Source organism: Rhipicephalus microplus, chromosome 5 (genome assembly GCF_043290135.1).
Source record: "Rhipicephalus microplus isolate Deutch F79 chromosome 5, USDA_Rmic, whole genome shotgun sequence".
In the NCBI taxonomy this organism is placed as follows: Eukaryota; Metazoa; Arthropoda; class Arachnida; order Ixodida; family Ixodidae; genus Rhipicephalus; species Rhipicephalus microplus.
In genome coordinates, this window is record NC_134704.1 from 79,352,665 (window position 1) to 79,424,753 (window position 72,089).

The 72,089-nt window shown below is 47.0% G+C and overlaps 1 protein-coding gene across 1 annotated transcript; it reads left to right on the plus strand.

Moving 5' to 3' along the window:
* The first annotated feature begins 2,799 nt into the window (after positions 1–2,799).
* Positions 2,800–35,828, plus strand: LOC119187281 (uncharacterized). The gene is made up of 4 exons (XM_037435462.2): positions 2,800–3,059; positions 22,831–22,874; positions 33,590–34,612; positions 35,597–35,828. Exons 1-4 carry the CDS (start codon positions 3,017–3,019, stop codon positions 35,729–35,731), a joined length of 1,245 nt encoding a protein of 414 aa, XP_037291359.2. The 5' UTR covers positions 2,800–3,016; the 3' UTR covers positions 35,732–35,828.
* Positions 35,829–72,089: the final 36,261 nt, after the last annotated feature.

Sequence of the window (72,089 nt, forward strand, 5' to 3'; positions counted from 1 at the left end):
TTTCTCTGTTGGACAAATGAATGACAGGCATACCGCAGTACGGGGGGGTAGAGCATGTATTTATTCTTAGGCTGTAACTGACTGCAGTACTCCTTATTGTTAACCACTTTTTCTAAACACGCGTTCCTCTTAGAGGAGCGTATCAGTGCGATTCTAATTTTGGGCAGTTCGGAAGCGTCCATATGGCGTAATTTTTGTCGACACAGCCTAATGAAATCTGGGGCCCACGGGACGGCTTCTTGCTCTTCCATAGTAAGATACCAAGTACTCTAAATCATTGAACACTTTTCCGGAACACACACACACACACACACACACACACACACACACACACACACATATATATATATATATATATATATATATATATATATATATATATATATATATATATATATATATATATATATATATATATATATATATATATATATATATATATATATATATATATATATATATATACGCGTTATTCGAAGGTCGTAGGTTCGATTCCTGCTCACAGCTGGTAACTTTTTCATCCACTTTTCTTTCTTCTTTCTTCTTATTTACATTTTATTGGTTCTAATAACTTCCCCTGTACATTTCTTGGCATTACTGTCTGTTAGATCTCATATATATATATATATATATATATATATATATATATATATATATATATATATATATATATATATATATATATATATATATATATATATATATATATATATATATATATATATATATATATATATATATATATATATATATATATATATATACGTAGCGTGAGCTACGAGAGGACGGAAGGACGTACAAAGAGATGATAGACCGGGCGGACTAGCCACTGATCTCACGCGAGTCAAGCACCAGTTCACTAGTGACATGTCACTCCAGGAGCTTCCAGGCCTTCTCCGGCGCGCCACAACTGTTCGCCGTGTTACGTCATTACTACTCAAGGCATGCGCAGTACGGTTCTTGATAATCCACGTGAAACTGCTCAACCTCGGTCATTGTAGCTTACGCCACAAATAAAAGAGAAAAAAAATCACAACTGAAGTGCTATAGTGTTCATATATAAGTTCTGAAGATCTTCTTTCGCATAATCCTAACTTCACAAGTTGCTAAAAAACGGTATTGGTCTCTTCATCGTTTTATTCACTTTGGTGCAGCATGCTAAATGTAAAATAGATGCTTCGGTAAAACAGCACTTACTTCGCAACGACACAAAGAAAGTAGCTGGAAAATGGCGCCTGTCTTTGTCGTTTTCCACTTTGTCCCCGTCTTGCGTGCTAGATGCTGAAAAAGAATAAGAACGTGCCCAAAGTTACATTATTAGTAGAAAAAGCAAAACAAATAAAGCAAATGCTGACATCTGCTTGTGATTTCGCCTGGTTAAAACCTCTCGCATTTATATTCTACGTTAACGCTTCGTATTCGGCACTACTTCAGGGGCAGACATCTAATGCGTTCGCGCTCCACGCCCCCCACCGTTTTCCTCCTCGCCACCGCCGTTGCCATGGTGATCATTGCGGAATCATTCCGTTCCTGCGAGCGCAATCGAAAGTACAAAACCAACGCACAAGAGCGCATCCAAAGACAACGAGAAAGAAAGAAAGAGACACACACGCATCAAGCCGGTCTGTCATCGATATAGGCGAGGCCCTCAGTGCGCGCATCGTCCTCCCCCCCCCCTTTTTTTTCTTGCTATCCGTTCAATTATTTCGCGTAGAACGCGCCTGTGTCGCCGTAACCATCACGTATATCCACAAAAGTGCACCACGAGCGTAATCATCGGGACAGCATGTAGGTCTGATGGTCCGCGCAGCCGATTCGAGACGGTCCTCATCCAATATCGCGTAGCAGAGACCTATACATACGATACGTATTCGTTTTGGGAGCAAAAGGACCAGAAGAGTAACTGGGTACGAAAGAGGGACCAAGAAAAGAGAACCTTTTGTCGTCGTCTCGTAACCGAGAAGCTTCGGTCATTCCGCACAACGTCGATTACGCCCCCTTCTCCCCCTCTTGCCTTCAATTCAGCGGATGATGCTCTCCGAAACGCACGTCAAGCCGCAAATTTTCTGCACGCTATTACATACGCACGCACGCGCCTCGTCCCGCACGCGCTGCATACACAACGTGAGCGATTGTGCGTAGCGTTTTTCTTTCGTATATTCTTATTTTGACACGCTGTGTGTTCCACCAGGGGCACGACGGAGAAGCAGGAGAAGAAGCGTGCCGCCGTCGACGACAAACGGGGAGCGCGTCCTCTTCTTGTCGCGCTTCGCTATGATCCTGCATCCTCTCCTCTTACTCCTTTTCCCCTTTGTTGCTGGTGTGTACGGTGGCGTCGCCTTCTCCTCCGGGGTGTTCACTGGCAGACACGAAACACAGTACGGACGCGAATGACGCTGCGCACGCACGCACAAACAACGCGCACACGCGGCTTCACCGAAAGAGCGCCCAGCGCGAAAATTTGCCGAAACGCTTCCGCGAGGTGCCCGAGCGCGCGGCAGCTCTCGGTCCGAGCGAAAACCGTCAAGGCGCACGACAACGTCCAAAATTGCAGCGAAGAGGGGAAGAAGACGAAGAGTCCATTGGCCTCCCCTCACCCTGGAGAAAGCGGGTTGACCCAGACTTGCTGCCGCGGCGGAGCGAGGGATGCCATCGAGTGTATATACACACAGCGTACACAAGTACACCTCCCCTCGAAAATAAGAGAACCACCGTAGACGGGGAGGAGGACACGGTCCTCTTAAAAGGGCCACCGGGACCCTCGGACCGTCGAGAAACCGTTAGACGTCCGCCGCGACCAGAGTGCCAGACTCGGACCCTCGACCTTTGCTCTTGCGAGCGTCCGCGACGCACGGGCCGACGACCGAGTCCACGAGGAAGAAGAGCCGCCCGGCGCAAGTGGGTTAGTGGGGCGCACCGGCCCGCCGACGACGACGCCAACGAACGGCGTCGGCAGACGCGCTGTGCACTGTCGTCCGGCAAGCAGCACCGGTGCTCGGCTCCAGTAGCGACCACCATGCGGAACGCCGTCGCCACGTTCGCGCTACTCCTCGTCCTCGGTGAGTGTCCGGGATGCAACGTCGACGGTTTGTAGAGAGCCGCGGGGCCTATCGCCGACGTTATCCAGGCTCGGTGCCTTGTACACAAATGAATTCGTCTTCCGTGCGCGTTTGCGTTTGTTCGCCTGCGTTGTGGGACGCACTATATGCACGCCCTCATGGATATCTCGTAATTTTCAGTTTCCCTTTTCGTATGTGGCTGCAACGCATGCGAAGACATCGTACGATGGACCGACGAAAACGAGCTGCGACTTCCAGTTTGAAATTTAACTATGAAGACCCCGGATATACGACAAAGACAGTATATATAATAAGATTCCCTTCCAAAACATAAAGTCAGCGAGAGCAAGCACCGAACAACCGACAACCCTCGTCTTAGTCAATCTGTTTGAAGTGTTCACATGCGTTGCAGCCGCATTTGGCAAATCAAATGCCAGTTAGCCCGTGCCCAAATTTTGCGTCAGTACATTTCAGGTCACCGCCTTGTCCTCCGTGTGTTAGATTTTAGAGTGCTATGGCACCAAGCGCGGTTGATTGAGACCGTCCTTTTGTCTTCAACCGGGAAGTTAGAAAGGCGATATTGCTGACAGCACATTGACGAGACATTGAGAGAAAGAAACAAGACCTGACAGCCTAGCAGCCATGGATATAGTGACCACGAGTACCCGAGTTTCAGTCCCGGACACGGTGGTCTCATTTTGACGCCGGTACAACACAAAAATCATTCCTGTGTTTCAATTTAGGCGCAGCTGGAATAGCATCAGGTTGTTAAAATAAACTAGGGAAGACGATAGTTATAGCGCGAGAACAAAACGACGACACAGAAACAAGAAGGACACGAAGGACGATAGTTATAGCGCGAGATCAAAACGACGACACAGAGACAAGAAGGACACGAAGAACACGAAGTTTTGTTCTCGCGCTATAACTAATGTCATGCCATACCAACTAGCCCAAGCTGCCACACTTCTAAACTAGTGAACCCCCGCTGCGACTAGTATCGCAATCATATCTTAATTTTGGAAGAAAAAGGCACGTAATAACTTATTATCATCTTCTTACTTTCCGATTCCACGCTTCATGCATTGGACATGACGTGGAAGCGCTAAAAAGAACTGGGACGTTGGAACAACACGGAACAAGGCGCTACTAGCAGTTGAAAGTCGTATTTACATTGCTAGTAGCGCCTTGTTCTGTGTTCTTCAAAAGAACCCCTTCTTTTTCACGTCACGATCATATACCAACGCGCCCAGGTGGCAGTCATTTCAAATGTGCTAGACGCCGAGTATAGTGTAGGACAGAGTGAAGATGTGAGTTGGAAGAAGACCGTCCTTTCGTCTTCGAGCGTGAGCTTGTAACGACGATCTTTAGATCAGTCGCTGTGAGGCGTTCCTGGCTGTCGCTGACGGAGCAAGCCTTTCAAGTCAAGCCATACCGAGGCGTTTCCTAACGGCTTCTTCGCGAAGACGTTTCCTTTTGTCTTATTCGCATTGTAGTTTGCCAGTGGCCCCTACGTGGAGCAGGGTCGCGAGCTTTAGTGGTTCTCGGGAGGCTTTTGATGCGCGAGGCAAGGACGGGCGAGATAGCATCGACAAAAGAAACCGGCACGCTTCAAGGGCGGGGTCGAGCTGTCAGCGCCATTTTTCGGAGCGTGCGGCGCAGCGACCTTTCTTTGGTCTTTTTTTTTTTATCACAACAAACGTACGAGTCTGCATTTGTCAGCAGTTCACGCTGCCGGAATATCTGCCGTGGTGGATCAGTGGCAACGCTGCTCGGCTGCTCTTCCGAAGGTCGCCGGTTCGATACCGGCCGCGACGGTTGCATTTTGGCGGAGACGAAATGGTAGAGGCCCGCTGTGGTGTCGATGCGCATTATTACACCAGATGGTCGGAGTTTCTGGAGCCCTTCACAATTGCGTCCCTCACAATCGCATCATGCCGCACGCCGGCATATGAATGTTTTCCCGCTATATTTACAACACAAGCAGGGGAAAGAGGGAAAGAGGTTAAGGTGAACCAAGTCGCTGATTGACACACGCGCTTAATAATTTTATAATAATGCAATCTTTTGTCACCAGCAAACTAAAAGAAATGAAAAAAAAAGAAGTTACCTTCAGTCGTCGCAGGCAGCGCATCAAAGTGCGAAAACTATACGCAACAGCGTCACAGTGTTCTGTCAAGATTATCCGCGAGACACGAGTAACCGAGTTCATTCTAGAGCTTCCGCGAGCACCAGCGATAATTCTGGCAGGTTTCTGCACATATGTATAAAATATGAAGCATCCTGCCTCCTGCCTATCAGATTACCGATGACCAATGACCACCACGCTCGCAGTTGTCATTTAACAGTGGGTGTTGCTTGCACCTTGAGCTTTCCTTTTAGTGGGCATTGTGCGCCCAACAGGGAGTTTCATTTAGAATCAGTTGCATTTCATCATTCACCGTCACTACTGCGTGATTACATTGATGTCACGGAGTCTGTCGGTGCAGTGGGCCGGCCGTAAATTTGTATATATATATATATATATATATATATATATATATATATATATATATATATATATATATATATATATGTATATATATATATATATATATATATATATATATATATATATATATATATATATATATATATATATGCAATGCGGCCAGCCAATGCGAGTAACCGTTATATATGACTCTTCTTTTGTGTGCGTGCGCGTGTGCTGATGTAGAACACGAAAAGTTATGTTAACAACAGATCTGCAATATCCATAGTTTACACATCCACTATTCTTTTGCTTGATAATGTTCACATGTACTTGGCCTGAAGCTCCAAGATGTTTCGCGAACGTAAGCTGAGATCAAATGGGCTTTCCGTCTTGAAAACGCCAAGTACACGCCCATTGCCGCGAAGAGGACACATAGAAGTAAGACACAACTGGAATCGTCGGAACAACGCAGCATCTGTAGCTCTGTCAAGCACTCACTCGTCGTAATCCAAAGCATGCATTCATATCTGATAAACCGATTGCCGCATGTGCTGCGTTAATGTCAGAAACTTCCCTTATACTGTGGTTATCGCAGCGAGAGATACACGCTGATTAGAGCACTGATAGAGAGCTGTCTCCGTATTTATAGTGTTATCGCACGATAACGGTACGTATTTTAGTCTCGAAGGTCACGCAAGTGTAACGAATAGCTGTGTAGGCTAAAAGGTTTAGGGTTACGTTTATCCCTCATATTTTGCGCACGAGGGATATCCGTGGTTATTGCAGCGAGAGATACAGACTGGTTAGAGTTACAACCATGCGCACTGATAAGGTTATCGCATGGATAACGGCGCGCATTTTAGTCTCGAAGGTCACGCTAGTGTTGCGAAAGCACTGTATAGGTGTGAATGCTTAGGGCTGTGTTTGCACTCGAGGATGATCTTGCACACGAGGAAGATACGAACTCGCGTGACGGTCGAGACGCTTACGGTTAAACTCTAATACCTGCCTCCCTAATCTGTGTCTGACCTAGTTCTCTGTCGCTGTGCTAAGAGGAAACGCCTGGGATCTTAAGCGGAGGCACCGCCGAACGAAACCATCGCACCTTCGTGCACGTGTGCCTGTGTTAACAAGATTAGAGAGCTAGCCTGTACTTAATCTCGTGGGCAGCAGAGGGTTCAGCCAGAGCAGGTACCCTCGGGTCTGTTTTGTATCTCTTGTTCATTCCTTTTCGCTCCCACTCGTATACAGCTAATATATATTTCAGCGTGCCTCGCATTGCCTTTTGGAAGGCGCACAGAAGCGTGGATTCGGGTTTACGTGTTGACCGCAAGCATTTATCACATTTTCTCCCACTTTTTACTGTGGCTATAAGTATTCGAATAACGAACTAACAACAGTTCTCATTGGGAAAAAAAAACGAGATATAGGAGTTTAAAGCATACTAACTATAAAAAGTGCATGGCTCATGTGGGTCCTGTATGTTACCTTGGTTTTTCGTACGAGCTTCGCACGTCGATCAATCCTACACAATGTGCTCGCGTGACCTTCTACAGCTAGCTATAATTAGCAATTAACATACTTATTTAAACCTTGGTGTTACTATGCCGAACGGTCCGATATACATATTGATCCTGGGAGCCTCTGTGATTCTCTGGTCGGCGCCAGTTTACCGATGTCCGTTTGGAACTGTGGTCCTCCGCGGACTTCAAGGTTCAGAGCAATTTCTAATAATAGAAAACTAAAGCCGCATCAACAAACTTTTTTCCTCTTTTTTGTGAATTAATGTATATATAAAACTCTGCATGACAGCCTGAACGATTCACACAAAATTTTGTGAGCAATTTCCTACCTTAACCTCTTCGACCACATTGCAGGGTAATAAACTCGAGGTGCGTCTGGATAACCTCCCTGCCTTTCCTTGCATCTCTTTCTCTACCCGGGCATTGTAGCAAACTCGTAGAAGTGAAGTTCACGTCTATGTGTGAAGCAGCGAACAGAGACAGGGCCACCGCTGCTTATTCATTGATAAACTCCCGCCTCCGCAAATGAAATCTCACCTGCGCGCACACCTGCGCTTAACGACGAACAAAACCTACAGACTTCAATGCGGCATGAAATGTTAACACCTGCTACACCGATGAACGCTACGCTTCCATAACGCTATTCGCTTAACGCACGCAAAGCCCGTAGACGACCTCGCACATTAGGGCTTCTCGAAGGATTACGGCAACTGCGTCGTCCCGACCGTTCAGCCTTACGCGCGGCTTAAGTTTCCTCCGGGACGTGCTCCTCGCCGCCAGCGTCGCACGACATCGCCTAGACCTACGCGGAGGAGTTCGTTGGCCCGTGAATGGGACGGCGGGTGGGAGGACCTTGCCGCAGGCCGCCAGCTGAGATCCGCCTCGACTAACCACAACGACTGCACAGCGGCTGAAACAGAGAAGATGCGTGACTTGCTTGGCGTGCATTTCACACTCGGGAGAGCACCGCCACTTCGGTCTAGAGGGCGCGGCGCACGCGTGTATGGATATAAAAAAAAAAAGGAGGGCTCCCTACAAAGCGGCGCGCCGCAAAGGCGGCAACGCCTGAGAGCCGCTATAGCAGCGACGTCACTACCGTTAGGAGCGCCACCACTGCGCGGTTCGACGCGCTCAGGCGCGCACGGGCGTTCTGCAGCGTCGCAGACGACGGCGCTTAAGCCCGCGGTCGCCCTCAATGGCCTGCGCCGGCACGTGTGGCACAGCCGTAATGAACGGCATCAGAGGGCATACAATGAAATGCGGAACAAAGGGACAGCCGCATGCGGCGTATTTGCGACGTATCGCGTGCGTCTGCCAGCGCACGCGCGCGTATTCGTTCCGCGCCGCGCAATACGACGTGGTTGCGATGAACCGAGATTTGTACCGTTTCGCGCAGTGTTTGTTTCCCCACGTATAGCTACGCGGAGAACGCGTATAAAGGTATTCCATCGCACCGACATGGCATCTCAAAAATTGTGGTGGTGCGACGTTACTGAAAAATGGGCAGACGTCGTAAAAACGCCAAATGTGGCTGCATGTAAGATGCTCAGAGATTGAAACGTGACGAGGTAGGGGGCTAAGCGATGCTCGTACTTTTTGTTTGCACCGTCTTCAGCTCTGGTCACATCGAAGTAGTTTCGACTAGAACGATTACACCAGAGCCGTCATTACCCTTAGCGAGGAGATTCGTAGCGACGCGACGGGTTCACCTCGAGCAATCGCTCAAATCAATCGTAAAACTAAAAGTTTTGATGTCGCGTTTCAATCCGTGAGCGCTGTAGATTTTTCTGAAAAACAGATGCTGCGCAAGGCCCCAAATGTAATACTGGAAACCTGTTTCTGGAACTTCATAGAAGCAAGAAAAATAGTACGTAATGCTGCGTAACGCAGTTTCTGCATGTACACGTATAAAACAAAAGACAATGATTACAAATACGTTGGATTCTCAGACGAAGATGGACTTGGTGGAATAGTTACGCTGAAATAAAGAGTCAGAGAATAGACGCAATACACGGATGGTTTTCCGCGACACTATCAGGTACCTTTCAAAGGCGTCGCCGAACGGGCTCATCTCCTAACCTAATCTCGCCAAACCGGACTGCATGGCTGCGTGTCGTTGCCATTTCACGCCATACAAAACGCGGCCACGAGATCACGCGTGCTTCTAAGCCGCGGCAGACTATCTGGTCTGGTTGGGAATATCTGTGACAGCGGATGTGCGCGCGTGGCCGTCCTTGCGTAGTTAGTGGCACCAGTAATGCGAACGCCCGCACTGAATGCGGGTGTCAGGCCGCAGGAAACTGCGTACGTGCAATTACTGATGTTTTATTACTTTTTACTATATACAACCAGGTCTCGCGCTCATTGTATATAGAACCAGAAGAAAGCAGTGCTTCGTATAGTCTGACAGATAACTCCTCCCGGCATTACGAGATTGTTCACGCCGGTTATCGGCAAACGTGACTAACGTCGCTAACGCGTTGAGCGACATACATATGCAGTGGCGTTCGATGAAGACCACTATCCGGGGCCCATCTCGAACTTAGCCATGCAGCATAGCACTGCCATAGCATGTTCCGTTTGAGTTGTCATACAGCTTTACCCACTACTGTAAATTGTTCGCCCCAGTGTGGCAGTCATGCATCCACGCTATGCAAGACGTTTTGTTTATAACACGGACTCGACTGATAACGAGTGCCGGCGACAAGATAACGAGAGTTGATAACAAGCTGGGTTTGTCCGCAAATCATCCATCGCACGCATTAGATTTGAATTATATCGAGGGAACCACTGGTTTAAATGCTCCCCATGTCACGATGTATGCATGTACACATGTACTGCCGTTGCTGAGCTACAAGACCACCCACGACTTTCAATGTCCCGTTATTTCCTCAACTAACCGCCGCTATATCTCTTGAGAATGATCCAAAATCAGAAAGCACAACCTAGTTTGTCAGAATTAGCGCACAGTGAAGACACGCGCAATCTTTGTGCATGCAAGTGAGGCCTCGTGGTCCCGTGTCGCGAGGGGTCGCAAGCGCGAATTCACATGCAGATGAAGACCACGCATATTGAATTTTGCGTACAAGCTGAACGGAACACTCTGCACGGCTTCGTCTGACACTGTAGTGCGGTGAACACGTATACTAACCCACACGACCATATTGCTGAATACATTAGCATTATTGACACGAAGCGTTCGCTGGAACGCTTTTGTTACCGATCGTCAGAATGGGCCGATTTTCAGAAAGCTGTTAGATTGTAAGCGTACCTTGTCATTTGCGTATCACTCTCGGTCATGAATTTGTCCAGCTTCAGTAGCAACATGTTAAACAAGTGATCACAGCATCGTCACGATTCACAGGGCACTCATCAAATAGGGAACGCTATCCTACTATATATCCATTTTACTTTCAGTTTTGACAGCTTGATTTAAACTGACGTAACTTTGACGCATTGTTGAACGCTCCATCATACTGAAGTAGAAGATGGATGTTACGAAGATGGAAGCTTCTTACTCTTGAAGCGTTGTAGTGCTTTCCAAGATGCATCGTCGTTTTCATTTCACCAAGCCGCGTTTCTGTGTTATAGTGGGCTGCAGCTGCGTTGGGGGGAAGGGGAGGGGGTGATCCTTAAATAAGGCAAATTAAAAAGTGAACTCCGCAATGTCTGCAGCGCAGTGCGACACCTCAGCAGTGGGAAGGGATGAGGAAGAGATAGAGAAGTAAATATTGAGAGAGATGTAAAGACTGGGAGAAGGTTAGAGGACGGGGCCCCTATCGGCGAGCGGTCGTCGAAGAGAGGACATCGTGCACGGGACAACCATCAGCCACGATATCCACCGAGCGTCTCCTGCGCCTGCGTTGTTCATGCTATAAAGTTTACTAATATACACTAGAGAGAATTCTGGTGCTAGTGTCTACGGGAGCTGCAACGCACGGTGCTTCAGCGAGCATGGGAATGATGGGTAGTGCACACATTTGTCTAATTTTGGTACTTCTGGCCTGCTTCTGGCTTCGTGTGTGTTCGTGTGGCTTAAAGCTGTTTTTTGAAGAAAAAAAAATTAGCGAATGTTGAGCAATCGTGCTTCACAACCTTATTCATTTAGGCTTACTATTTCGAATCGGGTCACAAAGTTCAAAAGGCTTGGTTCCTTTTTTCAAGACAAAACCGTAACCAGCAATAAACGAAGCCGCAAGTACGATTCGCCGCCCGCAAGTACGAAGACTAGGCAAATGTGCGTACTACCCATCATTTCCATGGTCGCTGAACGATCGCAGCGCCAGAGTCTCCTCTAGTTAATTTTAGGAAACTTTATGGTTCACGCCAAGCGTTTTCGAGTGCGTGTGTATCTTAATGCGCCGGCAGTGACGTATACGCTTTGAATTCGTCTTGACTTGGCCCCCGTGTAGCGGCTTCGCGTTTGGCTCTCGCAGTCCCACCCTCCGCAAGCTGGTGCGAAGGACCGTTTTTCGGGACGCGCGTCGCTGGCAACGATTATCGTGATTAGCGGTTTCTAAAGAGCGAGTCGCCTCCGTTCAGTCGGAGACATCACGCTGCAAGTACCACGTAAATAAAACTCTGAACCCTTTACAGAAGTTCCTTACAGGCAATAGAAACGGCAACAATAATCTGTGGTTCTTTAGCGTGCACCTAAATTGCATTGAAGGGGTGTTCTAGATATTTTGCTCCCAAGCTCTTCAAGTTAGCATTGCAACACGTCCCTAGCCACGACGGATCGGAACAACAAGTATGCCGTAGACACGTACGATGTGCGTCGATGAACTCTTTATCAGAGCAGCACAATCTGCAAGGAAAGTGTTCTTCCTTGACAGGACTTACGAAAAAAAAAGTTTATTCTTTCTTTCTTTCTTTCTTTCTTTCTTTCTTTCTTTCTTTCTTTCTTTCTTTCTTTCTTTCTTTTTGTTCTGCGAAGAGCTGATTCCAATATCACATTGAAAAAACTGCAGGTGCATATACATTTTTGTTTTTTGCGCCGAGTTTCAGGGCTAGACGGGCACAGATTCTATTTTATTTTTTTCACTGTCATTACGGCAAAACACTAAATAAGATGTTTGCCACAAGCATGCCAACTCTTTAGCAATACTCAAGGAAAATAAAGTTGTTTCTTCCTCAAGGAAAAATAAAATGTGTCGGGAGACGAACACATTTTTTTTTGGACGTAACAATCGTTCTTGCACTTTTTTTCAACCTTTGAATAGTCAAACCTAATTTAAAAGGAGCAACCGCCTTACGAGTAGCTTTGCCAATGTTATAGGTGTTCCCCATGTTTCGTTGCTAGCGCATAAATATTTTGCAGAAAATTGTGGTTTTGTCTGTAACGACGAGGTATGCCAAGGAAGCTAAGAGCGAAACAAGGCCCGTTTTCCGCTGTTCATTGCAAAACGTTCTACTCTTCGCTTGGTGGTTGCGGCCTCGCGAAATGTGAGGCCCACGGTACGGCTTTCTTGCTCTCCCATGGACGAGTACCAAGTACTCTAAATCGTTAACAACTTCTTTTAAACACATCATTTTCCTCAGATGGGCTCAATCGTATACTTTTACTTACTGGGACGGCTCTATGCCTCCCGTGGAAGAGTATTATGTACTCTAAATCGTTAAACACTTTCGCTAAACCATATAGAAAAAAAAAAGGGTTTTTCTTTCTTTCTTTATGGATAAACATCCATTTGCGGGAAGCTTCTTGTTCCACCATAGTAGAGTACATTGCACTTTAAATCGTCGAGCAGTCGTTCTAGATATACAATAAGAGAGTTAAGAAATTTTTCTTTGTCAAATATTTTCTTAAACACGCGATAAATGCAAGCTCCGCCTACGGAGCTCCGGTGTGCTACAGAACGGATTAGACACCACTCTAAATCATCTGTTTCGTTTGTAACCTCCCAGTAATACAGTACATAGGGGGGGGGGGGGAGGGGTTAGAAAAAGGGGGTAACGATTTAGAGTACAGGGTACTCTATTATGGGAGAGTACTCTAGATTGTCAACCGTATTTTCTGAAGGCGCAGTGTCCTTATTGCTAGGTTCACTAACTAGTGACACATAACAGTCGCACGAGGCTCTTCCGTAAGTGGGTATATTTCTTACGATTTGAACCGTGACATTTTAGGCCTAAATTAATGCTTGTACTTCAGTCTGAGCGTATTCGGTTAAAGCCATATTGTTGTAATTTCGAACGCCAAGACTTGGCTATAAATCGGATCCAACATTTCTTTCAGTAGTCAGATTTGTAGCGGTTATACCGACCACTTGCATCCATTGCACTAAAAGTTATGACGTCGCATTTCAATGGGGGAACCCTTTATCAACCACAATTAATCGGTCGTCTTTGCCCCGCCGCGGTGGTCCAGTGGCTAAGGTACTCGGCTGCTGGACCGCAGGCTGCAGGATTGAATCCCGGCTGCGGCTGCTGCATTTTCGATGGAGGCTAAAATGCTGTAGGCCCGTGTGCTCAGATTCGGGTGCACGTTAAAGAAACCCAGTTGGTCCAAATTTCCGGAGCCCTCCACCACGGCGTCTCTCATAATCATAGGGTGGTTTTGGGACGTTAAACCCGACATATAAATTGAATCGGTCATCTTTTGTTCTAACGCAAATCTTGTCTCGGTCTGCTCTAAAGCACGGCATACATCTCTCCCATAAGGAAGTATGTGCTATTTCGAATCGTACTACTCTGAAACAGTTATTATAATCCTTGCTTATACTTGTGCATTTGGTTCAACAGTCAACTTTCACAGTAATCAACGATTATGGGGATTCTTTTTTTTTTGCAGAACCTAATGTTGAAGAATCGATTAGAAGGGGCATCGGCCATCTTAATTGCACTCAAATATTATTTTCTACTCTCGTGGCTCACAGCAGCCGTGGCTGAGTAACGGTTGATAGCATGATGACGTGGTACTTGCACCCCAGCACCCACTCTTGAGTCAACGACAGTTTTTCCCATTAGGCCTAAATGTTGCACTTTCGTCTCCCTATTATCGAGTTTGGCCGAAGTGCCATCCTCTTAATAAAACATTTGCTGACTCGTTCCTCAGGGGAGCTTTCCGTCTTCGCGTCAGGGATTGCGTGCGAAGCAACGCGACGCGAAAATGCAGCACTATATCGACCGCCAGAGGGGGGCATTACAGCATATTGCCAAGACTACAGTTTGAGGCGCCGGTTTGCATCTGTCTACTGTTGCTTGTTTAAGCATTAAATTCGAGTAATGTGATGTTTTGTGAGTAGACGACCAGGAGGCACGAAATTACAGAGAAGGGACAACGATATAATAATAAGAAAAAAAAAACTAAAAGGACAAAGTGAACAAAAAGTTCAGGCTAAGAAAAAAACCGAGAGATAAGAAAGATGCAGTAAATAAACGTGTGCATAAACCTTCAGAATGTCATGCCTCTGCACTCTACTTGAAGAGTGTTCTTCGCAACTGCTAAACATGTAACGGCAGCTGATGTTAACAGCTCGCAACAACAGACTTGACCATAGTGTTTGCCTATAAATTCGTTTGATGTACATTGCAATAATTTTTTTCGACAGAAAACACTGACATCAACATCAGGGTATGTGTAGAGTGTTGTCTGTCCCTGTTGTCTGAGTCAGGGTTTTCCATACTGTAAGTATCTTGCTGTATTTCACTCAGTCGGAAATCTCTGTGAGAGAAAAAAGAAGCATGCATCACCGTATAAAATCGAAGGAACTCGAATACACGTTAAGAAGAATCACCGATGCATCGTCTGCAGGAAGCTTCCACGAATGCCTAAAAGCTTTTCTCTGTTTGTAGGGACACTGCGTTCTTGATTAGTGCACGCCTGATTAATGATGATGATTTATTGAAAGTATATATGCGTGGGCCTGAGGGGTTCAGACGCTCTGGGTTTTTCTTTCTCAGTAACGTGCTTCTTCCATTAACGGACGAATAAGAGGAAATGAGTCGTCTCTTCACGTGATACGTGTTTCACATTGGTTTGTCGTTATATCCAAATGCCTTCACAGACATTACTATAGAAACTAGATCAAGAAACACGTTACAAAACATGGTTTCTTTCAGGACCCCTCTCGAAGCCGCTGCCATCTTTGTGCATTCAAGAGACGATAACATTTCTAAACATTTTTTTTATTTTTACATTTGTAGCTCCTAAACATTCTTTATAACTTCTATAAAATGCTCACGTTTTTAAATCCTTATAAGTGATCTACACTGATCTAAACGTTATAATCTAAAATGATCCCTTTCCCCGAATATCGACACCGTGTTACACAAGCTAAAAGAGAGTTAAATAAATTTTCTTCAAAACAGAAATAAGTTATCAATACTAATATATAGAGTGTAAAAAGAGTAGGTAGAATATGGGTTAGGCATATTCACTAGTTTTCGGAAAGTGTGTCGTTTCATTGTGCTATACGATGTATCCAGTTTTGTTCTTGTATTTTTAAATATTTCTTTCTTTTTTTTTGTAAGACTTGCGTATCTGTACTATGTTATGTGTATTATGTGTTGCTCGTTTTTTATTATTCTTTTGGTGTCGCGTATGTGGTAAATGACATGTTAAAGTTTTGTTGCTTGTTATATCTGAAAAAAAAAGTGTCTGTGATGAACTACAGGTGCAGAGGCCTTTTTCGGGCGTATAAAACGCAATTTGCTTCAGTATGCTTTTTCCCTTGTGCCCCCACAGCAGGCGGGAGCTTCTGGGGGCAGCCTTCTCAGCACTAAAAAAAAAATGGTGCCAAAAGTGTATCTGGAGTGGCCATGCTCTCTTAAGGCGTGTTTACACTAGAGAGACACAACACCGATTTCGGTCTGCCGAATCTCTTTGGGAGTGTCTTTTTTCTTGTAGACGTCATATTTAGAATACAACGACAAAAACAGTCCATCGATGGTCTCTGGAAGACTTCGTCCGTGTCTTGTCGTGCTCACAGCCGTTCATTGGCCAATTCCGAAGTCACACTGGAGGCACATGCAGCGACACCAACGCAGCACACCTGCCCCTCATTTTCAGCCATGCTCCCTGCTCTGCCATTGTCCCTCTGCGGCTACGCGGCGCAGCCCCCGCCCTGATCCATGGCATCGAGGGACAGGGCTGGGAATACACAAAAGGGAAGTGAAGAAAATACTTCCATGGGGTGCGCAAGATTCCTATTCAGACACCATGGATGCCTCGGAGGGGGCATGGTTATCCCTTCCAAGATTACCCCCTTCGTGGTCGTTGGAAGCAAAGACTTGGGCACATTTTCGCTCAGCCGCAGATCTCCCGATGACACGCCGACGTCAGGTCTGCCGATGCGTTTTGCTGGTGTTGTCGGTCTGTCATTATACTACCCAACGACCACATGCTGTCTTTTGAGGTGTCGTCGTCGTTGTCGGCCTAGAGTGGCCATGGGGTCTGGCGACTCGCCGACCGTTGGTCTGCGTCTGCCTCGTGTCTTCGTAGAGGTCTCGTCAGTGTCGTGTCGCTCTAGAATAAACGCGTCTTTACACCAGTGTTTTGCAGAGTTACGTGGCATCATATGCTAGCCTTACTTCGTAAAACATTCAAATATGTTGCTATCGCATTCATTGCTTTGACATTTTGGCGAAACTGTGACTTTTTTCTTTGCATTTCAAGAAATGAAATAAAATTGCTACTACCACTACTGAAAAAGAGAGCAACGCCGAGCCCAAAGGTGCCACCAATCTTGACTATCTCAGTAAAAGTAAAATTCGACTGTGCTCTAGGTGACGATGTTTCGTCGTGTTTAACGCAACCACTGCGCTTAAGTTGAATTTAAATTGATGCACGGTTTGATGACACCGGGTATTGGCTTCAGAGACGACTGAACTAAACCGAAACGGCACACTCCTCATGGGAGAACCTGTTATCTAACGCGAACAGCGGCCGCTAGACCAAACATAGAAACGCAAAGAGTGTAAAAGAAATCTACTGCATCTCAAAAAAATTATGGTGGCACAAAACATTCCGTAGTCGGTTCCTGTGTTCGAGTCATTTATTATAACTGTAGACCCGCTTAGCGCTTGATAAAAGTGTATCTCCGTGTATGTGAACGAAGATTCTATTAATACATTTTGCTCTTACCAATACGTCTCTTGACGAGAAAAATAGAGGCTTAGCGTCGCCTGGTGGTTCGTTGTCTGAGCTTTTCACAGTGACTGGTTATTTCAATTTCCGTATGTAACTTGTGGTAAAATGGTCATGCTATTCTGCTTAACACACCATCTCTCATTGCCACTTATGAATTCCAAGTCTTTATATATATATATATATATTTTGTATTGTCTTGGTTCAATGAAACATTTGTTTCAAAGTTGTACGTCTACGTGTCTGTAACAAGCGCAGCGCCATCGATATCTTAACCGCTTTCCCCCCTATTTTATTGACAACCGTCACTTTAAACTTTTTACCCCGACCACTGGCCCGCTAATATCAGCGTTGAATTACAGCGGTGGACATTCCCTGTACAATGCTGGACGGGCTGCCTTCTTGGCTTTCTAAGCTGCTCCGAGTTACCAACATGCGCCGCAAAATCATGCCTCACCTCATAGCTAATACAGGCTCGGTCATGTTTTTGTGTTCGTGCCTGTGTACAAGGTGATAAAAACGTGCATTCTATAAGGTAGGCGGTTGCATGCAGTCTTAAAGGAGAAAGTACCTCTTGTTTAAACGTTGGTTCCAGCGACAGCCCGTGTTCCAAGGATTTCTCGTGGCTTCTAGCTTCCATCTTCCATTGGACTCGTACCTCACGTGAGTTAAAAAGACGCAACATGTCTCTTCCTTTCTTTTGTCTCAGTGGACGTTTCGCAAAAGTACTATAAACAGTCGATAGTTCGCGCCCACCTTTTCACAAAGGGACTTCTTGACGTCATTTCGTACTCTTGTACCACCATGCTGGAAGATGCTGACTCACGTATTCTAGAACGTAGTACATAGTACCTTCACTCAACGTTTCACCGTTGCTTGGGAATGTTCATGGCAACCCCGTCTCCAGGCAGAGCAAGCCACTGCACATCAGCGGTAATCTGCAGCGATTCTTGAGAAGCACTGCGTCATTTTCAGTCGAGCAGCGGCGCAGTGTTCAACTCTGTCAAGTGAAGGACGAAATTCGAGTCAAGGAATGTTTGTGATTGATTGATTGATTGATTGATTGATTGATTGATATGTGGGGTTTAACGTCCCAAAACCACCATATGATTATGGGAGACGCCGTAGTGGAGGGCTCCGGAAATTTCGACCACCTGGGGTTCTTTAACGTGCACCCAAATCTGAGCACACGGGCCTACATTTCCGCCTCCATCGGAAATGCAGCCGCCGCTCACGGGATTCGATCCCGCGACCTGCGGGTCAGCGAGGAATGTTTCTGAGTACGGGAGTGACTTCAGTAGGTGTTTTTGCGCGCAAGGCTTCCCAACCAACAGCCAAGGTTTTATCAAGTCCACAGAGCAGGACGCCGTCCCGGATTCTGCAGGATACCTTACCGTACAACGAAGAAGGAAAGTGAACCAAAATGGCCACGTCAGCGGCGAGGACGACGCTTTCACTTTGGCCGCTGGGTGGGGGAGAGGAATTCGGCGGCGCATCGCCGCTTGATTGCGGCACTTTTCTCGCAACCGCTCGGCCAGCGCGCGCTGGCCTGTCGACCGGCTAGCCGACCGACCGACCGGGCCCGCTGAAGATGCGCGCCGCCCTGGAGTGCTCCTTCTCCTCCGCGAGCGTGCATGCGGTGCTGGGTGCGCTGAGCGAAAAATAAGGTCGCTGGCCCCGTTCTCAATGGCGCGGGACGAGCTGCTCTGCTACGCGCCCGAGAAGAGACGGCCGGCCCGACGCTGTACTTTTCCTGACCTGTCTGAGCGCCACGCTATGCAGGAACGCGCGCCTCCTCCTGCAGCGCGCCCGTTTTACTAGTTTACGACGAATGATCCGTATCGGAGGAGGAAAATAAAATAACAATAATAGACTACAGCAGCGGCCGCCGAGAGCGGGGAGAAACGAACGGCCGCCCGAAACAAAAAATAAAGAAGTGAGCGAGGCATTTAAAATCGACTATTGTAGCGTGTATAAGGATGGCCAGCCGTTCTTTTGAGGATGGCGCCGCCGGTTCTAAAGCTGTCAAAAAAAAGTAAAAGAAACAAAGCGTACACGTCGGACGATGGCATTTTTTTCGAACAGTGTCGAGAGTGTTGCGTTGTTTTGTCTCTATTTTTATACGAAAGTGCGCTTCTTATCAGTCGATGAAGTCGAACGGGTGGGGAGATCGAAGAGGGGATATCGCTTTGAAAATCGTTATTTGGGTTGTTGTCGCGGCCGGCTCTGTGTGCGTTCGGTGCGAATGGGCGCACCACGCCCTGACGTGTACAAAGATGTCTAGGCTCGCTTCTTAGTTTACAAATAAATGCCACTATCGAGTACAATCTACGAATACTTGTTTTCCTTTTAGAGAGGTGCTCCTCATTAGTATTCGAGTCTGGAAACCATTAGCATTTCTTCGTCGCCTGCACATGCACGCTTGATGTGTGGAGGTATAACGCGCACTTGTCCTAATGAAACATTAATGTGATGAATTTCGCCACACACTTTAATTCCTATGGGCGTTCGACTTCAAACGGGTTCTTCTCTCTAAACGTTGCCTACCTTGGACTACATCATTGGAATGAACAATTGAGTGTACGCGAGGACGAAAACTTTCTCACGATTTTTATCTTGCATGCCTAATTGAAAGGGTACATAATGCCATGCACTGTTGCCATTAATAATTATGCGAATTGTAGTTGTAGGCTCTCAGCGGTCACGTGGCAAGTTTCTGACAAACAATACCCGCGTTTCTCACTGATCAATTCATATTGTACATGTCGTAATTAAGTACTCGAAGCTTAGCGCAGTGAGATTTGGTGTACACATATATCGATTTATTGGATTGTCTGTTGCTCCGGCTGTTGTACAGGGGCTGCCTCCGGATAGACTATAGGAATTTCTCATTGCTTTCAGTTTCAAAACAACAAAAATAAGGAAGAATGACCTGATTAAACTTCAATTCACCGAGAACGACGGATAAGCGGCGATGCAGAGCTTCTACTATTTCACTGTGTGTTCTGTTTATTTCGCAACTGTACAAATGAGTAACCGTTGCCTGCGTGAAATAAAAGACGGAAATATATCGGCCAAAACCAATGGTTTTGATAACTAAGTACGTTGCAGAAAAAGTACGGGAGGCGCGGTCCGTTGCTCACTAATAACACGTCATGGCTAGTTAAAAAATTCCGGCAAATCTCACGCATTAAGGAAATCGATTTTATGCGAAGTAATTAGCGCGCAGCTGCGTAAGCCGAATTTTGAAGCAAGTCTTACGAGGTGGATGAAGCACTTTGTGTAATTTGAGTAGTAAGCTAATCATGGGCAGGCTTACTTCACAGGCGTCCAAATGGTGCTTCATTAGGGAGTTTTCGAATAGTGTACGCAAATTAAGCTTGCGCGGGTTGCGTTAGCGTTCGTCACTCTGTGGGAGCTCGCAAAAGTTGAGCGTACGACGGATGCGCAACGCAAACGCAAAGCTTTGCGTATGCCATTTTAAAACTGCCTATTCTCTGACGTAAACATACTAAGTTTACAGAAGATACGTCACTTTTATCGCAACAAAGCGTACGCAGCGTTTGTTGGCGTATTCTTGCAAGGACGAACTACGCTAGACCTTAGCTCGTCTAATCATAATCCGTACACCCCTAACCTTGTGGGCTACACGGGAATTTCCCACTACAATAAAATGTACGTCTTTCTTTTGTTCAATCCACGCAGAGTTGTCATAAGCAAATCGCCATACCAGAATTTCCACTTTGTATCGTGCTTATCATACATATTTGCTACCCCTTCATTGGCTCATGTTGTACACATGTCCCTCAATATATTTCTCCACCAGTGCGTTCACGGCCTTTCTACTGCGTACATCACTCGGAATCTATGTACAGCGTTGGTCAAAAGTTCATAAACCACGCTTTCATAGAAATACGTGGGATAGTGGCCTAGGAACTTCCCACGTCCCCTGTACGTATTTGTTCGAGTTTCCTTCGTCCGAGCCATGTCTTCTTGTCTCTTGTATCTTTGATAGCATGTGCTGTCAGCCTAAATAGAGACACGAGAAAGCCGGATAGAGTGGCCAGAACACTTCTTCGCGTGTCCGTGTTATCCAGTTGTTCGCGTTGAACGAATGAAAATCGCCAAATAAAAGTGACGACTGCCCACAGAGACCGAACAAGAAGCAGAGCATTTCGCAGCAAGGCGAGTAGAAGCATCAATCACAAAAGGCATCGCACTATAGACTTACAGATGCAACTCCTTCTCAGGCAGGCTTCGAAATTGTGGATAAGGCATGCATTGTGCACCGAAAGCCAAAACGCCATTATATCCGCTACCATTATTTGGTCCGGTCTTTCTTTTCTGACACACCTTTATCTATCTTTTTTTTCTGGCCGAGTGCTCGCGTGACTTGGTTGTGGGCGTGATTTATATATACGGACGCGAAGCCCGCAGTGCACGGTATTGGAATATTGACGTGATTGATTCTGTGGCGCGGACGGGTGGCAACGTGTCCGTCGATCCGATATCGGCAGTGATGTAGCACCCGTTATAATCAATCAAGTGCGAGGATTTGCTCGTGTTTACTTCGCCCTGTTCACGTCTTATTTCACACTGATACTACTTGGTTGCCACAGCTGTTGTGCTATGATATAGTGTCGCCAGAATGAAATTTCCGGCGTACAAACCAGGCATGCAGGTATGCAATCGTTAGGCCAGCATTCGAATCATACGGTATGTAGGTCATGGATTTAATTTCACAACTTGAACCTTGTACAGCTTGGAACGGCTCTTCGGTTACTCATTCTGATCATTTTCAGGAGGATATTGTGATATTGTGCTTTTGTATTATTGCTCAAATTGTGGAGAACGATATTGCCATCTTTTGATGAATGAATTAATGATCGCTTAAAAATTAAAGGAAAACAATAATAATAGTTTACAAAGATAGCTTGCGCTCGTTGGCTATTCATTTTTAATACAGAAAAAGCCCGAAGGACAAAGGCAAGAGAGGGTACAAACGCAGCCTTGTGTTTGTAGCCTCTCAATCGTCTTTGTATCTCATGCTTTTTCGAAATAAGCTATTGATAGTATACTAAGCGCGAACACTAGGTGATAAGAATTTGAACTCTTCACATGTCTTATCAAAACGAGACAGAAATAATAATCTCCACGAGAACGTGCAATTTTGAACATACAATGATTGGGCGAATACGGGTCACGCCATTCATCCTGATTATAACTAAATCAGCTAGCACTCGAAAATATATATATACTTTTTTTAATCTCTGTAAGAACCGACAAAGCGTACGATATATTTGCGTTATTCTAAGGATTTAGATTCGGTCTACACCGGCGGCGAGGTCTTTTCTGTACACGTGAATTCATTTTCCTTTTGTCTCATAATTACTAAATTTCATTCAAACACGGCCAATCAAGACACGTGTGCATTCCTTTCCTTCATTATGTGTGGTTGTTTTCAACAGAAAACGGGCACCACGATTGAGGTTCATTCTTCGTTCTGTAGGAAAGGAGTAGTTCGAGGCCGCACCCTCGTTTCCGTGTCCTCAGGTACACAATAATAGACAAGTCAGACGCGAAAACTCGGGCTCGCAATTAAAAACGTTGTTTAGTTAACGAGGGAAAAAATGCGTATAGCTGTGGCCTCATTACAATGAAGGGGAACTGCTGTGCTCGTTTCAGGTGCCACCGCCTGGGCGGAGGATGAGAAGGACAAGGAAGGACTGGTGAGTGGGCTTACACATTTCTTATAACGCAACCAATGCTGGATCAGCGAGTTGCTATTTATAGACGCGAGAACACTACTGTCAGTGCAGGTTGCTATACCTTCTAATCCAGACAGTATAGGTGTATACCGGTAGCGTTCTCGTTTGCGTATATAAATATAACTCGTGCAACCTGAGCATGTTTGTGCTGGTTAATTGTTTGCTTTCGCTTCTTAACATTGTTGTTTTGCTTAGTTACGAGAAAGCGCGAGAAATGGGCACGAAAAAGCGGCGATCGCGTAGGCATAAGCGTCTTCCGCGTAGTTCCTGCAGCAGTAGGAAATATTGACTTGTTATAAATGCAGAGCGGATATATTTTAAACGAGAGCTGAATGCGATGCACTTAGTCTGAACCTCGTTCTACCGAAGTTGCACATGACACAAAGAAATAGCTTCATTGTCCCCGGCATTCGTTATAATCAAGTATTTTTTACACTGCATTGTGGTGCAGAGATAATTTGTTTTATTTGTTTCGTTGCAGCTGATGATTCATTGTATTCGTACTCTCTATATATACTATAGATAGAGTGTGGGTTGCAAATAATGAAAAGTGCTAATAAATAATAATAGCATTCGAAGGAATTTTTAATAGCATAGCGGGCGAAGTACCAAATCACTCGACGACGGTTGTCGTCCTGTCATCAACATCATCATGAATTTATGTGCATGCAAACGTGGCATTGTTGCCGAGCACCGCTTGGTCCTTGTTGGCGGCATACTTTCTTTTTTGTCCACTATACGTTTTTCTCATCTGCATCATTATTATTACAATACACAGTACAATCGACGTTTCTTGTTCTTTCCTCGGTTCATTACACGTGGGTGTCATTAAGGTTGCATCAAACAAAGAAGCGAGCTCTTCAAATTCCATTCTTCCGTTCATTCACAGACGGTGAAATTGATTTAGTATAAAGTCGCTTCTCGAAGAACAACAGAATGACTTGAACGGAGTGTGAGAGGACGATAATACTGATTATAAAATTAGCCCTAACTGACGTGACACTGTTACGGCTAAGGAGGTTGCGGGGTGAACAGCCGGTGAAATGAGTCTCTATGCATTAAGGCCGGTCCTCGAAGGAATGGGGGGCAACGAAAAATTAAAGCGAGTGTAGAACGAATGGCCGATCTCCCTGACCTGTAACATGGCGAAACGGGTTCCTTTGTAACACGGGATGCCTCGCGATGGCCTAATGAGGGCCGCGTGTCACCTTTGCGCTTTGTCCGTGCCTCCTGCCGAATCGCTTTCGCCATTTCGCTTTCGCTGGCTCGTTTCGCTTGTGTGTACGCCGCCGTACCGTTGATGCAACCTCTCAAAGTACGTCCATTAAGCCCGCTATCGCTGTTGTCCCTGGTCAGTTGCGCGGCGGATGGCCTGGTGCAATCGGTGCCTGACCGCATCAGTCCCTATAGTTACGGAATGCTTTAACCGCTTGATTATTACGCAATTATCGTTATTCTCCTTGTGTAGACGAGCGATGCGCCGTGCGGAAGCTTCTTTTATGAGCTGTGCATGTCAGTGTCGCATGTAAACCTTAAGAAGCGAGTCGCCCCCCCTTATACAATATATTAGCGCCCGAAGGGAAAAAAAAGAAGAATGTCGCCGCTCAAGCGCTCCGTAGAGATCGTTAATAACCAAAGCTTAAACACGCGGCCTCGGTGTTTATCACTTGATGAATGCCGATGGTTTTATAAGATATTTCTCAATTTTTTTGGTTACGTATGTCAATGAATCTCAATTGTTGTTCGCCACCAGTGGTTTCCTTTAAGTTTTATTAGACATGGGGGAAAAGCGGTGATTGCACAAGTTCTGTGGCACACACTAGTTTTACAGCGAAAGCTGTTACGAGATCACAACTCGGGCACGCGCAGTTGTCCGCCGCCGCCGGTGTCCGTAACACATCGCGCGAAATTGAAAAAAAAAAAACAAAAAAACTAGCACCAAAGACACAGCGGGGCTCGAAACCGGGTCCGCTGGGTGCCAGCCCAGTATTATACCACTGAGCTACACCGTTTTTTTTTCTTTATTTCCTTTTAAATTTGACACAGGGGGTTGAGTATTGTTACATCTTTATCTTAGCACTGAGCTACACCGGTGCTTGTGACTTGTTGTCAAACTTGCCTTAGGCAGCCTTGATGTCGGGAAAACAATCGCGTTAATACGACTTAAAAAGCGTATTATAACAGCGAAAGAAACACCAGTCGTCGCACAATGCGAATAGCGTAACCAGTGGGCCGTCGAATGCTCCAAGACATCACAAATACTTGTTCTTGTTCCCCCATTAACTGTGGCGCATACCCACTTCAGCCATAGTTCCTCATTGTCGTCAGCCACTGCATGAACAATTGGCTCAAAATTTCTTGCAAGTGTTCAGCGGATACCACGCTCTTTTGAAGAAGAATAAAAATAGCATAGCAAATGCCAGCCTACTACCTGAATAAATTTATTAATAATGACCTAGGGAGTATCAAGGAAGATTGCTTGCAGTAGTTAACCAATGAGTGTTTCGAAAACGCCCTGAAAGGCTGCTCTTCTAGCTTTCGCTGTGACTGTGCTGCGCCTTCCGCGCAGGCCTGGCGTTTTTTTTTTTTACACACACTCGAGAATTTCGGTTTCTCGTACCCATGTGCAGCTTCGGCGCAAAAATTTAAAGTGATTTTTGTATGAAAAATAGTGAATAAATTATACGACCGGACGTGCGTTGAAGCAAGTAAATTAAGTGTGGGACCATCACTGTGCTTTAAGGGTGTAGGTAGGGTAAGTGGTGCATGTCAGTTCTAACGTAATATTTTAGGACCGCCTGCAAGTATTCGCATGAAATTTCACATGCTCACAAAGAATGCCACTGAGATCACGTGATACTCCTTTTTTATGTCTAAATTGCTTATCCTTCCTATGGCCTACACCCAAATATAAATCTGGGCTCACTTACTCGATGCATTTTCTCTCAGGAAACACGGAAATGAATGTAATGATATTCAGCCTTGTTATGATAGATACACGTAGGTTTTATGTGAACTAAAAACATAAGGCATACTTTAGGGAGTTACTATAAAAAATAAAATAACTGCATTCACAATGTCGCAATGCCACAGAGGATGCATATTGCTGTGCATTTTTTTTACAGCGGCACTTTTAAAAAAAAGGTCTTCAATTTCTTTTTTTTTTGTTTCAGATTGTTTTCAACTTTATGAGGCTCATGCATTCAAACTTTTATCAAAATCTGGTGTGTACTTTTTCAGAAAAGGTACATAGAAGTTTAAAAATTTCTAAAAAACGCAATTTGAGAAAAGCGAAGTTTTATGTGCGCGTGCTGCTTACGCCAGAGGGTGCGCGTTGCATTTTGGCGCGGCATTTAAACCGCTTGCAGCTTCCGCTCGAAGTCGGACTTGCACAGGTTTGTTCCTCAGAGTGCAATGCATTTTTCGTTGTCAAAGTCGCAAATTCGAGTTCTGGGGGGTTTACCCTACCATACATCCTGAAGAATGCTCAAGAAATACATACGCATGCTCATATTGTCACGGGGGTCGTGACGTGGCCGAAGACAGGAAACTTCGTGATGAAATTTAACTGTTTATTTGGGCGAACCTGTGCCCGGTAAAGGGAAAGTCTAATTACAGCAGCAGTCTTGCACAGATAGCAGTCTCGGACTGATAGCGGCGAACGCAGCGTCGGCCTTCGATCAACAACTGACAGGCGGCGAAGCGCGTCGGCATTTATACTCTTGCCGTCGAATGTTCTAGCGTTATCGCTGGCGGTGGCGTAGGTTCCAGAACAATCTGTACCGTTCGCACAGTGGCGTGATCTTATCGAAATGATCTACTACAGTCCGGAACCTTCTAGAAAACTGCAGGCGCGGTTTGCGCTGAGAATCGTGTGGTGTTTTGGGACAATAACAAAAACTTGGGAAATGGAACGTGGCATTGCCCCCCTCTCAAAAAAGGCATCGTCCCGATGCTTTAACTAAAGATGAAAGTACAATAATAATTCAAGAAAGTACAATGAATAAATTACGATACAACAATAATACAAAAAAACTGGTTCAGTTTGTTAACGCGCATGAAACGGCTTGAGGCGCGCGACATGGACGACTTCAGGTCGCGATCGGCGTCGTTGAGAGTTCGTGATGCCGTCGGGGACAACCTCGTAATCAAGTGGGCCGAGACGTCGAACCACCCTGTACGGTCCGAAGTACCGTCGCAGAAGCTTTTCACTTAGTCCACGTCGGCGTATCGGCGTCCACACCCAAACACGTTCACCGGGCTGGTATTCCACGAAGCGTCGTCGAAGGTTGTAACGGTGGCTGTCGGTCGTCTGTTGATTCTTGATACGGAGACGCGCAAGTTGTTGGGCTTCTTCGGCGCGTTGAAGGTACTCGCTCACATCGAGGTTTTCTTCGTCGGTGACGTTGGGTAACATGGCATCGAGCGTCGTTGCCGGGCTCCTTCCGTAGACCAACTTGTATGGAGATATCTGCGTCGTCTCCTGCACCGCCGTGTTGTATGCGAAGGTCACATACGGAAGAATGGCGTCCCACGTCTTGTGTTCGACATCGACGTACATTGACAGCATGTCGGCGATCGTCTTGTTAAGCCGCTCGGTGAGGCCGTTGGTCTGTGGGTGGTACGCTGTCGTCCGGCGGTGGTTTGTTTGGCTGTATGCCAAGATCGCTTGAGTTAAGTCGGCAGTGAATGCCGTTCCTCTGTCGGTGATAAGGACCTCCGGGGCGCCGTGACGTAGGACGATATTTTCGACGAAGAACTTAGCTACCTCGGATGCACTGCCTTTTGGCAAGGCTTTTGTCTCGGCGTAGCGGGTGAGGTAGTCGGTAGCTACCACGATCCACTTGTTTCCGAAAGCCGACGTCGGGAACGGCCCCAGTAGGTCCATACCAATCTGCTGGAAAGGTCGGCAAGGCGGATCAATTGGCTGCAGAAGTCCCGCTGGCCTTGACGGCGGTGTCTTGCGTCGCTGACAGTCCCGGCATGTTCTCACATAACGAGTGACGTCGGTGGTAAGACGTGGCCAGTAGTACCTTTCTTGTATCCTCGCGAGCGTGCGAGAAACACCGAGGTGCCCTGCCGTCGGATCGTCGTGCAGGGCCTGCAGGAGTTCTGGTCTCAGAGCTGAAGGCACCACAAGGAGGTACTTAGCTCGAAGCGGTGAAAAGTTTTTCTTTTGTAGAAGACCGTTTCGTAGAAAGAACGACGCAAGTGCGCGCTTGAATACCTTCGGGACTTCGGCGGTCCTGCCTTCGAGGTATTCTATTAGGGCCTTAAGTTCCGGGTCGGCCCTCTGTCGTTCAGCGAAGTCGTCGGTAGTTATCGTTCCTAAGAAGTAGTCGTCATCCGGGTCGTCGGGTAGTGGTTGGTCGACAGGCGCACGAGAGAGACAGTCGGCGTCGGAGTGTTTTTTGCCGGACTTGTAAATGACAGTAATGTCATATTCTTGAAGTCTCAGGCTCCATCGTGCGAGGCGACCTGAAGGGCCCTTCAAGGTGGCTAGCCAACACAATGCGTGGTGGTCGCTCACAACTTTGAAGGGTCTGCCGTAGAGGTAGGGGCGAAATTTCGACGTAGCCCAGATGATGGCGAGGCACTCCTTTTCTGTTGTGGAATAATTTGCTTCTGCTTTGGATAGCGATCGGCTGGCGTAACTAATAACCCTTTCAAGTCCGTCAGCCCTCTGCACAAGAACGGCGCCAAGACCTACGCTGCTTGCGTCAGTATGTATTTCTGTCTCGGCGAATTCGTCGAAATGGGCAAGTAACGGAGGCGTCTGGAGGCGATGTTTAAGCTCCTGGAAAGCGTGTTCCTGCGGCGTTTCCCACTTAAACTCCACGTCGGCCTTGGTAAGGTTAGTGAGAGGATCGGCGATGCGGGCGAAGTTTTTCACGAACCGCCTATAATAGGCACACAGGCCCAGAAATCGGCGCACGGCTTTCTTGTCAGTGGGCGGCGGGAAGTCGGCGATGGCGGCTGTTTTCCGTGGATCGGGACGAACTCCAGACTTGCTGATAACGTGCCCCAGAAACAAGAGCTCCTCATACGCAAATCTGCACTTTTCTGGCTTCAGTGTGAGTCCGGAAGTCTTGATGGCTTGAAGTACAGTTTCAAGGCGCCGAAGATGCTCGTCGAAACTCGAGGAAAACACGACGACGTCGTCCAAGTAAACAAGGCAAGTCTGCCACTTCAATCCTGCCAGTACTGTATCCATAACGCGTTGAAAAGTTGCAGGCGCTGAGCAAAGGCCGAAGGGCATCACCTTAAACTCGAAGGGGCCGTCCGGTGTTATAAACGCCGTCTTCTCTCGGTCTCTTTCGTCGACTTCGATTTGCCAATAGCCAGTCTTGAGGTCCATTGACGAAAAGTACTTGGCGTTATGGAGCCGATCAAGTGCGTCGTCTATTCGTGGGAGAGGATACACGTCCTTTCTTGTGATTTTGTTCAGGCGGCGATAATCGACGCAGAAACGTAGGGTCCCATCCTTTTTCTTCACTAACACCACGGGGGATGCCCACGGACTCTTGGACGGCTGGATAATGTCATCTCGCAGCATTTCATCAACTTGTCTCTTCATTGCCTCGCGTTCTCGCGTCGAAACCCTGTACGGACTCTGACGGAGTGGTCTGGCATTTTCTTCGGTTATGATTCGATGTTTCGTGATTGGAGTCTGCCGAATTTTCGATGACGACGAAAAGCAATCTTCGTATTGCAGGAGCAGGGCCTTGAGCTGTTCTTGCTTATCGTTCGGAAGTCTGGGATTGACGTCGAAAGCTATGGGAGGGGCTTGGTTCCTCTGAGCAGGTTCCGCAGAATCGGCGAGGGCGAAAGCACTGGTGGCTTCGACAATTTCTTCGATGTATGCGACCGTTGTTCCTTTGTTCACATGCTTGTACTCATTGCTGAAATTCGTGAGCATAACCGTTGCTTTGCCTCCCCGCAGCTTTGCAATTCCTCTTGCGACGCAAATATTTCGGGTGACCAACAGATGCTGACTGCCTTCAACGACGCCTTCCAAGTCAGGTGATTTAGGAGCGCCGACTGAAATAATGACGCTTGAGCGAGGCGGAATGGTGACTTGTTCTTCCAGCACATTCAAGGCATGGTGTTCTGACGGCGTGCGCGGCGGTAGTGCTTCTTCTGTGGATAACGTTATCGACTTTGTTTTTAGGTTGATGACAGCACCATGGAGGCATAAGAAGTCCATGCCAAGGATGACATCTCTTGAGCAACGCTGTAGGACTACGAAGTCTGTAGGATAAATACGGCCGTTAATGGTGACTCTCGCTGTGCAGATTCCTGCAGGCGTTACGAGATGGCCTCCGGCTGTGCGGATTTCAGGGCCTTTCCAAGCTGTCCTAACTTTCTTTAACTTCGCGGCGAACGACCCACTGATGACAGAATAGTCGGCTCCAGTATCGACGAGAGCGGTCACACTGTGGCCGTCGATAAGAACGTCGAGGTCGCTAGTTCGCCGTCTCGCATTACAGTTAGGGCGTGGCGTCGGGTCACGGCTGCGTCGGCTTGTTCCGCTGCTTCCATGTTGCGTCGTCAGGCCACCTTCGGTAAGTGAGCTTTCGCCGTCAGGGCTTTGCCTGTTTGGCGTTGTGTTCGGAGAGCTCCGTCGCGGCGTCGTCGTCGTCGGAGGATCTTCGGTAGTTCGTCGCACAGCAACCGCACCTCCACCGGTTGCTGCCCTTAGTTTCCCGGATACGGGCTAGGAGACCGGCCCCGCGTTGGGCCAGAGTACTGCCGGTGGTGCGGTGACGTGCGGCGGCTGGGCGACGGCGAACGCGAAGGGCTTCGTGGTGTCCACCGAGTTCCTGTCAGGTAGTCGGCGATGTCACGTGGTCGTTCTCCTGGCTGTGGACGCGGTGCATTGACGGCGAAGCCACGCAGTCCCATCTGCCGGTACTGGCAACGGCGGTATGTGTGTCCAGCCTCGCCGCAGTGGTAGCAGAGCGGGCGATGGTCAGGGGTGCGCCAGACGGCAGTCTTCCTCGGTGCACTGCGCTGGGCCGCTGGCGAACGGTATGACGTCGGTGGGGGTGGTGGCGGCGGTGGCGTCTGTCGACGGAAGTGCGATGGGGCGGCGTTTTGGCGTGGACGGGGAGGAGCGTTGTGGCGCAGTGCAGCGGCGTAGCTCATAGCTTCCGGCTCGGGCAGCGGTGCGTGGGGAATTTGAAGCGATTGCCGGACTTCTTCTCGCACAATGTCCGCGATCGAATCCACTTGAGGCTGCGCCGAAGGCAACAGTTTGCGCAGCTCTTCCCGCACGATCGCTCGGATCGTTTCACGCAGGTCGTCGGAGTCACTGGCTTGAGCAGCAGCGCATTCTGGAGTCAGGCGACGATTATACTGTCTGGTGCGCATGTCCAGGGTTTTTTCGATGGTGGTCGCCTCGGATACAAATTCTTGGACGGTGTTCGGTGGATTCCTCATTAGTCCCGCGAAGAGCTCCTGTTTGACCCCTCGCATGAGGAAACGAACTTTCTTTTCCTCAGGCATGTCTGGGTCAGCGTGACGGAATAGGCGGGTCATCTCCTCTGTGAAAATTCCAACCTTTTCATTTGGTAGCTGAACCCGGGTCTCGAGTAGAGCAGCGGCCCTCTCTTTGCGAGCGACGCTCGCGAACGTTTGCAGAAATGCGCCGCAGAAAACATCCCACGTTCGGAGTGTGGACTCCCGATTCTCTAGCCAGGTCTTTGCGGTGTCTTCCAGGTAGAAGTACACACGACGGAGCTTTTCTTCGTTGTCCCAATGGTTGAGGGCGGCCACGCGGTCGTATGTTTCTAGCCAGGTTTCCGGGTCTTCAAACGATGAGCCATGGAACGTTGGTGGTTCCCTGGGTTGATGAATGACGATCGCGGGCTGGGACGCTCCGGTTGTCATTGTCGCTGCTGTCGAGGTCATGGTCTTGGTCTTCCGCGCCTTGTCTTCTAGAAGGCCGTACTCCGGTGGGAGACCTTGCTGTCGGCGGCTTGTTCGCTGCTCTTGGTTCGCGTCGGTGTCTTCTCCGCGACGGGGGCTGGGTTCACGGCTTGACGGGGGCGTCCGGTACATGAACGAAGCAGCACCTCCACCAGATGTCACGGGGGTCGTGACGTGGCCGAAGACAGGAAACTTCGTGATGAAATTTAACTGTTTATTTGGGCGAACCTGTGCCCGGTAAAGGGAAAGTCTAATTACAGCAGCAGTCTTGCACAGATAGCAGTCTCGGACTGATAGCGGCGAACGCAGCGTCGGCCTTCGATCAACAACTGACAGGCGGCGAAGCGCGTCGGCATTTATACTCTTGCCGTCGAATGTTCTAGCGTTATCGCTGGCGGTGGCGTAGGTTCCAGAACAATCTGTACCGTTCGCACAGTGGCGTGATCTTATCGAAATGATCTACTACAGTCCGGAACCTTCTAGAAAACTGCAGGCGCGGTTTGCGCTGAGAATCGTGTGGTGTTTTGGGACAATAACAAAAACTTGGGAAATGGAACGTGGCAATATATAAACGTCCCGTACGTGCACACACGCAAGTGCATGCGAAATAGCACTTCGCCTGCTTGCGTATCCTACAGGTTCGTCTTTCTGTAGCGATACTGTCGGAAGCACAAATAAATTTGCTTGTCTATGTCGAAATTGGAATGTGTGCCGCTTTAAGACGCACCATGTAGTGTGTCGTAATATAAGAATTTATAGGTTAGGTGCGAGGTCTGTAAGTCACATGAGACAGCTCCTGTTTCTAGTCCTGACACAATGCTTATCATCTCAGCGTGTCAGAAGTGATGGAGCAAAGAATACGAAATTATTGTTGCTGTAATCGGTAACATGTCTGACGGAAGAACAAAAGTAAGATATCGAAAGGAAAACCGGGGTCAGAGTTGCAACACCCACAGGTAACATCGATCAACAATTGGAGTGTTTCAATCGAACTCCCGGAGAGTAAGTGGGCCCCTTTGTTACCATTATTTACGAGCGAGGAGCGAGCGTAAACTAACACTTGGTGCAGGGCTGCAGGAACGGTGTGTGTGCTTTTTTTTTGTCGTGGCATGGAAACCTAGAATTACGTTTCATTTGTCTCCGAATGCGAGATTTGGTTTCGTATGGTTGCCGCTCAACTGTAGCCACAATAATACCACAGCTGAGGCACTCGCCGGCGCACCTTCTTGTGTTTTCGAGAAAATCCACGCAGTTTAACCATTTGACACTCTTCTCCGGCACATTCCTGCTGTTGTTTCGTAAGCTGTCAGAGGGCGATAGAGACTCAAAGGTGGTTTCTGACATGAATGAAATCGGATATGTCTAGTATTTAACTCAAGCACAAAGTAACGAGAATCTATTCATCTGTGACATGTTTTGAATTATTTACCGTATTGAAAAATCTCTATTTTCATTCCGTAATGATTTTCGAATTATAGCAATTTTTTTAAATATAGACACAAATACGTACACGGAAAGATAGCATCACTAGTCCCGCGCAGTGACACGGCACAATTTGCAGCAGCAGGCCCATAAAAAAAAAAGATCAGGCCCAATATGGGCCTGTCGTTATTCAACCGTGTGTCGTTATTCAAGCTTGCAATCTTGTTACCATACAGTGCTGTTTCTACGTCAAGGATCCTGCTGTGGGACTTACAGAGCTCACACCGCCATCTTAAGAACGCGCTCAAATGCTCTTCTCGCAGGGCTACGTGATGGCCTTCCCCATGGAAGAGCCCAAGCCATCCGGTGGCCGCGTCGAGACGGTGGTCGTGGAGTCTTCCAAGGCCGAGGACCTGCGCCAAGTACTGGGCGCCTACAAGGCGGCCACCAGGCTTAGGCAGCGTCAGCAGCAGCAGCCTCCACAGCCCCTGCCACTTCCGATGCAGCGCATGCCACCACCTGATCAGAAGCCACCGCTGCTGCTTCTTGTGGTGCACGCACCCCGGCCCTCGGGTCCAGTGCCGTTCAGAGTGGGTCCTCCGATGCCCGGACCGCCACCCGGCTTCCTCCAGGGCCCACCCCCGGCTCCTCACCCCGGCATGAACCCGTACGCCATGCTTCCAGCACCGCCCGTCGGCCCCGCTCAGGTTCAGATGCCCGCTCCGCCAACGGCGCACCCACCGAGATCCCACGCTCCTCCCGTCGTCACCCAGCGCGCTAACAATGGACCCCGAGACAACGGGCCAGGCATGCACTTCGCCATCGTCCAGGAGCCGTACATCGTCAACACCGTGATGCACGCGCCGTCCATGATGCGGCCCGCGTTCATGCCCGGTCCCGCTTTGTTCTCCGGACCTCCATCTCCTCCGCCGCCGCCACCTCACCCGATGATGCACGGCGCACACCCCATGATGCACCCACACCACATGATGCACCACGACTCGCCCATAATGATGCGCGGTCCACCGATGTCGCATGGACCCCAGATGATGCACAGTCCTTCCATGATGGTGCCCGTCCCCGCGTTTTTGCCCGCTCCGCCGATGATACCTCCGTTCATGATGCATGGTCCTCCGATGATGCCCGGCGGTCCGATTATGCACGGACCTCCCATGATGCCATCTCCAGCCGCCATGATGTACGGTCACATGGGCAGGCCGCGGGTCGGACAAGTGGTTGTGATGCCGGTCGCGGTGCTGCTCGCCGAGCGACCCGAACCACAGCGTGAGGCTCCGCGTGAGAAGTCAACTCCACCGCCACCTTCCCAGCCTTCGACTCCACAACCAGTGAGTCTCACGTTGGTTGGTGGCGTTGACACACTTACGATTGGTTAACTTAGGAGCATTTTAAGCAACCTAGCCACAGTAAGATAAGCAAAGTAGTTTTGGTTTACTGGCGCTACGATCACGGATATGCAGACAGGAAGAATAGTCATGGCGTAAGACAGAGCTCATTCACTCCAAGTGACCATAAATGGCGTGATTAAGACTACAAAGAAGCAAATAGGAAGACAACTTTTTCTTAGCTTCTACCAACCTTCCGGGAACGGTAGTGTAGCAGGGAAATTTTTCGAATTTTAGCAGTGTGGTTTTCTAGACCAGTTGATACATGATGGTAGTTGGTACATGGTCTCTTGTGCTGACGTCGTAAGGTGCAGGAACTTCGTTACTTCGAAAACAGCATCTTACCTTCTGCCATATATGGTTCTTCATCAATAATTAAACCCGGCCCATCCTTCATACCTAATAAAATTTTGCAAGTAGCGTATTGAACGTAAGCGTGTGACTCCTTTAAGATTGCTGAGATATGATCAGGCGAAATAAATATTGAGGCAAGGCAGATACTCAGAGAGAGGTGGAAACGATGAGAAGCAATCGAACAAGCTGACATTGAGGCTGTGGCGTTTCAACAAAAGAACTTCCCTTAGTCAGGCCAGAACATCATCACGACGAAGATTTGTCCCCATGTCAAAATACTGGCCATGACTCGTTTTAATAATACTGTTTCATTGCACCGTTGTTATAGGGATATCCCTTGAACGACACCTCTCATATCACCTTGCATTCAAAGCACTGAGTACCAATAGTTCTTTCAAAACCCTCATGTGGCCTCATTGTATTTCGGCCTGACGGCGAGATGACGGTGGCCCACTGCTGTGCTGTGCATGCCATTTACTTATGCTCCCGCTGGCGAGACCAGTTAGTCTACTAGACTGTGAATGTCTAATGTCTGCCTTGACTGCTGTCTCACTTTTTTCATTCTATACGCAGGCAACTCGGAGAATGACGACTATGGAGCGCCTCGGCGTTAACTACGCACCCGAGGAGGAAGACGACGATGAACTTAGCCCGATGGCGACCATCCGGGCAGCCAACACTGTTCTGCGCATGCTCATGAGCAGCTAGCCGCACCACCTGTGATATATTCCACCCATCCCACCCCCCGCCTTTCGCACCTAATGTACAGCCAGAGCAATAAATCATTTCTATTTTTTTTACTAAATTTCACCTCATTCTGGTGTATTTTGTCCTTTGACACACATCCAATACACGCTTTACACTAAAGCAAAGAGCTGCAGTGAATCAACGTAAACCGTTCAAACACATTCGTTCGAAAATACTTTTTAGTCCACATCGCGGACAGAGGAAGGGTAAGTGAACACCGCTGTTGGTACGCAGAAGTTATTTCAAAATAACTTCTCGCATTTTTATCGAGTTGTGAGAACTCGCGAGATTTAGTGTTCAGTTGCTCGAGAAAAAAAAGTGTGAAGCGTTATTAGGCGGGAACACAAATCAGCTTGACGTCAATAACATTTGTCGATGACAGTGATCGCCTGGCCAGATGATGTACGAATCAATCGGGAATGCGTGTTGTAACTACTTGTATTTTCTTTCTTCCTTCTTTTTAATGTACATAAGCTATCACATTGAGAATGACATTTCCGAATAATACAATTGACAACAGCTTAACAAAAAAAATCAATGCAAGCAACGCTTTCAGGCAGGGTGAAAAATATTCCAGCCTATATCGCATTCTCCATGGGATGGCAGTGCCGAGAGTTTCTGGTTTTGATATCGTTCAATAAATCTAGTTCTAGTCTGTACAGAACACCGCAGTTGCATACTAGCAATCAAAACCTTCCCGCTTGTCATATGTGATTGCGAATGAAGTTTCCGAGTGCGACATGTCGCCCACAAAGAATTCAAAATGAAGTGTCGTAGTATTTTTCCAGGCGTTCTACGTCCCCCTGAATAACACCGCTCAAAGTACCACACGTACAAAGTATCTGTTGATGTCTGTTGGGGATCTGTAAGTTACATACAGGTAGGGTGGGGAGTGGTCCTTAAGGTTCCGCCGCGTACAAACACTAGGTGGGCACCCCTTTGCGGGAGCCCATCGGCGTTGGTCGAGGTTCGGGCACGCTGAACCAAGGCCGGTCGGTCCGTCAGGTCAGAGCAGCCAAGCAGGGCTGCCTCCCAGTACTACTGGGAAGGGTTAGGTAGAGGGGTGAGTTAGAGAGTTTTTTGACACGCCCACACCATGTGGAAAATATAAATATCGCAGGAATTTTTCTCACAGTGCGGCCCCGTGCAAACGGGGGTTGAAGAGTTTCAGGATTGCCAGGCACAACAAAGTTTAGGTGTGCCTCACGCCTTTTTTTACACCTCTCCCATAACATATCTTCGAAAATATACGCGAAAGTTTACTCTGGAATGCCTACCGCATTATATTTGATACACTTAATAATACATCAAAAAAAGATATCGAACCCTTGAAAGCCTCGTGGAAAAGCACTTATTGCATATTTAGCTGGTCGGAATGAAGTGGTACTTAGTTACACATTTAGTCAAGCCAATTAAATATTAATTGCTTAACCTAAAGAAATTATACCTTAAATCAAATTTCGCTCATTTATCCTAAAACGAACTCTACAGGAAGAGTAGAAATGGTAAGCGTTATCTCAGTTTTTCTCAAGCCAGCTTGTGGTAATAAAGGGTGACAACTGTTATGTAGTCACTAGCGCCCCCCTACAACTTGATTCAACTTGCTCAATAAACGCCACTCCCACCACAGAGTAGGCCAGTTCTCGCTCGCACAACATGGCGTTCGTCGTCACTCATTTCTGTCGCGCCCCATTCTCATAATCGCGACACATCGAAACATAACAACAACCACCAGCATTCTTTCCGATTAACAGTCTTTGTACTCTCGTGAACACTTTTCAAAGCCTGTCTATTATCTATTGTGTTAGAAGCCGTACTACCTATGCTTACTACACGGCGTCGGAAGCACACGACGTTCCAAACACTCAAAGTCAGACGCTAGAGCTTTGTGGACACGAGTTCCGATGCAGTAAGTACCGGTGCCAATCAACGGCAATGCCTCGATGGCCCGATGCCACGGCGCTTCCCGAGCGAAGTGACACGGTGACGACGCGCATCGCTTCGTGCACGGCCTCGCACCGGGAACAGCGCGAGCGTCATAGAGGCGTGTCGGATCGCGAGGTCAGATAAAAGGGGAAGCACCATCTGCCTGATTGCTGTCCCGTTTTGTTGGCTTCTCTCTCGAAGACCGGCTTTGTCATACACGTCAACCCCGAACCATGTGATCAATATCTACGTGACGCTGCTGCACGTAACTACGCGTATGTTATTTAAAGCGTTTGCGCTCACGTAGACAGTCTATACTGCTAATCTCCCGGCACCTAAACTGGAAATGCATAATCGCACTGTAGCAGTTTTTTTTTAACCGAGCAGTTTCTTTTTCACCCATACACGACATTGCACGCAACGAAAGTGCGCGGAAACAAATTCTGTTTCCTTCGAAAAAGTTCTCGTTACATTCAGATGTCGTAAATATCCACTGACCACATGCATATCACGCATAGGCTTTATTATAAGGTCCCTTTATTGCATTTCTACAACACTGAATGCGGTAGCCTGGTCACGAGCTCAGAGTCCTGGGTCGCGCCACTTCGTTCTCTTCGTCTTCGCTCGCTTGTCCCTAAGCTGATAAATAATAGTTTTCTTGATATTTCTATCGTTCTGCACCAAGCATAATTCAGTTCTATTTCACCCGGGGTTTGAGCAATCGATGCTCTGTCCACACATGTATAACCAATAAGCTGAACACACAGCTTTGCTATATGACCTCGGCTTTCGAAAAGGGAGCTTGCAGCTGCCCAGTTCGTGCACCGTTTACTGTGACTCAGGTGTTTTATTCGAAGTAATGTTTTATGGAGTTGATAATTTGACGATTGATCCACTGTTGAGGAGCAGGCACGATGACGTAAGGAGAAGAAGAAACGCCGACCAAAACGGAAAGGTTTCTTGGCTGATCCCCCAGAGTGGGTATGTGCCAGAATTGACAAGCAACAAACAAACAAACAAAAAGGGTAAGGACAAAATTTTTACACTTTTTAGCCTTTTAATTTTGGTTGGCGTTTCTTTTCTTCGTTTATTCATAAGAAATTTATACATACATGTTATTGCAAAACTAATAGCGCTGTATTGTCGATATAATGATCTTTAATCGTGTTCATTCTATATATAGCAGCAACGAAAGAACAGCGAATTATATGGCCAAAAATGGAGCGGACTCCGTGCCATCTGAAAAAAAAAAGTCAAGAACAAATAAACGCTAGGTAATTAGATAATGGCCTTCCCCGTCATTCCAGTTCATAAGTCCACGTACGAACACGCTTGCGCCGAGAGACCACTATCTCTGTTTCGCGGAACGCACTGAGTGAGCTTCGCGGGCGGGGTGTCTCCGAAGCGAGGTCGAAATGGAGCAGGCCGCTGAGCAGAGATTACGCAAGGGGACATACGGACCTTTAATTCACTCCCTTTATAAATGAGATTGCGTGAAATGAGCGATGAAAAATGTCCATGGATGTATTCCAACAGCTGCTGCAGGCTTCGCCACGTCACACCTAATTGTGTCTGCATGCACAGCCTTGTTACTTTTGAATGTAATCTCAGAAACCGGAGTTACGTGGTTGATTAAGTACGCGTATTTGTTGTAGTTGTTGTTTACTTCATAATAAATAAGCTTGGCTGTTGCCGAAAACTACACTTCATTTATTATTTTTATTTGAAAAATTAAACAACGAGCCTGCCGCAAAAATTTTGCTGCAACCTATTACGTGCAGAAGTGAATACGCTAAAAATAAAAAAGACAATATTGTAATAGGAAGTTCCAGTGCAACATATTTTGCGGAAAGGCTGTTTTGTGTGGCCAGTAACTGCTTGCGATGTACGACGTTAAGAGGCGTTTTCTTCGGTATGCGCGGGCATCCAAGTTCCTAAATTCTGTACAGTCTGCGTGCCTCAAATAACTCAGAAAGTACGTTATAAAGAACCCCGAACCCACAAGCTGGAAGACGAGATAACGGTTTCTCTTTCGCCTCCACACCCTTGCCCTTGTGCACTATCTGTTCCTCGCGACATAAATAATTGAAAGGCACGTGGAGGCACTGTCAGTGTGGATTGTCACGCTAGGTCTGAAACTGTGCGACAAAACGTGACGGCAGATGAATCGGGAATGATAACCCCTGTTTATTAACCACTCGAAACCTCGAACACTCCGGTGGCGACATGGGCAGCACAGCGATTCATTAAAAGACTGATCTAGATGACAGAGAAGAATGCGACAACCATATTGATAAACCTGAAATGGCTTTCCTAAGCGAAACGCCAAGGGTCTAAGGGTTTCTGCAATGAATATATTGCTTCAATGCTATGTCGTTAAGGTAACTTGAACAAACGAGATGGACGGAAATGTTGTAGGCCCGTGTGCTCAGATTTGGGCGCACGTTAAAGAACTCCAGGTGGTCAAAATTTCCGAAGCCCTCCACTACGGCGCCTCTCATAATCATACGGTGGTTTTGAGACGTTAAACCTCACATATCAATCAAACAAACGAGATGGCGCTAATACGCCTTCGCTTGTCTACCCAATGTCGCCGACTCTGTCCACATGGGACGCTAATAAAATCCAGTCACATTCCGAGTGCCATCGACCCCTGATTAGTAAGGGAACATTTTTGCATATAAAAACAGCGCAAAAATACAGAAAAAGGCTAAAGAAGAGACAAGTCTTTGTCGATATTTTTGCGCTGTTTTCACATCCAAGCATGAACCGCCAAGTAGCCCAACTTTCCCTTCTAGAGCGAGAGAACATTTACCATTGTCCGCTTATATAAACACGACGTACGCCCAACTCATATGGAGCTTGCATAATTGAATATTTTCCCCTGTTGGAAGCACATTTCGTTTGTCAAGCACAATCAGAGGTGTCACGGCGAACGCGCATCGCGTCCGTCCAGCTTGGCTTCCTCGACAGCTTAGCCATGTGTTTCGGCGCTACACTGTAGACTAAGCAAAGCTTCAGCGCGACGTGCCTGCAGGCCTGGTTATTTTAATCTCGCAACCGATCCGAACAAACATGCTCAATCTTGAGCGCAGTCGTCATTTGTCGGCGCGGACAGAACGGCGGCTGTTGGTTCGTTCACCTGACAGATGATGGTCAGCGAGCTCTGGTGGCAAGCATGCGATAAGGAAAGGACGGACACTATCGAGGTTATTCGTTGCACGTGACCCTCCGGCACCGGAAAAAGGCGGCTGCAGCATGTGACTTACAAGTGACGAAAGCTCTGGTTTAAAGCGTAGTGCGTAATGGTAAACTTCATTAGGAAATTGTGGATATGACAGTGCCCAAGTGAGTGGATATTCGATCCCCCCATCTACGATGCTTTAGAATAGCAATTTCGGTACGTTGGCTTCAAGGTTGTGTTTTGTGTGTGTGTCGATGTGTCCGTGTCATCGAAGTTTTCGCGCCTAATGCAATCAAGGTTCTCCGCTCTGTAGCCCGTGCGTTCAAGTCACGTTTCTTTCCGAAGCGGATTTTCTTGCGTCGTTCATCACTCGAGTGACCTTCGCGGCCCGGAAGGGGAGCGCTGCCACAATTTACATTCAAGGCATAGCTTTTGCTGACCGTTCTCAGCCTTGCCGTGCACCTTGAGAGTTATGCAGTGCGTCTGCTAGTCGAGCTCAGTAAAGAATGTTGCTTCGGGCAAGCAGTTCCATAATGGTACACTATGCGAAAATCTGAGGCTAATGTCTACGGGAGATTCTACACATGACGCTTGACCCAGCATGTGAATGATGGGCAGTACGTGCAGTTGTCGGCAAGCTTAACACAAAGCCTCCGATGTGTGACCTGGGCTATTCTGACAGATGCCAGCTGCGAAGCGCTGAATGCTGTTGCCGAGATGATATCGCAGTATGCTTGGATAGTGTGTCGGCATGCATGGGTGACATTTCGGCAACACAAAACAAAGCTACGCGGTGCTAGCGTTAATCATATTGTTTCAGGGAATGCTGCGGAGTGTTCGTGTTAAGCTTGTGGACGATTGTATTTATGATTTTGACTAAACTTCCTTTTCCTGGCTACGTGTGGCCTGAAGCCATTTCGTTCCAAGAGAAAGTTCAGCAAAGGTTCAGCCTTCCAACTTAACCACCTTGACCCTTTGAGGCTAACCGATTCAAACCAGCTTGCGAGGTTCACAAAGATTTACCACTGTTTTATTCAAAACAAAAGCCAAAAACTCGTCGATTGCTTCGGTTGCAAGGAACATGCACACTCGTAGCCGTTGCCGGGCATCCTAACCCCCGTATTCTAGAACGTCCCTTCACTCAACGCTTCACCTTCACTTGAGAAAGCAGATTGGAGCGCCGTCTCTATACGCACGGCAAGTCACCGCATATCAACAATAATCTGCTGCGATTGTTGAATAGCGCAGCGTCATTTTCAGCTGAGTGGGGGCGCAGTGCTCAGCTCTGTCAAGTGAAAGAAGAAAGTCGAGTCGAGGAGCGTTTGTGAATACGGCGGTTAGACTCGTTTGAACGGAGTGAGGTTGATGTGAATGTTGGCATTTATTGGCTTTCACAAGTTTTTAGAGATAAAAAATATTGATGCTCCTGTAGGTAACTTCTGTTGTTTTGTTTATATGTCTTTCTTTATTTTGTGAATTTTAATTCAGACGAAGCGCAGGAAGTGATTGATCTGCGTTCACCGTGCTTGCCTTCGCTCCTTCTCGCTCATCGTTTAGCAGTTTTAGAAGTTGTGTCGCGCTCGGTTATCTCACTCAGTTTGCGTGTCAACTACGGCAAAGATAAAGACAACAAGTTGTGGCGGGCAGAGAACGGAAGCCGCAGTGAGCTACGCCGAACACGTCAACCATGCATTCGTCGAAGATCACGTATTCGGGCAACACACGGTTTCCGAGGCTTTGCGGTGTGCTAACGGAAGAATTTCTAGTTCCGTGAAGGTTTTTCAGCGTTTCCTAAAAGAAATTGGTGAGCAAAAGAATTGTAATCCATTATTTGAGCAAATATTGATTTTGGATGAGCACATATGAGTAAATCCAGCTCTATTCAAGCCTGACTGAACTGACAGAAGTGAAGTGTCGCTTGACTAATTGGCGAAGACGGCAGCCAAGCTTGTGCCGACAAAATGCGTTTATTTAAAAGGCATGCATTTGAGTTGGGTCAGCTACATAGCTTTAGTTTCTTTTACTTCTGGCGTGTAGTTGAAATTATGTCAAGTAATTATAGGCTGCTTTGTCACCAGTGACGTCATGAAAGAAATTTTCTGTTTGTGATTTATTTCTAGTCGGGTGCCCGGAAATCACCAGTTGTAAAAGCTGCGCTGCCCCTACTCTGAGCGAATGCATGGGAGGAGGGAATTTCCGCTTCCTGTCTCACCACCGAAATACTCGGCGGAGAGAGAGAGAGAATAAAATGAGGGAAAGTCCGGGAGGTTAACCATAAAATAGAGCATCCGCTTTGCTACCCTGCACTAAGGGAAGGGGTAATGGGGAAGAAAGATGGGAAAGAAAGTGAAGAGGGAAATAGATGCACGCAAAAAAAAGGGAAGGGGGGCTGGGGTGCTATAGTCTATACAATAGGCCACTGCCACGCAAAAAGTTCAGTAAGGCCTTCACTGATTTTCTGTGAGCACACAAATCATGTCGCCTTTCAAGCACTGATTGTTCAGACAAAGGTCTGTCGTCAAGGCGAGCTAACGCAGCAGCTAGTTGCCGTCTTTGTACGCTGTAACGAGGGCAGTGACAGACAACATCGCTGCCGCAATGACCGCAAGCAGCACTGTCTTCCATGCCGATTCGGAAGGCGAAAGCTTTGGTGAAGGCGACACCAAGCCATAGTCGGAAAAGCACCGTTGTCTCGAGTCGAGAGAGTCCAGACGGAGGCCGGAGTCGACGAGACGTGTCCAGTCTATGCAGTCGCGTGTGCCGTAAGCACTCGGCGTTCCACAGGGATTTTAATTCTGCATTAGCGATACTTCGGATGGTCATTGCAGCATCAGTCCTTGAAAATGGTATAGATTCTTCTTCACCATTTTCGTGTGCTGATCGGGCAGCTGCATCGGCATGTTCGTTGCCCAATATGCCGCAGTGACTTGGAAGCCACTGAAACGTGATTCTGTGTCCTTCGTCGAAGAGGTGGTGAAGCAGCTCTCTAATTTCCAGCATTAGTTGTTCATGAGGTGCCCGGCGTAAGGCGAATATCAAACACTGTAGTGCTGCCTCTGAGTCCGTGAACACGCTCCATTTCTTGGCTTCTTGGTGTTTAATGACTTTAACTGCGCTACGTAGAGCAGCAAGTTCCGCAGCTGTCGATGATGTCTGGTGGTATAACCAAAACTTCACCGTTGTCGCTGTTGCAAGAAAGATCACCGACCCTGCAGACCCATCCACTTTAGTTGAAGCGTCAGTATATAGATGAGTATGCTCACTGTACTTCTCTTATAACAAGAGAAGAGAAAGCTGCTTTAGCGCTGGAGACGAGAGCCGGACTTTCGACCCTGTGCCTGGAACCGTCAGTTCAACATGTGCATAAGTCATACTCCATGGGGTAGTTGAAATTCTAAATGGAGTTGTATATCCCGTAGGAATGCGTGTGCAATACGACAAGACTGTCAGCAAAATGAGGCATGAGGACGGTCTTCTGGCAGTGAAGCTAGATGATGGGCAGGGGCACGAGTAAGATGCCTCACGTGTGCTCTGAGCGCTTCCATTATAATATGCGTCTTGAGCGGGTAGTCATTAGCGATCTTGATTGTCTCAGCTGTTGATGAACATCGCGGTAGCCCCAGACAAACTCGCAGAGCCATAGCCTGGATTCTTTCGCGAGTCTGAATGCTGGTTCTACAGGTATTGGTCAACACAGGCAAACTGTACCGCAAATAGCCAAGAAAAAAGCGTCTTGTACAATTGCGTCATTGCACGTACTGAAATCCCTCAGGTTTTTCCTCCAAGATACTTGAATAAGTTAGCAATTTCTGTCAGCCTCTTCTTCAAGTGGGCCACATGTGGGTCCCAGCAGAGGTCTCTATCAATGAATACGCCTAGAAATCTGTGCGTCCTGACATATGGTATGACTTGGCCGTCGATAGATATAGCGTATGGTCTCATTGGCTTTCGGCTAAAAGCAATCAATGCGCATTTCGCTGGCGAGATTTTCAGACCCTGTTCCATGAAGTACACTGACACCAACGTCACAGCTTTCTGAAGTCTTTCGCGTACCTGTGGTCTTGTCGCGCCAGATGCCCAGTCACAGATGTCGTCAGCGTACATGGATAACTTGACCACATTTGGTAGTCGTTCTACAAGACCAATGAGAACAAGGTTGAAGAAGGTTGGACTCAAGACGCCACCTTGTGGGACTCCACGATGCGTTGGGTGTTGGGAGGTTGCACCATCTGCAGTGTTCACAAATAAGGTCAATCCCTTGTAAATAACTGCGTGTCCAACAATACAATTGTCCGCCTAGGGCCACTGACTCAATGGCTTCGAGGATGGCGTCATGAAGAACGTTGTCGTATGCTCCCTTTACGTCAAGGAACATGGCAGCAGATAGTCGTTTACATGCCTTTTTATGCTGGACATATGTGACGAGATATAAAACATTGTCGATCGAACATCGGTGACGGCGAAAACCAGCCATGGCGTTCGGATATATTTCATAGTATTCCAGGTACCATTCAAGCCTGGCCAAGATCTCCATTACCTTTCCTACGCAACTTGAAAGTGCGATCGGTCGGTAAGAGGTAATGTCCAGGGGAGATTTGCCAGGCTTAAGAATCGGTACCAAGCGGATAATCTTCCAATCTTGCGGAACGACGCCAACTTGCCAGGAATCGTTGAAGATGTTAAATACTCGGCAAATCTGTGCAGTAGGTATCAGTGTAGCTGGCTGAAAGATAGGTGCGTCACAGTTCCCTACAGTAAATATTTTTGGAAAGTATGTGTGTTCGAGCTATTCATGTGATAGTGTGGCCTCTGGTAAGTGATTGTGCGACACATTATAACACGCAGGGTTAAATTACAATACCACGGATGGCACATGTGACCATGGCTACAGTGATCATCTGTTGGTATTGTCACGCGTGATAGACCAGACAGAAAAAGTGGGACTTGCTGGACAACCGCTACTATTAAGTGTGAAAATTAATTGGATAGTCATGTGTTATGTAGCTATACGAGTATTTTTTTTTATTTGCCGGCGTCTGTATTATTAAGAGCAAAGCTCTCAAAGCTCGATGTTCAGCCGCGCCCACTGACGCAGACCTAGGAAGGCCACGTTAACTCTCGGCTTCTCCCTACCCTCTCTCTTTTTTGTTGTTGTTGCTGGCCACACAGGGTCTCATGCTCATCCCGGAGGCAGACAGAAATTAGGTGCCTTTTTCCTCTTCTTTCTAACCACTACCACCACCATCCCGTGTGCTGTCTAGCTGTAGCACGATGCTTTCTAAGCAGCGCTTGTACCGTCGGTCTCACTTTGCCTTTTCCGTCCCATATATACTGCGCTTGCACTTCAAAAAAAAGTATGCATCACCACCCATTCTGTTCCCTGCCAAAGTCATATATATCAACATAGGAGGCCCTAGTTACTGTGGGTGGAACACCTCGTCTAAGGCCCCACTGAAAATTAAAATTGCGGCGGTGGTGGAATGTTTCTTACCCCCCCCCCCCCCCAAAAAAAAAAAAAAAAAGAGGGGACCAGTGAGAACACTATTTGCACTGACTTAGAGGAAGTCGGCGAGGACACCTTGGGATACCGCAGCCTCCAACGCGCGCTGGATGAGCCGGCGTTGTCCGGGCCTTGTCAAAGGTCGGCAATTTGCCTCCCAAGCCCGATTCGGAGAGTGGAGCCTCCCACGGCCAATTTACGAGTTATACATAGTATACCTTGGCTTGCGGTAGGCTCTCATGAATAAAGTCTTGTGGAAGCAGCTCCGGCCGCGGAAATGTTTCCATTCGTGCTTGACAGCCGGGCGACATCTCCGACTTCATCGACCGATTTTATTCAACGTGAACGCGGTGCTGTTTCGGTCGATTGTGAGACGTATAGAATCACGAAGCAAGACGGATGTGGCAGCCGCCCCATTAACTCCGACCGGGACCAAAAATAGTTCGCGGCGTCGTCGTCACGAGAGGCCGTGCTGGGCGTGTTCCGATTCTGCACCGCATTGTTCCGCTGACACATATTTTGGCCGCAAGAGGTCAAAGTGTCAGAGGAACAATAACGCCACCACGTCCTTTAAATGCAAATGTCGCCAATGTGCAGGAAGCCAAGGAAACGTGGCGGAGAAGCGTACGTCTCTATAGTTTATTTACGAATGAAGCTATATTGAGTTGTATCCTTTGCTGTTTCGTATTCCAAACGTAATAATCAGGGGTTCATGTTCCAAAACTACGGTATAGTAAAGAGGGACGCCGTAGTGGAGGACTCCGGAAATTGAGATGACGTGGGGTTTCATTAAAGCGCACCTAAAGCTAAGTACACGAGCCTCAAACATTTTTTGCCTTCACCGAAAATGCCACCGCCGTGGACAGGGTTCGATACCGTGTCCTCCGGGTCAGCAACCTAGCGCCATAAACACTAGACCGAAATGGCGGATGTGTTTTAAACAACTAAGCGAATATTGGACAGCTTAGGGTTCACGCACGTATAGGATTCGCGTACGTCGAGCTTCTACGTGTATGCAGTGTGTACGCACAGAATTTAACGGCCATGCGCTGGCTTCACGGATGTACGTGAGATTCTATTCCTTGCGTGTGTTTCATGTGCTCGCAGACGTCGTCGCGCGGGATCTCAAACAAGATAGCGTGACGAGCGCGATAACGAGATAGCCTGTCTAGAGTTGGCTACCGCAGTGTTCGTGATTCCCACCAGATGCAGCTACATACGTGGTGGCTCTTTCCGCGCGTCGTCTACATGCACTGCCTAAAAGCGTTTCTGGTGGTGTGCACGTAACGTACGTGGACTTTTCATGTATGCGTACGTGAAGTCCCTACGTACGTGAAACTAAAACGGCCTATTGCTCGGTAGGCGCATACTCATGGAAACGGTTGGGTTGTCGAATTGGATTTTTTCTGACCTTATATATTCACATGCCGATACACACACACACACAAAAAGCGCCAGGCCTGCGCTGAATGCGCAACACTGTCACAGCAAAAGCTAGAGGAGGCAGTGGCACCTAGATAATTTCAGGCCTGCTCACTGTTTCTGCGGCGGCCTTTGACGTCACTCCGTTTAGACCGGTGTGTTTCGCTGCGCATACGCGCCTACACTTGCTCTCGTCGCTCGACAGATATGGATTGCCAAGCCTGGCGAACGTTTTCGTGGCGTGCTGGTGGGCTTGTTGGCGAATTGAGTAGGCCGGTTTTTTCTGTGTCCGTGCACTGTAACGTGGATATGTGATACGCTTTGTGCACTGGATATTCGCAATCTGAACGGATGCAAATCAGAATGGTTGGGCGAAGCTGTGTGCCAAATCGTCACGGCAAAGGAACCAAAGTTTCGAGTGTACTCGTTTCCTAAGGTCAACCGAAGAACGAAATGGGAGCGTTTCGTTCGCAAAGCTGACGTCGACATCTGTTTTGTTCGCGACCGTAAGGTACGTGGGCCCGAACTACATATTTTGAAGTCGTTCCACCATCTACGCCGTGTTCCGTTCTTGCTCTAAAATAAAGGTGTCATGTGTGCTTCTGACTTGTTGGCGTCAGCCATAGAATTAAAATAACAAAAGTGCATGGCAAAACTTTTTCAGAATAGGCATTTTTTTCTTAAGCGTCGGTAAACATTTTGCTATTGGTGATTAGCGCCACGGACTTCTTGTATTACCTCTGTTGACTTGGTTGAGAAAAATGGAAGGAACGCTGTTCTATTGTTTAGTGTGTTGGTTTTGCGCATAATATTTTCTTTTAGGTGTTCCTACCACTTTATTGCGTCATTATAATTTTTCGCGAGTCTCATCAGCATTATAGCGTAATATGTATTCTTGAAATTCAGATGGGTGTAGACACTTACGGTAAAGCGCTTTTTTAAATAGTCAGGTGTGGGAGGTCTGCTTCAAGCTAGAATATTTAGGAACCTCAACCAAAAAATATACTGATCCAAGAACCGGCAGTGCAGTATAAGCGCCCTCGGGGGGCTTTAATCTATATACCCAGTACTAACAATTTTTTCAGGCCCAAGGTATATGAGCGACTACGCACATATGTGAGATGGGCCAGAGCAAAAGAGGAAACGCCACTCCTTGTGTTGGTCACAAGAGATTTTTATTAAACAAAAGATTTTGTTTTTTCTTCCAATAGTCATCACCCTGATATTGTAATGATTGAACATACTCGTGGCAGCAGCACATACTCTCCCCAATAACTTTGTGACTATGAAAACAGATGTTAGAAAAGGAATTAGCAAACCCCACGTACAGTGGGAATCGATGATAAGCGAAACACGAATGAAAAATGTTGATATGTCACTTTAAAATCAACACAACGTTACGAGGTGAAGGTAAATGATGCCGTACATTACTTCCGTGCCATAATTATCATGTTTAGATGTGTTTTTTACCTTCGTCATCTATTCACGTCACGTGATACCAAATTTAGTGTATGTGGAGCTAGCGAAACGGCCACGAGTACGCTATAGAGCGTAGTATGTTGTCATGTTCTTACATGATACGCGTGTCAGGATTATAATGTTTGTACCAGTCATATATTTCGTCATCCATTGACGTCACGTAACACCAAAGCTGGTGTATGTAGAGCTAGAAAAACGGCCGCGAGCGCGTCATGAAGGGCCCAATGTGACTCCGATGTAGTGTTGACGCGCGCGCACGCTGGGCACAGCGATACTACGTTAGCAAAACGCGAGCACTCTATAGTCTTACAGCAGGCATGGCCAGCGTCCGTCGGCGCGGCCCGACGGTAACCGGTGCGAAATGCGCCATTTCACGCCAATGAATTACCCAGACAGCACTGCGTCTGCCTCTTTTCATGACGGAGGAACCATGGAGTTTCCAACGCCAGCGTGATGCGACGAAATGAATGCTGGCGAGCACGTGCACCGTGTAACGTCAAAATGTATTGGCGCCATGACTGTGGCATTTAGTGATGTTATCGCATGACACGCATTTCATGATTATCATATTTGCACCAGTCGCATACCTTCGTCATCCATTGGCGTCACGTAATACCAAATTTGGCATATGTGAAGCTAGCGAAACCAGGCCGCTAGCGCACCATGAGTATGGCATGTATTGATGTTGTTACATGACAAACACGTCGTGATGATCATGTTTGGATGTGTCATTTACCTATGTCGTCCGTTCGCGTCACATAATACCGAGTTTGGTACATGTGAATCTAGCGAAACGGCCGCGAGCTCACCATGAGCGTAGCATGTAGTCATGTTGTTACATGACGCGCATCTCATGATTATCATGTTTGCACCAGTCACATATCTTTGTCGTCCATTCAAGTACTTTATTACCAAACTTGCTAAAAGTGACGCTAGTGAAACGGCCGCGAGCGCATCATGAGCGTGGCATGTAGTCATGTTATTACATGACGCGCATGTCATGATTTTCATGTTAGGGTCTGTCGCTTGTGTTTGCTATGCACTCATGCCATGCCATACCAGTTTTGCAACTTTTTCATGTGAACGAAGCCACCGCAAGAGCTGCAGAATCATGAAATCTAAATCATGACATTCATGACATACCTGTCATGATTTTCATGTTATGACTAGCCAAGTCGTAGGCGGCTAGATAGATCGATAGATAGGTACGCTCAAAGTCGCCGAAGTTCACTAAGTAATGCTTCGCATTTAAAAGTACCAATATAACTGCCGAAATTATGCCAATGAGCTGGAACAGTTTTTCTGCACGTTCTATAGATATTCTGTTTGTGGGCGTGCGTGTGTGTAGATAAATAATGAATACAAAATTTACCTTTTTGATTTCGTTATTTTGTTAATCCAATAAATTTTGCTCGTTAGATAGACCACACGTTCGATAGCACGATCTTTGGCTTTTTCCTTGAAAAAAAAGTGGCCCACAGATAAATCTCCAAGCGCTTTCAAGCGTAACACATCACTTAAACCAGCGCCTTTTTGACGCAAAAGACAGAATAAATATGTTAAGCATGCACAACTGACCGCGAACGCTTTGTGTTTTAACGAGTGACGATGCGGGCTATCGATTCACAGCCTCCCGTATACGTGCGATCGGTCGAGCAAAACGAGTGATGTCACGGTGGCAGTGAGCATTCCTGAAAATATTCTTCTAGGTGGCATTAGAAAAGGGCCTTTAAGAACCTTTCTTAAACACTCTTTGGGTAGCTGCTGCAAACCCACTTGCACGGTACCCACTAAGCCATTATTCATTGTGCAGTAGGTAGACATTCACTATGCCATCCTTCGTCATTCGGAAGCGTGGTACCTGCTGCAGACTTTGCTGACGACGATGATATGGCCGAAGCTTTTGTAATCCCCACAATAATTCACTGGGAACATGCGCCACAGTAATTGGGTGAACAGTATCAAGCTTTTGTAAAGGGTTGGAGCATTCGACGACCCACTCATTGCGCAATTCGCATTATCTGACGGCTGGTTCTTCCTTTGCCTTTCTTTATAACGCTCTATTACTGATATTAACGCGATTCATTTCCCGACATCAAGCCTGCTTTGGGCCAGGCTTGATGTCAGCATGGCTAAGTGTTAGAATATTAGGCTAGCACGCAGGGTACCCGGGTTCAAATCCCAATGTCTCCTTAGTGTTTTTTTTTTATTTGCTGACTCTTTTTTTTCTTATTTTGTGCTATAGTGGTTGCGGACACCAGTGGCGCGAGCGGTGGTACGTGACCGTGTTGTGATCTCATAACAGCTTTTGCTGTAAAAGTAAAATATACAGGTGGTGATACCTACGTGTCATGTAAAACAATCTGTCGTCCGCAATGCATCAACGGTTGTCAGCAACTGAGAAGGCGAATTTCGCAGACTATAAAGGCTATATACAGACTGCTTCACGATAGGTTTCGAGGTTTTTCGCAGACCGTCGTGAATGCGCCGTGACCCGGAAAATCTTTTGCGTGGCAAAGAAACGATTCTGCGAGCCAGAACGTTTGCGAACGCTCAAACGAAATTCAGTAAATGGATGCATGCATCTCGTCCGCTTTTTGGCGTAGCACGAAACTATGGGTGTCGGGTATTTGTAAAAAGAACAAACCGCCATTCTCTGCGCTGAAGTTGCCTCGCCAGGCACAGTAATAAATGTCCGGGAGTGCATGTAGTAAAAAGTGGCGCCATTACTTGGCATAGAAAAAATGGCTCAGTGTTTTCTTTGACTTGCAAGTGTTAGCTGTTTGCTCTGCTGTTGTTGCTATGCTGGCAACTGGAATCGTTATATATATATATATATATATATATATATATATATATATATATATATATATATATATATATATACTCCTTACTGTCTACATAAAACATGAAAGAGCCGTCAGCAATCTTTCTACAACATATCAGCAGACATTCTGCAAATGGAACACACCCGTGAATGGGCCTCTGTATACTAAATCTTTTTTTTTTGCATTGTGACAGAACAACACAGACAACAGGGCGAGAAATATGCAGGACACATCGCCGACTATCAACTAATTTCTTTATTGCCGCCAACGGCAAATAATATATAGGCAGGCGAACAAAAAATCGAAATATTGTACGAATGCTATTGAGCGACTCGGCCGGCAGTCATTACCATCAATTAACACGGGCGTTTGCAGAATCTGGTGAAGAGAAAATCAACGAAAGCGTAAACACTACCAAAAAAATTGCAAAAAGACCGATGACATATGGCGGTTAGTACAGAACTGATTAAGCCGTTAAAACCTACTCATTCATAAATTAACAAAAAACAAGAAGCAAGGTCGAACCAGGGTCGCTTGCTTATATATTTTCTGCCTTTCTAATAAAGGAATCAATTGGTAGGCAGTGCTGTGCCTTGTATACTCATTGTGCCGTTGTTGACGTTCACTGTGACAAATCAGCCCGCATAAGAACCCTGGTGCCTTTTTGCATCTTTCCTGAAGAAAGAAGAAAGAGGCGAAAGAGGGGTGAGGACAAAAATAAAATTTCATATGCCTCATAATTTCGTCAACCAATTTAGGATGACATATAGAAACATACGATGTGTTTTCTACGAGTGCCAGCATAAAAATAAGGATTGTTGAATGATGATTATAGACTTGAGATAGTGAGATGTACATCTCCTTGAATAATAATTTGGACGGTACAGCGTACGTATTGCCAATCTATATAAGAACATGGGTTTCCTGCCGAATCTGCGGTGCTTACTTTTGTTGATCTTTCCCGAAGTCAAGTTTCTGCTGCCAGATAAATAAACATTGAGCGAAATTCAGAAATTATTGTTCCTAACATCCAGTACCAGTGATTAAACCTCTCCGCGAGGAACTTAACTGTAAATTAATAAAAGAAAAAGAATGTCAATCTTTAAGGGCATGCAATGAAGCTGATGTCTAATATCGGCACCCCTGTTAAAGTAGTGCGGTAATACTATGAAAAGAGAGAAACAGAAATAGAGCTGCCCAGAACCTAACAAACCCTCAAATCCACCAGGCAAAACAGCTTGGTTCGTATTCCAGCTCTAAAATATACAGCGTTCGCTCACTTGTTACTAACGTGGCATTTCACAGAAGTATAACAAGAGTCCCTTTTGTGCAGAGCAGTGCAATCGTTGCGGCCTTCTCTGCTTGAAAAAAATGTGAGGTGACCACCTTTTTTTCTATCTGATTTACTCGGTTCCAGAAATGTTAAATTGCCTATGTTTACTTGATTTGAAATTTTTGTGCAAATATATGAGCATTTGCATTATAGAGTAAAAAAATGTGGTATTCATGACATGTGTGTATTTTCTCAATTATTCGTAATATAAAGCTATATACCGTTTGTTTCGAATCTAACAATGTGATTCATTCGCTTTTCATTTGTTATTGTCTACCTCAGGCTCTGAAAATCCCATCTACAGATTCTTAGGAATATGGTGCTTAGTAGCTACTGTATAACTCGCGTATTTCGCAAGCGTAGTATAATGCAACGTATTCCTTCTGTATTTCGCGCTGTCAGGTTTTCTGTTTCCTTTTCTGCTTTGCACGGTGTTTTTACTTCTATACTACTCGTGGGATATTCATTTTTCGTGTAATTTATGGTGTATCACATGCATCACCATTTGCGACACCTTTGCCGAGTGACACCAGGCGCAGGAGCCCATTGTCAGGCCTTTATAATATTGATACAGGACTTTCGTTGAAGTGTGGTAGAGGAGAAAGAAGTGAACGTGTTCTGTACCAGGCCTGACGGCTGCAACCATCTATCATTCCGCCTGTACAATAAACATCTATCACCCGTAACATAATTGGTGGAGGTGCTGGGTAACGCCTTGGAGCACCGGACAAGTACGGCGAAAGACACACCCCTAGAGCTTCGCTGGAGCCGCAGACTCGCAGGGCTTCCGCCGCTACCAGTCATCATGAACCCTGACGGCGAAATCCAACCAGCTGCGTTTAGCACCTATGGTCACCATTACAGGGAACCGTGCCCGTTCTCTGGGAAACCCGGAGAGGGCGTCGATGAATGGCTCAAGCACTATCGGCGGGTGAGTCTGTACAACCACTGGGACACTACCGGCCAGCGCAACTACGTACTACTTTTTCTTGAGCGAACCGTGTTGATGTGGTACGAGAATCATGAGGAGAATTTGACTACGTGGGCGAGTTTTGTGGACGAAATCAAGAAGTGTTTTGGAGATACGACCACCATAATGAAGTGAGCTGAGCAGACCCTGAGCCAACGTGCTCAAGTCCCTGGGGAGACATGTACGATGTATATAGAAGAAGTTTTCAAGCTTTGCAAGAGTGTGGACCCACTAATGACTGATGAGGATAAGGTCGGGCATCTCCTTAAGGGCATTGCGGAGGATATTCATCACTACCTAATAGGAAAGGATGACTTGCAGTCGGCCAATGACATCATCCGTCATTGCCGAACATTTGAGGCCCTTAACGCTCGGTGCATTTCGGCAAAGTTTGGTAGACTCCCCAACGTCAAAACGGTCGCAAGCATCGACGTAGTCCTTCCACCCAGTGATATGGCGTCAACAATACGAGAGATAGTGCGCGAAGAACTTGATCGGCGGGACGCTGCTGGGCCGTCGATAGCACATGGCCACGGTCGCCTTTTGCTCCTGCACCTTGTTTCTGCAGTGGATCTAAAAGAATCTCCAACCTAAAGGCATCCGCAAGTCGGCGCTCGTGTGCCCTGGTGAATTCACTAGGTGTGTTTAACACTCTGACGTAGTGAATCTCAGTGCCCACTTAGAAAGACGCTCCTGCCTGAGATCTGCCCCGTCAGGTGCCGCGACGATATGAGATTCTCAAATGAGAAGCGTCCGCTCTTTCAATGAATCATTAAATCAATGTTTATTTACCACACTGACAGTTATTTGACCTTATGCTTCGATATTATATATCTGCAATGTAACTCTTTACTTGACTCCTGAAATTTGTGTCCGTCTGAATAAACACAAATTTTATTGAATATTGGGAAAACAGGAAGTGAGGACTCAATCGTCCCGGAAGTACATGGAAAGCAAACCAGAGTGCCATCCGTCCCTCGTTCCACCAATGAGGCTTCACCTAACCCACACACTAACCTTATTCATCAGCGATTAAGGATAGCTTGGCCCAAACTTTGCGCGTGAGCCACTGGACCAGTTGTTCTCAGCCATGGATGTTTCGAGGACCCCTTGAGGACCAGTTTAGGTGGTAAAGAACCCATTTCAGTGAGAGAAGAACAAGGTTACAAACTAAGCACCATGAAACCTTTCATTTTTCTTAGTGATGAACGGGCAAACTGAAGCGCTAGCCTATTCGATCTCGAGAACATGTCAATAAGTTGTGCGGTCTGCAGGTGACATTAAACTTGTTTCTGGCTATGTTCGCTCTTCAAGTATATATGAAAGCTAAGAAAAAGTATGCCCACATGCACATACGCTAATTGTCTCTTGTGTTTTTTTTTTTTTTTGTATGATAAACGTTGCGGACCCCCAGAAATGGCTGGGGGTTCTTGGATCCCCACTCGAGATCAACTGCTCCGGACGTTCGAGGCATTCGCGACAACTTGATTCGCTTATTTGAGCATTCAATACTCCATCGTTCTTTCTGCTTTTGTTGTATACCTGATCTGGTCGGCATCCAGTTGTTGTGCGGAACTTCTTGCAGCTCGAGGCCCTCACGTGGGTATCGATCGTTCCGGTTTTAAACTTTCGCGACCCCATGCCGTTCAGAACGCACACGCTTTCACTGGAACTTTCTTGAGAACATTGAAAGCCGGAAAATCGGCTTCCTTTTTACGAGATCTCGACGTAACGCTTCAGCGAGCTCTGTTGCAGACAGCCGAGCGAGCGGGGCCGCTTTGAAGGCGTCCGACGTTGCCTACTAGGCTTTTCTGCGAACGCCGTGGGTGGTTTCTATACTTCCATTTTTATTGATGCAACTGAGTCAATTTCTCTTTCAAGTTGAAACTTATACTAGCATCGCGCGAGGTTACTATTCCGAGACTCAGTTCAATAATAATAATAAAAAAAAAAACAGCGCACCAATCTCGCAGTACTAATGTCGTATACATCTCTTTTTTTTTTTTTATTCAGCGAGGCGTCCACTCGATAGCTCCACGTTTAAGACGAAGTTTTTCCGTGTCGTTCAGCAGATCCACGCGCTGCTTGTCCGATTATTTTCGCGTCTCAAAGCCAAAGCCTGCCGGACAGGGCTTCCTCGTTTGAAAGGCGCGATCGGTTCCTACGGGAATCCTTGCAAACGCCCCCATTTAAAATGAATCCATGCCCTCTATATTCTGGTGTTTTTTTTTTTCAACTTTCTTCTTGCTGTTTCTAAAATACATTTTATAACCTTTATTTTTCACTACAAAGCAAAAAAAAAAAAAAAAGGAGCGCCTGCTGGCCACTTCGAATCCCCACTGACTTAATATATGTAACGCTTGACTAGACTAACCAACCGAGAGTAGGGCAATTAGTCTCTCCATTCCTTTTTTTTCTTTCTTCTGGAGGCTATTTATAAACTACTTCCCTTATTCAGATATATAAACTCCGCTTCGAGAAAACGGGATGTTATTAGTCTCTACAATGGCAACGTAATACGAATCTCGGCTAATGCACGTTTAGCAGAGAGTCAACGACCTGCGTAACTACGAGGCTTTAACTGGGTACTCTCAAAGTTAGCCCACATTTTTTTCTTTCTTTTTCTTCTCTCGAAAGGCGAGCCGACAATAAAACGCCCTTACCCGCCCTTCGCACGCCTGCCGCCGACATGCGCCGCGGATCGAAGCGTAAACCAGTATTTCCTCGTTAAGATCGCCAGAGGCGCTGCACTACAATCTAGATTCGCGGAAGTGAAATACCCTCCCACACCCCACTTACTCTCTCGAAACAGCGCCCTTCGCAATCTCGCCTACTCCGCGGCCAAACAAATACACACAGACACTCTCACTAGGAGACTGGCGCGTTCTTTCCGGGTTCATCTATTCTCGGCTGGCGACACACAGACTCGAGAGCGCTGCAACTTTAAAGCCCATCCTCCATTGTCTCTCCCTCTCCACTTCTTCTGTTCTCTTTTTTTCATTCGCAAGGCGCGTCCTCTGGCGGCGATGGTGGCCGGCTTTGGGCCCGTCGCATCGGCTTGACAGAAGCGGATTAAGCGGCCGCCTCTCGGAAGTGCAGCTAGGGTCACGTGGGCCCCCCTTCTTCCGGCTCGGAACGGAGCTACGGCGCTCTATAATCTCCGTCCATCTCTCCTGCGCCTCCTTTCCCATAAGAAGATGAGATTGGCCATCGCAGCTTTCCTGAACGTCCGAGTAAAATGTAAGGGGTCGTGGCCTTCCCCCCCCCCCCCCCTTTACCACGGCTGTATATACCATGCCGGCGTTGCGGATGCTCCTTCATTTCCTGAGGCGTCCCTGAAAGAAACAAATACAATATCAAGCTGCGTCGTCGCAGAAACAACTCGGCTAACGCGCACGGCCTAACGAGACCCAGGCGACGTTATGTGACTGTTAACTCACTGCGATGGAGAGCGTGTTGTGGCTGTTAACTCAGTGCGATAGAGAGCGTGTTGTGGCCCCAGCGGCATAGATTACCGAGGATGATAAAAGCTTATGTCACCGTTGTTCGGGAAAGTGTTCCTGTCTGTTCCATATGGTTCGAGAGCAACGGCGATGTAATTTATTAGTATACTGGGAAAAGGCGTAACTTTAGGAAGCGGAGCTAGAGCTCGCGGTATTTGTTGTTGCTTGTTTCAAGCCCTCTCGGGAAATTTAATGAAATTTAGTTACCCCGAACGCCGTGAGAAACTGTTTCGAGGCGCTGCGCATCGTTCGTGACATGTCGTATAGAAAACAGGGGAAAAAAGAAAGCTTATTCGGCGTGGCAGCTTGGGCTAGTTGGTATGACATTCGGCGTTTGCGCTTGTTAGAGAGAGAGAAAAAAAGTATATTTTGTTTTATAGCACCTCTTTCGCCTTGCGAACTGCGTTATGACGCCTGTAACCATGAACTAAAATTTGAAGAAGCATTTTCGATAGATTCAAAAATGCCTAATGCTTGTGTGCTAAATCTAAGGCTAAATCTGAGCACACAGACATCAGGCATTTAGGCCATGTGGGGTTCTCTAACGAGCACGGTGCACGTTAAAGAACCCCACATGGTCTGAACTTTCGGAGCCCACCACTAGGGCGTCTCTCATAATCATAGGGGGGTTGAGGGACGCTAAGCTCCAGCAGTTATTATTAAGTTTCAAGAAGCTAAACGCTTAATTCAGATATCAGAAGGAAACATTCCTACATTCAGCACACTCCCTCCGAGTATATTGAAATGTATGGCGCATAGTTCACAGCCTTTTCAGATTATGAAGTTTTCATCAAGAACAGGCTGCCGACGCAGGCTTGATTAGGTGCACGGAGCGTTTAAGGTCTCACCACGCAAGCGCACCTTGTAAGAATATGAAAAAAAAAAAACGAAGTTCAGTGATTGTTCCAGTACCTATGGGCATGTACTATACAATCAATTATATTAATATAATTGTTGAGTTTTCCCGACCTTAAACCGTGAAATTATTAGGAAGGACGCCGTAGCAGAAAGCTCCGGAAATTTCGACCACCTGGGCTTTTTTAACGTGCGCCCAAATTCAAGTGAACTGGTCTCAAGAAGTTCCGGCTCCATCGAAAATGCGGCCACCGCCACCAGGATTCAACCCCGCGACCTTCGCGTCAGCATTCGAATGCCATAACCACTCACAATTGTAGGCATCGTAGCGGGTGTGCACAATCAATTGTCAACACAGGGTCGGATAGTGTTTCATTCGAATTAGGATTACTCAGACCTTATTTGTGATATTTTAATAATGCAAGACTACGGCCATGGTACGACTGCATGACTTGAAACAAATTAACGCCGGTAAAGTACGTATGATATAAATTAGTGTTCATTTTTTTTAGGCCACGATGTTACCAGTGTAACGTAAGAAGAGAGAACCAATAGGCAGCACCCTTGCTGTGGGTCGGCTGTTCTTATCCTGACATCCTTTTCCTCTCCTTCGCGCCAACTGTCCGCACGCCAGAACATCGACGTCGATCTTCATCACACCAGCAAGACCTGATTAGAGAATTGGTGAGGACACTGTAGTCCGCCTCGATGTATCAGTGGCTCGGCGGCTGACCCGAAGGTCGCGGGTTCGATTCCGGCCACAGCAGTCGCGTTTAGATGGAGGCGAAATGCGAGAGGCCCGTGTATACTGTGTGGTGTCAGTGCAACGGAACGCCAGATCGTTGAGATTGCAGGAGCCTATTACTATATATACAGTGTCTCTCATAATCATATCGTGGTTTTGGAACGGAAAACCCCATGGAGTTGTTGTTGTTGTTGTTGTTGTTGTTGTTGTTGTTGTTGTTGTTGTTGTTGTTGTTGTTGAGGGCACATTACGCTGCCATATGTGGTCACGATCAATATATAGGCCTACTGCGGAACAGAGTAATCGATGACGCCTCGTGCCTCACAGATCGATCAATCAATCAATCAATCAATCAGAACTGGTTGATACGAAAGTCTTACTTTTTGAAGACTGATAACACAATATAGGTGTTTGTAGCGCCGGGAGGAGAACTTTCCCTGCTTAGAATCGTGTGAGGACTTCAAAGGCTTAACTCTGCATGTCAGGTACTGGCTTACTGATTGTATTACACTAACAGCATATAAGGAAAGAGAGGTACATTAGAGAGCTCGTTTTCTTTGTTAGGCGATATTAATGAGTACTGGCAGATAATAATACCAAAGAAGGTGTAGGGGATGTTATTAAAAGTAATTTTAATGCCTTTGTGTAGAACGAAAGGTGGACGACAAGATAACTTGCCGTGGGCAGGTACCTATAACCTGCGACCTTCGAATAACGTGTCCTGTGCTCTACCACCTGAGCTACCACGGCGGCTATCTCCCCGTCCACTTTATCGGGTATATATGTGGATGTGCATGCGGGATTATTGGTAAGCTGTCAGTTCGTAATAAAGATCACGAGGTACGTGACGCCAAGGGTGATAATGAGTGTCCCACATTCACCGCCATGGCAATGGGCAGCACTGACTGACGCTTTCACGTTTAAATGCACAAATATACCCCACAAAGTAGACAGGCGAATAGCCGCAGTGGTAGCTCAGTAGGTAGAGCACCGGACGCGTTATTAGAAGGACGCGGCATGTTATCTTTGCGTCCACTTTTTTTTTCTTCACAATTGCATTACACTTCTAATAAAATCCCCCATACTTTCTCTTGCATAATTGTCTGTCAATTCTCTATAATATTAAGGTTAAGGTTAAGAATATTGTAGGTAGCCGGCGGATCTATAGCCTTGCATAATTTGCAAGCAATTGCCCCGCCCGATTTCCTCTTTGCTAATTGTAGCTAATGTCCTTTGTTTGTTTCTTAACTAAGCACGAGCAGGCTTTTAGAACAAAAATAGTGCATAGCGCGACGTAAGCCTGCATATGACGGTGACCTTTGTGCTATTCCACGTGCAGCATTGTGCCGGTACTTTTTCTCGCTGCACTATACCCCAAACATAATTGTCACTTATCAGCAGTCCCATGCGAGGTCTGTATAGCAATCAAAAATTTCAAGAGAACTCGCGACACAAGCTTCCTGAAGATCGAGTAACCACGCGGAAACACGATATCAGTCACGCTGTCACATGGCGAGCCTAACTGTTGCAGTTTTTCAAATAAACCTTGCCATTCCTTCTTAAGCTCACGACATTTAAGCAAATAGTGTTCTATATCACCGTTTTCCTTGCACTTCGGGCACAAGGGCGTCGCGGAGAGTCTGATCTTGCGGAACCATGCTGGTGTACGCACTGATCCCGTTCAGATGCGATGAAGCAAGAAGGCCTCTTCCCTTGATAGCTCTTGTGTCACACATGGCTGGTGAGGCGTCAGCCATAACGAGTGAAAATGCTTATTGACAGCTTCTCGTAAGATACGCCGATTGTCTTTGGGAGCCTTCTTCGTTGGTGTAAGCTCCAGAGCACTCCGGGCAAGTCTGTCAGCGACCTCATTACCCGCTATACCCACAAGTGATGGAATCCATTGAAACTTGATGTTTATACCAATGTCATGCAGGTCTTTAAGGATTCTCAGGGATCTTTGAGTGCATCGATCCAAAAGCAATCCATGTTTTAGCCACTGCAAAGGGGGCTTACTGTCCGAAAACAGCACGAGTTGTTGCTGCCTACAAAACTTCAGTTTCTTCAGGGCTGCCTGAATTGCCACGCTTTCACATGCTGTCGATGAAACAACGCACTCGAGTCGCGCTGCTGAGGACGCCTTGAGAGACGGGATCACAAACGCTGCAGCGCTTGCTCCGCGCACTATGTCGACTGATCCATCGGTGAAAACTTTCAAATGATCGGCGTACTTCTCTTCAATATATTCAAGCACAATCGAACGTACCTCTGCTGTGGGTGTGGAATGCTTGCTGTGCATCCGTGGAATCGTCACCTGATAGTCCACATCCTCATGTGACCAAGCTGGGTCTTGTCGAAGTTGTCTCTGTTTCGGAAAATCGATGATAAGATGGCGAAGGGTGTTGAGGGCCACGAAAGCCTGCGATTCTGTGCGTCACAGAAGGCGACTGAGTAGTGCACGTCCTGGGCTTGATTCGCTAAGTCGGCAAAGCTGTGCCAGCAGTCGTTGAGAGGCGAGAAGACGTAACAGCGGAAGACGAGCTTCGTGAAGCACCTTTACGCTCGCTGCAAACTTTGACACTCCTAATGCAACTCTGAGGCCTTTACGATGAAGTTTTTCCAGCCGTTGGTACTGTGACTCAGTCGGAGAGGTCAGAGGCAATTGGAAAAGCACATGATTGACAATTACTGCCTCGTGTAATTTTATCAGTGATGTTGGGTGATTCCCCCAGCTCGTTCCTGCCATCCTTCGAAGAATGTTTACGCGGGGTGACAGCGCTTACATTGTCTTGTCTACTGCCCGTCGCCAATTCATCCTGGTGTCTAGTGTGACTCCAAGGAATCTCATGTACTTAACTTGTTTAATTGATGCATCAGGAAGTAATATTTTCATCCTTGTTTCTCGTCTTCGCATACCTGGGAATAGCATGAATTGAGACTTTTCAGCTGACATTGTTAGTCCAATAGATTCAAGATAGGTTTGTGCGGAGAGTAGAACTCTTTGGCCAATCATTACCAGTCGCTTATGCTCATATCCAGACAGCCAGATGCATATGTCGTCGGCATAAATTGATATTTGTACTGCCTTGCTCACATTCTTGAGAACATTAGGTAAACCAGCCATGGCCACATTGAACAACATTGGAGACAGGACCCTACCCTGTGGCACTACTCTGGTGATTTTCCTTGAGTTACTGAGCACTGTCCCTTACTTCACCTGCATCGAGCGATCACTAAGAAACGCCTGAACGAAGCGTAAAAGGTGCCCGTTACTTCCATAGATGCAAGACCATAAATTATCACACCTGGGAACACGTAGTCGTATGCTTTCGAAACGCCCAGGAATATTGCCATAGTTGAAAAGCCATATGCTCGTTGGTGTTCTATGTGACTAACAAAGTCCGAGATGTTGTACTCTGCACTCAACCGTTGCCGAAACCCAGTCATACATGCTGGAAGGGCCTTGTAATTCTCCATCTACCATGTCAGCTGAACACAGGCCAGCTTCTCCATCAGCTTCGCTACGCACGAAGTTAGTGATAGTGGTCTGTATGAGGCCAGTTCTGTTCTGTCTTTACCTGGCTTCAGCACTGGCACGACCCAGGCCATTTTCCAGGCTTGAAGAATGTTTCCCGACTCCCAAATATAGTTGAAATGCATCAGAATTAATATTGTGACTAACAGCATAGGTCATTCCGAGCTCTAATAATAATTCGATAGTTTCGCAAAGTTAGCTCTGCTCTGGGAATCACTACCTAAGGGCTTTCGTAATCACCTCATACTTCTAAGCAAGAGTGTTAACACGCCAATACATTTAAGTAAAAAGTACCTTAGGAAATGCTAGTTCTGTAGCCAAGACATTAGGTGAAAGTCTTTCTGAAACACTGTGCCAATGAACGGGGCTTTATAAATTGCGTCAGTAGTAGGTGCATCAATAATATCAACCACTCCATGAGCACACAAGGCAAACTGCTTTTTATGCCGCTTGGAGATGATGTTAGTATGCGTATTAGATACACGTCGTGTAGCTTTGTATTCGAACACATTTTACCGAAGGAGCTGCGTTACAGCCAGCTATACAAATCAAACGAGGTCGTGATTTATGGCGAATCGACGCCCGCCTCACGGAACAGCTCTTCTCGGCATTAGCGCTAATTGGCTGCGACATACTGAGCCATTAATGGCATTTCCCTTCGAAAATCACTGACGCGATAACGCAGTAATCAATAGAGAGCGTTCCGGCTCGTATAAATATGCATGCATGCGCTAACACTTTTTTTCTTCGTTTATTTCATTACGAACGCATCTGTGAATACAGTTAAACGGTTCACTGTAGTAGGTGACCAGTACTTAAGGTTTGGTAGCGGATGAACGCAGACAAGCTAACGAGCTCAGTAATTAATCACGGCAGGATTGATACGAGGAATGACGTAACGCTGCCTAATGTCCGTGAACAAAGCTGCTACGTAATTATACCGCGAAGCCACGAAAACTATGAAACTTGCCCAGACTGAAAACCTATTGCGTGAGCGGCGTGGTACGTTATCGCGTAATGATTAACGACTTGATACTGCAGAGATAGCAGTGATACGAAGGTTAATACGGATAATGTGAACAAGCTTTAAGACCTCATGACGTTAAGCTCATGTCTGCCACAATCTGTTGCGAATGCCTTTAGTTTCATATAGACTACCAGTCGGCTTCTTATAACTGCGTGAACACCCTGATTCCGAAGGCCTGTGGAGTGAAAGCCCTGTACTGCGTGACAGCCATAGCATATTATGGTTTGCGTTTGCCATAAATTCCTGGCACATTCGGCGCGTTTGTACAGTATTGACGGGATGGCATCAAATTACTCAATTCGCAGAAATTTCATTGTCGGCGTTGGTTTAGGCGTCGTTGTTTGTGGGGAAAAAAATCACATAATCTGCCGCAAAAGGGAACCACGTGTAGATGCGAAGCAGCGAGCGCTATAACGCCTGCTGGCGTTGGCGCCCGCTGGCGGCTCGGCGTTGCGCAGGAGAGAAACTCGGGAAGGAGCAGTGATGGACCGGTGTTTCTTACTGGAACAAGCCAATCGCTGCTAATGGGCAATGACAGACAGAAGACTCCGATTTGACACAGAGACTTACAGTCCGCTTTTAGTTAACGCGCACATTGCGAATGTTTATTGTTCGAAAACGCGTAGGAGAAATCTCCCATCGGCAGTATACCTTGGAGGTCAAGATTCAGTGCCTATATATATATATATATATATATATATATATATATATATATGGGGGAGGGGGGGCGATGAATGGTTGTGCTGCGCGAGCTGTCGGTTCTAACAGCCAAAGCTGCATATGGCTAGGGATTACGAAAAACCACACGGCATTGGTGTCATGAGTAGTCTCCATGGGTTCTGTTATCAGTTGCCAGTGGACTAAAACCGCGTCTTTTTGGACTTTCGTCAGTTAGTGCGCGTGAACGTGTTCGAAGTCATCAGCATTTGTGAGCCCAACGCGTGTGCGTGCTCTCCTTTCTCTCCTCTTATCCATCTTTCAAACTCCCAAGTCCCTTTCCCCAGTGTAGGGTAGCATACCGGTCGCTCCAGACTGGTTAACATACCTGCCTTTCGTTTCCCTATTGTTCTTCTCTCTCTGTGTCGTTCGCAGCGTCGAATCCAAGCACGCGCGCCATTAGCTACACTACCTTGGAGGTCAAGATCCAGTGCCTGTACAGGGGGGGGGGGGGGGCATTGAACGGTTGTCTGGCGCAAGCTGTCGGCTCTTACAGCGATATCTGCATATGGCTAGGGGAAACGAAAATCCACCCGGCATTGGTGTCATGAGTGGTCTCCATAAGCTGTGTTGTCAGTTACGTCATTCGCAGCGTCATACTCAAGTACGCGCGCCATTGGCAAGGAGGAAGAAAGTTTAAGACAGGGAGGTTAGCCAGTTCTTAGACCGGCTGGCTACCCTGTGCTGAGGAAAGGGGTGAGGGGAATGAAAGATGTTAAAAAGAAATGTTGCGAAGAGAGGGAGAAATTACAAAAAAATGCGACAGAGGAAAGGCAACATCAAAGAGTATAAGACACTAAAGTCTGTCTCTGAGGCCAGTTGTCCGCAAAAAGCGCAGCAAAGCTTTCAAAGCCTTCTAGGCTGAGGATGGGCTCGGCCAATGACCCAGAATCCTTTGTTCTGACAAAGGCCGATCGTCTAGTCTATCCAGAGCTGCGATGAGCTCTTGTCTTTGCGCGTTGAAATGGGTGCACTCACACAGAAGGTGCGCGATGGTTTCTCCGCAACTGCAGTAAGTGCATGCAGGAGAGCTGGCCATCTCAATGAGATAAGAGTATGCGTTCGTGAAGGCCACTCCAAGCCACAGGTGGCATAGAAGAGTCTCCTCAGCTCGAGATATTTTTGGGTGAATACGAAGCTGCATATCGGGATCCAAGTTATGCAGGCGCGCGTTTGTGAAGTTTGTTGAGTTCCACTGTACCAGTGTGAGGTCACGTGCAAGTGAACGAAGTCTTGTAGCTGCGTCGGTTCTTGAGAACGGGATGTCTGTGTATTGGGTACCATCGTGTGCAGATATAACGGCCTCATCTGCGCGGTCATTGCCATATATACCGCAATGACCTGGTATCCACTGGTACACTATGCTGTGCTGTTTTTCGGTTGCTTGGTGATGAAGAAGCCTTATTTCAGCTACTAACTGTTCATTAGGTCCATGGCGAAAGGGTTATATAAGACGTTGAAGAGATGCCTTCGAGTCCGAGAAGATCGACCAAGTTCCCGAAGGTTCTTTCACTAGAAACTCCAGAGCTGCACGAATGGCTGCAAGTTCTGCAGCTGTCGACGACGTCAAATGCGATGTCATGAATTTAATTGTGATGTGCCTCGCGGGAATAACCACCGCCCCTGCAGAGCTTACTGAAGACACCGAGCCATCCGTGTAAATGTGAAGGCGTCCGTTGTGCTTCTCTTGCAGGAAAAGTAATGTTGCCTGTTTCAGGGCTAGATGCGACGACTTTTATTTATTTTGGACGCCAGGAATTGTAAAAAAGGCTTTGAGTGGGTGTAGGCACCATAATGGTATCGGCGGCTGTGCTGCATGCATGAAGTGCAATGGAAGCACTGCGCAATGCTGAGCTACAGTTGCGCTGAACGCTGAGTGGGGCCTGGAAGTTCGAAGTGAGGCGAGGTGATGAGATGGAAGCCGAGCGAAATGTCTTATGTGCATTCTCAAAGCGTCTACGCGGATGTATGCGTTGACTGGATAATCACGCGCAATGATGACTGTCGCTGCTGTAGACGCGCATCTCGGGAGACCAAGGCATATTCTCAGGGCTTGGGCTTGGATCGACTGGAGGACGCGCAAGTTTGTTCTTCGGATCCCGCAAAGCACGGGTAAGCTGTATCGCATATAACCGAAGAACAGAACAGTGTTGAGTTGGAACAGTGTTGAGTTGAAACCTCAGTACGTGGGTGATCATGGTGAGTTTAGTTTTCATGTGGGCGATGTGAGGGCTCCAGGAGAGGTCGCGATCAACTATGACTCCGAGGAATCGGTGGGTCTTCACGTAGTTGATCGTGGGTCCGTTGATTTTAATAACATATGGGCTCATAGCCTTATGCGTGAATGCTATAAGCGAGCATTTCTCTGATGACAGCTCTAGTCCCCGTTCTTCCAGGTACTTTGTCGCTATTGTAGCCGCTCTCTGAAGCCGGGCACGCAAATGAAGGCGTGTTACGCCTGCCGCCCAGATGCAGATGTCATCTGCATATATTGATAGATGGACAGATTCTGGAAGTGCGTCGACCAGGCCGAGTAGCGCTAGATTGAAAAGTGTGGGGCTAAGAACACCGCCTTGAGGCACACCTCGACGGTTGCAATTGTGCGTTGTTGTGTCTCCGTCTGTACAAAGAAAGTTCTGCCTTTCAGATAGCTGTGGATCCATTGGTAAACCCGACCCCCTAATCCAACATTTTCCATGACATCCAGAATGGCTTCATGTGATACGTTATCGTATGCACCTTTCACGTCCAAGAACAACGCCGCAGATAAACGTTTCAGCCTTTTTTGATGCTGAACAGATGAGACCAGGTCTATAACGTTATCAATTGCGGACCGCCCACGCCGAAAGCCCGTCATAGCTTGAGGGTATACCTCGTGGCGCTCCAGGTACCACTCTAGGCGAGTCAAAATCATCCTCTCCATCACTTTCCCGAAACAGCTGGTAAGCGCGATGGGGCGATAAGAGGTCAAGTGCAGAGGAGATTTACCTGGTTTAAGCACAGGGACGAGGCGGCTGGATTTCCATGAATGAGGGATAAATCCACTGCGCCACGAGTCGTTGTACACGGATAGAAGGGCCTGTCGAGCTGTTTTTCCGAGGTTGCAAAGAGCCATGTACGTGATCCCATCCGGACCAGGCGATGAAGATCGTTTGCATGCCGTTAAGGCCGCTTGTAGTTCCTCTAGAGAGAAAAAGGTGTCCATTCTTGAATCTCTGGAAACTGGAGCGTTTTCTATGTGGCGCGTGGTGCACGCGGACGCATGACCGGCAACTTTCATGCAGAAATCTTCTGCTACTTCAATTTCGGTGCGTCCTTGGTGGAGAGAAAGACACTTGAAAAGGCGATGTTGATGTGGCGATGTTCGTAGGCCACGGACAATCCTCCATGTCTGCGTTAAAGGCTTGTGTGGATCCAAAGATTCGCACAGATATTTCCAGCGAAAGGATTGAAGTGAAATGATTCGCCGCTGAATTTTTTTTTCTGTTGGCGCCTTGCCTCCCTCAAGTCGTGAATGGACTTAGTGCGCCTATATCTTCTTTCTGCGCGACGACGGATCGCTCTGAGCCGTTCCAATTCCACTTGATGTTGACAATATTCTGAATCATGTTGTATATGACAGGTCGCTTCTTGAGTATCACCTCTAATCATATCCTCGAGGGTGTCAAGAGGAGGCGTTTTATTTTCTTGACACATTTTTTTCCGTCAGTGACCTGAACTTTGTCCAGTCGATGCGAGTTGAAGTGTCGTAATTTGGCGATTTTTCCAGGCCCTTGATCTTCAAATAAGATGGTATGTGGTCGCTTCCATGAGTTTCTTAGTCTGCGAACCACTTGACCTTTCCATTTAGGCTTTGTGACACAAATGTCAAGTCAAGGCAGCTGCTGTATGTCGTTCCCCGTAGAAACGTTGGGCTTCCGTCGTTTACACAAAGCAGCTGCTGCTCCAGAGCAAAGGAGAATATTTGCCTTCCGCGACTGTCTGTCTTCTGACTTCCCCATAGTGGGTGGTGAGCGTTGAAATATCCGGTGATGATCCATGGTCCAGGTGTGGCTGTTAACAGTGCACGTAGTCTTTCAGGTTCAAAACGGTTTGAAGGTGATATATATGCGCCTACAAGCGTGAAATTGAGGTCTCTACGTTTAACTGTCAAGCAGACATACTGGTTGCCATCGTGAGGTGCTACACGGTGCTCGATATATAGGTAAGGTCGCATCTGATATATACAATGACTTTACTCTGTTCGTTTCAGGTAGCGGACTTGAAGGCTTCGTACCTGGATAGTCGTATTGCATTGTGTAGCCTTGACTCACAGATAACAATAATTGGAAACTGGTTTTTAAACACAAATTGTCGGATATCAGAAATGCGGGGCTTGAGGCCTCGGGCATTCCACTGAAATATCGAAGCTCCTTTGACCTCTTTACGAAAGGCTTGCAGAGGCGGAGCCATGGGGCCTTTCCAGACTTGATAGCACCAGCTTCAGCGCACCCACTAACTGAAGTGCACTCTTTGCAGCCGGACTGTCAATGCTAGTGAGGAGCATACGAATGGTATTCTTAAGGGCCTTTACCATGGCTACGATTTCTTTGTCGCGACTATCACCGCATTCTCGTTCCGAAGTGATTGTAGACGAGCGATGCGGTGGCTCAAACGGTGGGTCTATCGTTGGCAGCGCTGGCCATGCTTCAGGCGAGCCGGTGATGCTCTTGTCTTGCTTGGAGGATTTGTTGTCGGCGTGTCTGGACGCTTGAGGTGGTAAGCCGGTGGTCGTTTGGTGAGGTTCAATCCTTGCTTCAGCACTGGGTCTCCTCAGGGGCCTCCGGCGACGAGACCGCCGGCATCGTACTTGGGTAGCGGCCTCCCTGTGAGTTGAGCCATCCCATTGGCAACGTTGTGAGTTGGCTCGTGACGTTAAACGCTTGCTACAACGCGGCTTTAGGGCATCAATGGAATGATTGCGGGAGGGCGTTCGCCGGACGAACGCCCGCTTTCGGTGGGAGTTTTCTCCAGCGGCACTTTGGCTTCCGCTGCGGCGTCTGTGACCGCCTGTGCATCGAGAACAAACACTGTGATTAACGCATTGTGAAGCGCATATAACCGCTCGTTACACTCTTTCATGACCGTGATCATGCGAGGCACAATGTGAAATAAACAATATGGTAAACTCAAGCCAAACGTGTGTCTAACCTCATTAAAAAGCACGAGCATGGGATCAATTCTCGTGAAAAACTTCAGTGCAGCGTCGAGTTGAGTCCATTGCTTAACACCGGGCCCAAACGCTTCCGCTTTCATTGTGTAGCCATTTGTACGGAGTGCTTGGGAGATTCTTCAATCAAGAAACTCGCTAGCAGGCGCTGCCTGCTTCGGTCTTGCGAAGCGAGAGAGGAGGAGGGGGGGCGCATGCGCGATGAGATCATAAACGCCACGGAGAGGACAGCCTAGAGAGGAAAGAGGGGGGAGACAGCGTAGGGGAACAGGCGCTCTCTGCGTCGGCGTTGCGAGGCGGGAGAAGGGGAGCGTAGGAGAGAAGAGAGAAGGTTAGCGGACGCGCATGCGCGGGAGGGGTAGTCACGCCGCACACCGGATTGAACATTAAAAAAATTCTATATTAGGGAAAATAGAACTATTTGAAGCAATAGCAAATTTTCGAGCAAATAAAATTTCCTATCCTTTCAGGTATCACCCTCTATGTCAAGTTCCTTTCGCACGTACTCATTATGAAAAAAAAAAGAACTTGATCCAGTACTCGCATTCATCCTGAATGAACTATACAAAAAAATGTTAATCTTTTGAATAGTACTAACAAAAACTTGCTGGACCTCTTTTGGTAAATGTATGTCTTTATATGAGTGTATGCAACAACTCATATTTCTTTATTAGATTTAGCTGTAGTTTCTTTAGTAGTAGTTTTCTTATCAGTAGTTTTTAACGTACATGTTTTCTTTTCATTACACACAGTTTTTTGTTGGTAATCTGCTTTGATGTTTGCTATTTTTTTCGTTACAACGTTGTCGACAATTTATTTTGATACCACTAGGTTTCATACTGTTCCTGCAGGTGTACGGGGGACCAGAGCCTCGTCAAGCTGCACAAGTGCAGCTTTTTCTCTGATCTCGTATTTTCGCATGAGCATCGGCCTGTATTGGACTTTGGGCAATGCGAAAATAAAATTCGGATTTGGATGGGATTCGATTGGAGCTCGACCCAAAGCTGCTTCGCATCTAAAAATCGTCTTTTTACGTGAGTGAAAAATCACAGTGGACGCAAAAAATGAAACATACTGGCTTGAGTCAGAATCCAACGTAGGCATGAACCAGGTACACGCCAGGGCTTGAAGTTGATTCGAAAAAAGGTGTATATACGGGTGCCACCATCGTGCAGCGCAAGCAGTCTCCTTAACGCATGTAACATTGTGCGTAAGAAGCGTAGAACTACACCATGCCTCACACCATGTGAATTGCTCAACAAGTGGGTGATTTAAAGGACCACCCATGACACAGTACATAGGCACAACTAATTATCATTATCAGTTACAGCATCAGCAAAGCGTGCAACTGTGTAGACGTGCGAGAGGCCTTTTTAACGAGTATAGCGGCATGAAACCCAGCAGCCGCGATAGTTGGTGTTTTGAAAAGAAGTGTTAAACAATTTCAAGTACTTCGTACTCAACTATGGGACAGCAGTGAGCCATCCCGATTCTCGGAAGTGCTGAAAAGGAGAAACAAACCATCGTGAATTCACGAAATTTATTAAGATAGAGGGCAGGAATAACTTAAAGGCAGGGAGGTTAACCAGTGCTCAGCCTGCTACGCTATTCTGCAGTGGAGAAGGGTGTAGGGGCAGGAAAGTTAGAGGAGAGAAAAGTCACTGATTAGGCCGATGCGTAACAGCTTTTGTTGCGCAATATAGCTTTTGTACTCATGGCAACCTGGTGCGTGGGGGCACGTCAACGCATCAAACACGGTCATGCCAACACCGCTCTCTGTGCAGGCCGCACTGATATGGACCGTCTCGACGCTGCCTTTCTGTTTCGCCGACATCCAGCTGTCCGAGGAACACCGCCCCTTCAAGCCGCTTCGCCGCCTGCCCGGGATTTTTACCACTGAAGAGGCCACGGAATTTCCGCTGCTTTCCGTGTGGAACGAGCCACTCATCTGGAAACCTGGTACTATGGTCAACGTGGAACCTTCATTACTTATGCCACGACTGCACCGACGCCACTTGGGGCACATCACCGCATCAAACACGGTCATGCCAACACCGCTCTCTGTGCAGGCCGCTCTGATATGGAC

Coding starts and splice junctions, on each gene's coding strand:
- LOC119187281 (XM_037435462.2), top strand. CDS start 3,017: ATGCGGAACGCCGTCGCCACGTTCGCGCTACTCCTCGTCCTCG. Junction 22,875..33,589: donor AGAAGGACAAGGAAGGACTG/GTGAGTGGGCTT, acceptor CTCTTCTCGCAG/GGCTACGTGATGGCCTTCCC. Junction 34,613..35,596: donor AGCCTTCGACTCCACAACCA/GTGAGTCTCACG, acceptor TTCTATACGCAG/GCAACTCGGAGAATGACGAC.